The sequence below is a fragment of the Arachis hypogaea genome, chromosome 18, assembly GCF_003086295.3.
Source record: "Arachis hypogaea cultivar Tifrunner chromosome 18, arahy.Tifrunner.gnm2.J5K5, whole genome shotgun sequence".
Taxonomy (NCBI): Eukaryota; Viridiplantae; Streptophyta; class Magnoliopsida; order Fabales; family Fabaceae; genus Arachis; species Arachis hypogaea.
The window spans coordinates 133077774-133149862 of record NC_092053.1 but is presented as its reverse complement, the minus strand read 5'-3'; the positions used below and the strand labels follow the sequence as shown (position 1 = coordinate 133149862).

General features: G+C 28.7%; 6 protein-coding genes across 10 annotated transcripts; 1 reads left to right on the top strand and 5 right to left on the bottom strand.

The window, feature by feature from the left end:
- Positions 1 to 6543: 6543 nt before the first annotated feature.
- On the bottom strand, positions 6544 to 8374 carry LOC112772522 (transcription repressor MYB6). Its single transcript, XM_025817492.2, has 3 exons — positions 7898 to 8374; positions 7687 to 7816; positions 6544 to 7371 (listed from the first exon to the last, which is right to left on the bottom strand). Exons 1-3 carry the CDS (start codon positions 8028 to 8030, stop codon positions 6684 to 6686), a joined length of 951 nt encoding a protein of 316 aa, XP_025673277.1. The 5' UTR covers positions 8031 to 8374; the 3' UTR covers positions 6544 to 6683.
- An 11868-nt stretch (positions 8375 to 20242) lies between these two features.
- Positions 20243 to 20896, bottom strand: LOC112773208 (defensin Ec-AMP-D2). Its single transcript, XM_025818275.3, has 2 exons — positions 20760 to 20896; positions 20243 to 20646 (listed from the first exon to the last, which is right to left on the bottom strand). Exons 1-2 carry the CDS (start codon positions 20812 to 20814, stop codon positions 20480 to 20482), a joined length of 222 nt encoding a protein of 73 aa, XP_025674060.1. The 5' UTR covers positions 20815 to 20896; the 3' UTR covers positions 20243 to 20479.
- A 7539-nt stretch (positions 20897 to 28435) lies between these two features.
- Positions 28436 to 29851, bottom strand: LOC112772904 (defensin-like protein 1). Its single transcript, XM_025817917.3, has 2 exons — positions 29680 to 29851; positions 28436 to 28801 (listed from the first exon to the last, which is right to left on the bottom strand). The coding sequence occupies exons 1-2, from the start codon at positions 29741 to 29743 to the stop codon at positions 28635 to 28637; spliced, it is 231 nt and encodes a 76-aa protein (XP_025673702.1). The 5' UTR covers positions 29744 to 29851; the 3' UTR covers positions 28436 to 28634.
- Positions 29852 to 42277: 12426 nt separating this feature from the next.
- On the bottom strand, positions 42278 to 42949 carry LOC114925819 (uncharacterized). Its single transcript, XM_029294973.1, has one exon. It carries the CDS (start codon positions 42947 to 42949, stop codon positions 42278 to 42280), a length of 672 nt encoding a protein of 223 aa, XP_029150806.1.
- A 4554-nt stretch (positions 42950 to 47503) lies between these two features.
- On the top strand, positions 47504 to 56878 carry LOC114925739 (14-3-3-like protein B). Of its 5 annotated transcripts, XR_011876107.1 has the most exons (5): positions 47509 to 47635; positions 47944 to 48197; positions 48533 to 48620; positions 49685 to 49787; positions 56052 to 56878. XR_011876107.1 is itself a non-coding variant. In XM_029294771.2 (4 exons), the coding sequence occupies exons 1-4, from the start codon at positions 47585 to 47587 to the stop codon at positions 49721 to 49723; spliced, it is 432 nt and encodes a 143-aa protein (XP_029150604.1). In that variant the 5' UTR covers positions 47509 to 47584; the 3' UTR covers positions 49724 to 50094. The 5 variants fall into 5 exon arrangements, 2 of the variants coding, with proteins under 2 accessions (XP_029150604.1, XP_029150605.1); XR_011876108.1 differs by lacking the exon at positions 56052 to 56878 and having other exon boundaries at positions 47944 to 48054; positions 49685 to 50094; XM_029294771.2 differs by lacking the exon at positions 56052 to 56878 and having other exon boundaries at positions 49685 to 50094.
- A 5774-nt stretch (positions 56879 to 62652) lies between these two features.
- LOC112773056 (protein MEI2-like 1) lies at positions 62653 to 65866 on the bottom strand. The gene is made up of 4 exons (XM_025818095.3): positions 65252 to 65866; positions 64404 to 64534; positions 64179 to 64230; positions 62653 to 63318 (listed from the first exon to the last, which is right to left on the bottom strand). Exons 2-4 carry the CDS (start codon positions 64479 to 64481, stop codon positions 62936 to 62938), a joined length of 513 nt encoding a protein of 170 aa, XP_025673880.1. The 5' UTR covers positions 64482 to 64534; positions 65252 to 65866; the 3' UTR covers positions 62653 to 62935.
- Between the last annotated feature and the right edge of the window lie 6223 nt (positions 65867 to 72089).

Below are 72089 nucleotides of genomic sequence, written 5' to 3'. Positions count from 1 at the left end.
TTTCTATCCGCTCAAGGCGTATTTGGTAAACATGTTAGAAGCACAAAAAGGACGTTCAATCTTCTTGAACGCTGTAATTTTTGTTTGGCTGATTTTTTTCCCTCTAAACGCGAACATGAATCTGGGTTTGAGCTCCCATTCACCAGAAGCAACAAAATTATAACTTTTGCGTTTAGCTTTTACATTCAGTTGATAAATTAAAAAACTAATTAACATTCTACTAATTTTGTCATTCAATCTCATTTACAATAAAAGATACCAAAAATAATCATCAAAGTTCTTAAATTTTTTTTATGGCTGTACTTTACAAACAAATATTTTTTTAATATTATTATTAGTACTCGTTGTTAAGTTTTAATTTTTATCAATTATTTATTTATTTATTTTATTAATAGTATGAATAATTTTTTTAGAATTTTTTTATGTGCACTTATATATATTATTATATTTTTAATAGAATTTTCAGTATAATTGTTCATATAAAATTTTTTTAATCATTTTTACTAATAAGTATTTTTTTATGGAGCTTTATTTTTTATTTGATTTTATATTTTTTTTACTGTATGTTCTTAAATTAGTATATATTTTATTTATTATTGTTAATTTTTATAATATAAATTTCATTAGAAAGATATAATTAAATACAAAAAGAGTACTAAAAAAGAGTACTAAATTTTAACATATAAATTTAAATTCTTTTTAAAAGAAATTTTAAAATTATAGTCAAAGAGTGTTAAAATAATATAGTTTTAAATGATATAAATTTATGTCTTTTAATAATTTTTGTCTAAACATAATTTTGAATCATGTAATTTAAATAACATTCATTTTATTATAATCCATTTTGATATAAAATTACCAAACATAAATCACCTTAACACCAACTCACTTGTTATCAAAATCAAGTTTGTAAAATAAATTTTATACAAATTCTCATTTACAAACTCTAATCCAAACACACACTTAGTAGTCTTATTTTGTTAGTAGTTACTGTTTAGTGTGTATTTGAATTTGTAAACGAAAGTTTGTATTAAATTAATTGTATAAATTTGATTTTGATAAAAAAAATAAGTTGGTCTTAATTTGATTTATGTTTGTTAATTTTGTATCAAAGTAGATTATAATAAAATAAATATTATTTAAATTTTATTATTCAAACTTATGTTTAGATGAAAATTACTAGAAAAGACATAAAATTATATCATTTAAAATTATATTGTTTTAGAATAATGCTTCGCATCCATGTAATTTCTCTAACCAAGTCAACCAAGTTGTTTTACTTCACGCGCCCGCCACCTTTTAACGTAAAACTTCTTCCTCAATGTAAAGCTTCTCTTTTTCAATGTAAAGCTTCTCTTCGCTCAACGTAGAGCTTCTCTTCTTCAACGTAAAACTTTTCGTAGTTCTTCTCTGTTCTCATTTCTCTGATTTTTTTTCGTTTTCTTCTTTATTTTTAGATTTCGATCTGCATTGCATTTATATTTTTTGTTTTCTTCTTCGTTTTTAGTTTTCAAATTTTAGATTTCTTCTTCGTTTTCAGATTTCAATAGTGTATCAAAACAATGAATGATTCAAGTTTAAATAAGTTGAATAAGAGCGATTTAGATTTTTCTTCTAAATCGAATCAAGTGGATGAGGTTTGGATTATTCAATTTTGAATTGAATTGAATGGAATGCAATTGCTAAATCCAGTTGTTTATGAACACCGTTTTTGGTTCATTTGGTATTATACAACGATTTTGTTTTGATAATATTTTCTGTTTATTCGAGACGCATGTGTTTTTGAATTCGAATTTATATAATGGACAATTTTCGGTTCATTTGGTATTATACAATGATTTTTTTTATAATATTTTCAGTTCATTCGAGACACATGTGTTTCTGAATTCGAATTTATATAATGGATAATTTTCGGTTCATTTAATATTATACAATGGTTTCGTTTTGATAATATTTTGGGTTACGAAATTATTTAATGATGTCACCACAGAGAATCCGAATCAATAAAGATGTTTTGGTGCTGTTGGTGATGACCATAATAAAAAAGAAAGATAACCAAAAAGGAAAAGAAGAAGAAAAAGACACAGCATCGTCGGAGGAGGAGGAGTCAGAGGAGGAGGAGGAGGAGGAGGAGGAGGAGGAGGAGGAGGAAGAATTTGCGGTGCGCCAATCTAAAAGAAGAAGAAAAAGAAGAAGCGACAATAGGAGTGCGAAGAGTAACGTTTTGTTTGTTTGGCGGATTTTGAGCGCATGTACAATGAGAGTGGTTTTATTGGTGTTGAACCTGCTTTGTTGAATTTGAATGACAATAAAACTTAGATGTGTAATAGATTTGATTATTTTAATACTATTTAATTATATATATTTTTTTAAAACAACTTACATTTATATGTGTTGAAATTTAATATTCTCTTAGTCATAATTTTTTAATATTCTTCTTTAACACTCTTTTTGTATTTAATTAATTTTTCTACTGAAATCAATAATTTATATTATAAAAAATAAAAATAGTAAAAAAATATATAATAATTTAAGAATACATAGTAAAAATTATATAAAATTAAATAAAAAATAATAAAATTCTATAAAAAAACATATATCAATAAAAATAATTAAAAAAGTTATATAAACAATAAATACCAAAAATTCTATTAAAAAATACAATAATATATATCAAGAAATATAAAAAAAATCTAAACAAAAATATCTATATTATGAACAAAAAAATTAATAAAAAATCAAAACTTAACAAAAAAAATTAACAATGATATTAAAAAATTATTTATTTGTAAAGCATAATCATAAAAAAAATTTAAGAATTCTGATGATTGTTTATTAATATGTTTTATTACAAATGAGATTAAATGATAAAATTAGTAAAAAAGTAATTTTTTTAATTAATTTTTCAATCTAATAATTGAACGCAAAAGCTACGATTTATTATTTATGGTGAACGGGAGTTAAAACCCAAAATTTTTTTTTGCATTTAGAGAAAAAAAGTTTCCTGAACAAAAAATTCTTGCGTTCAAGAAGATTGAATATGCTTCTTGTGTTTTTAACGCTAAACCAAATACACCCTTATTCGTTACTGCTATCAATCTCTTAACTCAAACGGTTAATATCCTCCGAAATAAAAAAGTTGGCAAAATGATAAAATGAGAAGTTAATTACTCTTAAATTAAGATTGTGTGATATTTTTTTTTTTATCCAAAGATATGAGACTCGAACCCGCAACCTTTTAATTGAGTATGAAAAGACTATGTCATTTGAGCTATTACTCATTGGCAAGATTGTGTGATATATATTTCATAGAAGTTATAAAATTAATAATAATTAATCATTCATTTTACTATTTTATCAACTTTCTCATTTTAAAAAATCTAAATTCTAACCGAAACTGTTGTCTCTCACAAAAAATTAACAACAAATTTAATGAAAAATTTTCATCATCAATTGCATGAAATTTTTTAAAATAATTAACAATAAATCAACAATTAGCAATAATTAGAAAATAGAATCTCTTATTCAAAATCTTCAAATTTTTTATTATTTTTAAATAATCTAAATAAATTTAAAAATAGAATCCAGAGAGAGATAGAGAGAGGGAATGGACTTGATACCATATTACAAAAGTAATAGACCCAACATGAATACCACTCAAACAGAGAAAAAAAATTTAAATTCATTTTTTTTGTCAGAAGGATTGAACAATTTTTAATTTTAAGTACCACAATACACTTATCTACACAACATTAAAAGATTTATATTCAACACTTAGAATATTTGCTAAAGTTTAAACCTAAATACAGCATATTATATTAAGAGACATATAATTTTATAATATTTTATATATAGCTAAACCAAAAGGTATTTAGAACGAGGGAGATTGAGTGGGAAACCTCCAAGCCCAACACTCAATGCTATGCCTCAATACAGCCTTTCAAGCAAAGAGAAGAAATTATAGGATTACTAAATATGTGTTGTAATGTTATTTAATGTGTCATATTAATAAATTTTAATGTCGTTAGCAAATAGAAGTGATGGAATAATTAAAATGATTAACTTAAAATTTTTAAAGAACAAATTTAATTAAAAAAAAATTTAAAGACTAAAATAACAAATAAGATAAAATACAATTATGCCAAATAAGATAACATAACACCTTTTTTTTATTTCTACTAGTATATATCATCCTATTATATATTTGTTTTGATCAACAATATATATTTACACTAACATCAGTAATCAAATTAATTATTAATATAAAATACATATTAAAATATAAAATATACATTAAAAATATATAAAATAAGACATTTATATATTCACAAAAGATTATATATACACACTAAAAAACATGTGTATATTTATTTATATTAATTTACATATTTTTCTAATAATTAACCATTAAAATAAACTTGTCATAATGAAATAATCTAACCTACAATAAACAAATAATCAAATTATTTTATAGTAATAAAAAAATTATGAATCACCAAATATGAATTTCTATACGGTGGTTGATTGATTGCCGATTTTAATATATATGTATAATATATAATATATATAAATAAATATATGATGACTAATTTAGTTGTTAATTTTTGTATATATATATATATATATTCGGGAATGAGATAATAAATAATGATAAATGATGCCTTATATATATAACAATTAAATTATAAATGATATTGATATTATGATTAGTGTTTCATTAAGTTAGTAATCATGACTAATAATGTCGATGGTTACAAACTAAAAATAACAAATTATAACTCATCATATACAATAAATACCAATCGAGTTATAACTTATTATAAATAATAGATCAAGCCGAGTTTAACGGATAAATGATATATCTTTCTCCTAATGATATATATTATTGTACTTCTCTTTTTTTGTTTTAGATGTAGTTATTAATATAGTTATTTTTAAATTAAATTGTAAAAGAGTTTTAAATTATAAAATTAGCATATCGTATACATATCAATAATTAATAATAACTTTAAGGGTAAACCTAATTAAAAAAAGCTTTTAAATTATCAAATTTCTGATAAAAATACAAAAATTTTAAATATATATTATTATAACTGCCAAAAAATGCAGTTGAATTTAAGGTTGGCTAAATAGCGATAGTTCTAAACCGTCGCTAAATCAACCGACACTATTCAAAAGATTTCGATGCGATTTTGCCTGCGGTTCAGTAAAGCCGCCACAAAATCAAATCTTCACGCCCCATATTGCAACATTTCTCGAAGCGCTTGTAACTCATTTTGTGGCGGTTTAAAACCACTACTAATCCCTATAAAAACCGCCGCTAAATCACATTTCTCTTGTAGTGAAAAATTTATTTTGTATCCTTAAATTTGGTGTTATACCAAGTAAATTTTCTTTTTGTCAATGGCAAAAAATGTTTCTAAAAGATGAAGAAAACATAATAATTGGATTTTGATATAATTTTTACATGTACTTTAATTTAAATAATTATCTCAGTATTCTTACAAAAATTCAGATGAAATACACAAATAATTTGCTAAATAAAAAAGTCATTAGTCACTTACTAAAAAATGTGCATTTTTCTATCATGTTTTAAAATATTTTAAGAATATTTTTATTCTTATCAAATTTAAAAAACATTTTTATCAACAATTTTAATAATTCAAAAATATTTTGAATGATTTATTCTAACCTTATAAAGAAAGTTTATTTGTCATGTAGTCCAGTGTTCCCATATTGTCTTGTTCTTCTTGTGACACTGTAAGTGGTTGGTTTGTGCATTCAAAATCTGTATCTGTGTCTCCTACCTAAACTCTCTAACATCAATATATGTTAATATATATTAGATAATTTATTATATTATTTATTATCATAAGGGTTCGCTATATTCAGGACCAGTAACTGCTCTGTGTTAATAATTGAGCATATATATATACATATCTTCTTAAACTTACTGTAATTTACCAAACATAGTTAATGCCTAACAACTCACATTCCTACCCACTAAAGTTTAATTAGTGGGTTATTTTAGATATATAAATAATTAAGTAGTCTTAAGTATCACATAATTCAAATCAAATATATAATTCTAACTTAATTTAAAGATATATGGAAGCAAGAAGTTCAAAATATTCTACTCGAATTGTACACTCCATGTTTTTATTAATAAGAATTCAATTTTACTTTCTAAATAAGAAAGCTATATTTTATTTTAGTTAACAACAAATGATAAACAAAAAGCCTCCGATCAAGTAGTGATATTTGATGAAATGATAATATAAATATTTTCTCAATAAATTAATATCGTGATAAAAATAGATAAATCATAAATTAAAACAATAAAACAACATTAAAAATGATGAAAGATTTTAAACAAAATTAAGTTAAATTCATCAACTACGCTAGGTATATACTAAAATTAATTAATCACGAAAAATAATTATTAATATAAATAATATATTAAAAATAAATTAAATTTAGTGTAAAAAAATAACATTTAATACATTCATATATATAGAAATTAAATTATCAAAAGTTTGCCCATTTTCTTTCAACCACTATATTTCCATGTTGATCAACTAATTAAGAAGTTCAGAACAGTCACAAACATATTACACTTAAAAGTTAAAAGCTCCGAATCAAATAATATTAGCTCTAATAAATAAATAAATAAATAAATAAAACTATATATTCATAGGTCTGTAAAATCTATACAAGCTATTATCTGCGGCGGTTGTAGTAACCGCCGTACCACCAACAATGGCACCTTTGCAGCTACACACTTTGTTATTGTTACTTTGAAACCCTAGACCATAACACAAGCATACACTCTTACTATTATTATTATCACTATTGCCATACCATTGATGATGATAGAAAACACCATGTGCTTCTTCTTGTTCTTGCTTCAACTTCTTGTTGTTGTTGTTGTTTTCTTGGTTCATGGAATTTGAAGAAGCTTGGTTATTTTGTTGAGAGGGAAGACCAATGGAAAGATCCAAGTTGAGTTGGCAATGATGATGATGATTATGAAGAGGGTATGTTTGTTCTTCAATGGTAACACCACTGCTACTATTTGATGAATCTTCACAAACCAAGTCACTCACCAATTGAAACTTGTTATTATTGTTGTCATTAATAATGTTGGTGCTTAAAATAATGCTATTGTTTTTTTCCTTGCTTTTCTTATTGTTTTCGGTTGCGACTGCGACTGTGGCTGTGGCTGTGGCTGTGATTCCGGTCGCATTAACCGGCCGGTGAGTTTGAGGATCAATTCCCCGGCTGTAGAGTTTTCTTTTGATGTGAGTGTTCCAATAATTTTTTATTTCATTATCTGTTCTTCCGGGTAACCTTGCAGCTATTAAAGACCACCTGAATTTCACAAAAAAAAAATTTAATATAAAAAACAATTATATATATTATGAAAAAAATTTTAATATATTAAAAATACTGATATTTTAATAATTTTATCGATTAATTTTAATATTATCTAATTAAAATTATTGAAATTAACGACTAAAATTATTAGAATACTGATCGTGCTGATATACTTAAAACTCTTTCTATTTAATAAATGAATCAAATATTTTTTTGGCTCTATGATGTGACTCTTATATTGAAAATATTTGAGATTATTGTAAAGAAATGAAATGCAATGAAATAGTAGTAGTGTGTGTTTGTTCATACTTGTTTCCAAGTAAGCTATGAAGGTTGATGATGAGTTCATCTTCTTCTTCAGTGAAGTTTCCTCTCTTTAGATCAGGCCTCAGGTAATTTATCCATCTCAGTCTGCAACTCTTTCCACATCTCAATAAACCTGAATACCAATACGAAAGAACGTGTTAGAGATATAATTATTTATATTTAAATAAAAAAATTATGAATTATTAATAATTACCAGCAGCTTTGGGAAGAGATCTCCAACAACCTTCACCATGAATCTTGATGTAGTTGATGAGGCGTTGATCTTCCTCTTTGGTCCAAGCACCTTTGTTTGTGTGTTCTTTCTCACAACAAGGAGATCTACCCATGATGATTGAATGGAAAATGGAAGAAGGTTATGATGATTATAGCATGATGGAAAGTGAAAGAGAGAAATGAAGAAGGGTAATAGAGAGAAAGGGGAATGAATATATAAAATGATGGGAGGAAATTAAAGAAGAGTGTATTATTATTTGACCGAGTTGGTAGAGAAAGACGAGTGGTTACAATTTAAGTTAGTGCTGGATTTGGTAGGTAGCTCTACTTTTCATGTGCTTTCTTCCTTTTTGCATTTTCATCCTATATTCTTTTATTTATCAACTCTACCCCTGCCCCCCTTATTAATTCAGTAATTCTCCTATTCCTTATCTCTGTTAGAGAGCAGGGCGGGGATACCTTTTTTGCTCTCTGTTTCTGCCCTTAGATTTACTTTTCATTCTCATTCCAATTTTTATATAGTAGAATATAGTCTCCTATTTCTATTTTTTGTGGATTCTTTTTTTTTTTTGTGGCGTTTCATTTTGCATCTTCTTATATTAATTATTTATATAAAAATTCTAATAAAAAATTTAAAAAATTAAAAATAAATAAAAAATTATTATTACAACATATAAGAATATAATCACATAGGGGTGAAAAGATAAAAAAAATGCTATAATCAGAGACAATAAGACAATGATGGGTGACAACATGATAAATACTAAGCAGAAGTGATAAAAGATATGGTTGTGACTCTATAGGAGATTGAAATTTGTAAGTTTTAGCATTTTGAGATACAGTGCTAGTGTTATATAGAGAGAAAGAAAGACATTTTTAAAATTATGATTAAGGTTTTCAATATATATGTATAATATCTGAAATGATTAAAAAATTTATATTAAAAATAAATTATTAAATATATTTGCCATCCCTAATTTCTATTCATACCTCCTCCTTTCTAATAAGAGAAATGCTGCAAATAATATTATTTTTTGTTTGTACTTAATCAGTAATAATTTATATTCATATTTATAAAAATTTTGTATATACAAAATATATAATTTATACTTATATTTATTAAAATTTATATATAAATCAATATAATTTATATTAGTATTTTTTAAAATTTATACACATAAATTAATAAAATTTATTTGTTAAAATAATTTAATATTTATATATACTATTAAATAATAATAAAATATTAAACACTGTTGGTTCTGAAAATTTCTCTTCTAATAATTTAATCTATATGGGCTAATAATCAGATCTGGGAGCAGCGCGGAAGTCCGTTGCTGGTGACGAAGGTGATAATGTTCGTTGGCGTGGAGGGCAGGAAGGAGTGTGAAGCCCCTGATGTACCCGGCAAGCAGAATCAAGCTGGAAAGGAGATTGGCAGAGGTGCGGAGAATTCTTCGAACAGTACAACGAAGGAAAACATTCCACCAAGTGTAGTTAATGAGATCCATGCTAGTTTGGATGGGAGTGGTAAGCAGCATGTTGGCATATGTCTAATGAGGGGTGATGCAGTGCAGGATTCAAATTTAGAAGATGAGAATACAGTGGTGCAGAAAACTGGGTTGGATGATGAAGGGGCTGTAAGGAACTTGGAAGATTCGGGGGACTCAGAGCAGGATGCAGACGGTGAAACTAATCAAGATGAGCACGGAGGAAGTTGGGATAAAGATATGGCCGAAAATAGGGCTGCTTGGGATCTGGCTATTGAATAATGAGCTGTTTTATATGACGAGGATGAGGACATTATGGCTATTCTCCAAGCTCAAAATGAAGTATTGACACAAAAAAAAAAAGGCAAGCAAAACAAAAAGAGAAAGCAAGAAGGAGCCGCCCCAAAAATTGAAATAAGGTGTGTAATGAAATTTTTAAATGATTTTAGTTTGTGGAATATGAGGGGTTTAGGGAGTGTTGAAAGTGAAAAACGGTAAAAAAAATTTAAGCATAAAAATAATGTGAATATATTAGGATTGATAGAGACAAAAAAGGAGGTGATTACTAAGTTTGATGTAGTGCAATTTTGGGATAATGATGCGATGGTTTAGAATTTGTGGGATCGGAAGGTGTGCTTCTGGAGATTTATTAATAATGTGGGATGATAAGATGTTTAGGTTGAGTAATTGTTACAAATGAGAGAAATTATTGTGTATAGAAGGAAAATTGACAAACAATACTTTTTATTTATGCAGTTTGTTTGGTATATGGTATGCATACAAGGGAAGAGAAGCTTGTTGTGTGGGAATAGTTGAGTTTGCTATCGGGAATATGTCAAATTCCTCTTTGCTACATGGGTGTCTTCAATGAGATTGTGCAATTGGAAGAAAGGAAAGGCGCTAGTGTGTCAACATTATGAAACTGGTGGATATAGAAATGAATGACCATAAGTTTATGTGGTTCAGGGTCAATCGTATAGTCGAATTGATAGAATGTTGGTGAGTTTGATTTTATTGTTATCATTTGGAACACTTAGTTGAAAATGAATGGCAAAATCTTCAGGAATCAAGAATCAAGTATTGCAGGGGTAGTTAACAGGTCGATTAAGAGTTACAAAAAGTGAAGTGATATTTAATCTTTTGGGTGTTAATATCTTTTGTTGAAGATGATTAGAAATTAGTTTATTTTATCTGTTTAGTACTTTTTCGTTAATGCTCCACCTTGTTGTGTTGAGCTTTTTATTAAAAAAAAAAAAAAACTATATACTATTACTAGCTATACATGTTTAAAAGGGTTTTGGTATTGGAGGTATTCATTATTATAATAATTGTTGTTGAAACAAAAAGACCAGAGTATTAGCTTCCTTTTTTTTTATATATCAATTTTATACTTTTGGGTTTATAAATAATTATTTTTTTAATATTAATTAATTCTTGTACCGGTTTAGTAACTTCTTAATATGTGTATTTGCTAATAAAACTTCATTAAAAGGGAAGTTGTTTCATGAATGATGAATATAAAGAATAATTAATATCTTTTGAGGATTAAATAATGGTCCAAGTGTTGATCTTTTGAAAACTAACTAAATTAAATTAGTGATTATATCTTAAATATCGAATAATAATTATAAAATTTATTAATTGTATTTTCATATAAATAAAAACGATTAATTCATAGATTTATTATTTCAAAATTTAATTATGTTACTATGTGGTTGTATAAGATATAATGTTTGGGTAAATGCTTTTAATTATTAATAGCACAAAAAAACTTGAACTCTTAATAAATAAATACTTTTAATTTTAATTTATCTAAAATAGTATAGTAATTTTTTAATTATGAAACATTATTGTTCTTCATATTATATTATATGATATAATTTAATTTATTTTTACATGTGCGTCTGTCTTGCTCTACAGATATGATGGAATCAAAAGTGTGTGTCCCACTGACCCATATACAAATTTGTATTATATTGGGTGTTCTTCTCAGTTCTCACTGTAGAAAATGCAGATTTTGTTTTTGATATTGGAGTAGTAACGTGTTTTTTTAAAATGTGGGTTGATGTGGTGTTATTTTTAAATATGGAACCGTTTAATTAGATAAATAAAAATTGAACCGTTCAATTTGTGAAAAGTATAGAAATTGGACCATCCAATTTGTGAAGATACAGAAATCGGACGGAGGAATTTATGAAATCGGACCGAGGAATTTGTGAGAGAACAGAAATCGGACAGAGGGATTTCTGTTAAAAAAATTTTTAAAATTTGAAGTATAGAAATCGGACCCTCCAATTTGTGTATCTTCTACACTTTTGAAAAACATCAAAAATTACAATGTTAAGATATATCACCACTTTTACTTTCATATTAAAAAAAACCTAGAAAATGCTGCTTTTCAATAAATATAAACGTGCAATAATTAAATTGATTTAATTTTTTAAAACCAGTTGTTGTATTTTAAAATTAATTCAAATTTCCAAAAAAAATTAACAATTTTCCATCTGAACATGCTTGAAATATGTTGTATTATTTCTACTCATTAATTACTTGCATTTTATCTCCCTTTAGAAAATTTAAACTCTTCTATTTCCTTAAGATAAAACTGGTTCAAACTTTTAGCTAATTTGGTTTAATTTCCTTGCATTTAGTAAAAGGAAAGTCACACACAGCTGAAAGAAATCATTTTTTGAAACTTATTATGAAAAGCATAAAACAACTCACCAAGAAATAAATTGATTGTTGTAGGTTAAAGTAGATTGTGGCTGATATTTTTTGATAAAATAATTTTGAAAGAAATAAAGGAATGAGATTTTGACTTTTTAAAAATGATAAAATTGGCTTCCTAATTAATTTTTTATTTATTTTGGAAATGGGGTGTTATATAATTCTCCTGTTGAACAAAGTGTGTTATTCACGGTAGTTATTAAATGAAAAAAAAAAGTTAGAAACAATAATATGTAGAAAATCACTTAGATAAAGACGTTTTTTAATAATTAAATTTTAACATATATAATTGATTAAATTATGTTATTTTAATCAAAATTAGACCAGACAAATTGATTTGATCGAAAAATTGTTAAACCAAATTTTGAACTAATCTAAATTAATATTTTTTTTTATAAAAAATAACTTCAATACTCTTATTATAAAAAATAACTAAAATTTTTCTATTATATATATATATATATATAAGTATTTTATTTCTTTTCTAGAATAGGAATATTGTAATATTTTTTATAAAAAAATATTAATTTATATCGTTTAAAGTTTAGTTTATCAATTTTTTAATCAAACTAATTTATGCAGTCTAATTTTAATAAAATAATACAGTTTAATCAATTATATGTGATAAATTTTAATTATTAAAAAATAACTTAAAAAAATATTTTAAGTATTTTTAAGTGAGTAGCACCTTAATATGCATTGTGCTTGAATATTATTGTTAATTAATCCGTTAAAGCATCAATTATCACACAATTATAAGTCGAATATGACCTTAAGGCTTAAAGCCGCACGCAGCTTATTACTTTTGCATAAAAAACCATAGTGTAAGGACCAAATTGTAAATAATAAATTTTAAAAAAAATAAAGCCTGTCTAGACCTACCAGAGCAAAAAGCTTCTTATGCCCACATTCATATGATTCATTGATTAAGAAGTATTAATTAAAATTAGGCAATGCATACCAAACTACTTCACCACTTTCAAAAAAAAAAAAAAAAAACTCACCTTGGACTTTGCTGAATTTTTGTTGTATAGGTTTTAAATATTTATGGCGATTTGATTTGTATTTAATTTTCCTTTTACATTTTTGTTTTCTTTGTAGCAAAAATAAATTTAAAAATAAAAATAGAAACGGAAAATTGTTTCCAAAACAAAACATGTCTGTAACTTTGAAATCTTCTTCTACCTTTTGTGCTGTTCTTCAATTCTAAGTTCTAACTACCTGTTTTATTTATTATATTATATTATATGATACATAATTTTGGTCCCCAAATAAAGGATTCTAGAAGCATTCTCAACTCACTCCATCCACTTGCTCTTGTCAATTCAAGTTGGATATGAGTAACTAACTTCCCCAACCATCCATGGTTGGGATTATATTAGCACTAGTGCTCATAACCAATAGTAGTATCCTTTTCTTCTAATTTTCCCCCACCCACTAGCCAAATTATAAATAAATAAAAATATTACTTAAAGTTAAAAATTTGACTATTTAAGTGGATACCTCATAATATGGATTTTGTGAAAGTTAACTCTGATATAAGGTAGTGTTTGGTGGAGAGATAGAGACAGAGATTAAAAGACATAAATTGAAATAAATTTTAATATTCTGTTTGATGCAAAATGGGAGACATAAATTGAAACAAGAATGAAACTCTAATTTAATTTGCACAAAGAGTAAAATTGAAATTAATTAATTGAAATGAGGGTATTTTAGGTATAAAATGTTATTAAAGTTTCAGTCTCCATCTCTAAAAATTTTAGTCCCCCGTGTCTCTACTTTTTGGAAGTACTGAAATATTGAAATTTTGGAGACAGAAATAAAAATTTTAGTATCAATTTCTAAACCAATAAACATGATACTGAGTCTCAGTCTCTCAGTCTCTGTCTCAATACCTCAAAATAAACGCTACCTAAAGCGTTTTTCATGATTTAAGAAGGACGAGTTATGGTTGTGTTTTGTGTAATTGTGATAGTCATTGGTTGATTAGAAATGTCGAAAAAGTCTTTAATTTATGTATTTTTCGAGAAAAAATATAGGTAAATAATTTTAATCAATCAATTTCAAACAATTATAATTAATAATTATTAATTTTATATTTTTTAAAAAATATAATTTAAATAATTACTAATTAATAATAATTTAAAAAATTAGAATTACCAATTAATGACTAGTTGGCCAATAATTGGCGGTGAGGTGTTGGTTATCTAGTTCGTTTTTTGAATTGTACTCTCTAGTGCGAATCATAATAGTTAAAATCTCGATTTAACTCTTAAAATTTTTTGATATTACAATTTTAAATGAATCTATCAATTTTACAAAATCTGTACTAAGTCTGATGATTTTACGATTTAAATCTTGTTAAAATTTTACGTTTTATGTTTTTAATTTACTTTTTCGATTTTACATAAAATCTCAATTTCCTCTACCTTGGAGCAAATTGTTATTTTTTTCTTTTTCTTTTTTTATTACACCAAAAAAATTTACTATATATTTAATATTTATATATATTTATACATATTAACTTAACATACATAATTTTTTTAACTAAATAATTTATCACAAGAATAAACCAAAATTATTATAATAAAATAATAAAGTCTGCAATAAATGAATAATTAAATTTATTTATATGGGTATAATAAAAAATTAATTTTTTATAAAATATTAAATACATGATTGGTATTATTACTGCAAATAATGAGAAATGAATTTGGTTATTTTTCCTTTTGGAGTGGTCCCATTACCTTACCTTACCTTCCTTCATGGGTGGAGTATAATGTGAGATAATCTCTCATGAAAAACAAAAATCACCATTAGAATAAAATAGATAAGATATAAGATATGGTTATGGTGTAGTATGGTAGTATATGAGGTCACAACAATAATACATGATTCCTTTAAATTTTTAGAAATATTAAATAAAAAATTATATTATATAAAATTAAAAAAATAAATATATTTATATAGGTAATGATGATGGGTATCTTCACCTATATTTGTCATTTTCAGACTTCAACCAACCTCTCTATCTCATCCAACACAGTTATGTCATTTTAAGCTGAGCATGTCAATTTTTATGGACATGGTTGGTAAGCCTCACCTTCCTACCATAGTTTTTTTTTGGGCTTCTAGAAGCACTATATATACATATTAGATAAAAAATTAAAAAAAATAAATATAAAAAAGAAATTAATATAACTTAAAAATAACGTGAAGAATCTGTGAGGTTTGGTGACCCACCTCATTTTTCTCCCTCATCCATGGATATTTTTCCACCTCATGATCTATTTGGAATGAGCTGGTCCATTCGTTTTGTTTGCCCCACTCCACACTCTATAACATACTCTCATGCTTTTCATGTTCTCTACCTAGCTTCATTATTATTTCTATTTTTAAGAAGAAAAAAAAAATTAGGTATGTTGGTGGATATATGAGAATCACCCAATCAATTAGGTTTGGATAAAGTTTTTACACTTAAAATATTTCATGCAATTCACTTAGTATCATCTTTTTCCCTAAATTTGAAATTATGTTAAATAAACGTAATAGAATGGAAAATCGACTTGGATTGGTCAAATAATTAATCTACTTATTTATTGAAATAAATGTTTAAATTTAACTTTCATTTTATATATATATCAATTTATTAATCAGACTTGTAACAAATAAATTTTTGACCTAAAAAAATACGGTGAAAAATAAAAAAAATATAAATAAAATAAAATACTTAAATATAATATATTAATGCAAAGAAAAAGATTAGGAGAATTTTTTATAATATACTTAAACCTTAGAGGTAAAACCAATAATAATTTTTCCAAAATTTTTTGTATCAATTGCCAAAATTAAATCGTTATTCATTGATATATGGGTTTGGTAGTTACCAATTAAACCAACTTTGATAAGTAGTAAAATATATATATATATATATATATATATATATATATATATATATATATATATATATATATATATATATTTTAAATTTCTAATCAAATTGAGTTCATCGAGTGGTCAGCTCATCATTACTTATTTGTTTAAGTAAGTGTCGGATATTCAAATTTTATTTTGTGTATGTAGTAATTTATTAGTCAACAATAAATTTTTAAATAGACTTTTTAGATCCGCCACCGATTATAGAAATATCGTAGGCAATATATATATAAAAATTCTTTCAATTCATAAACAATTTATAAATATTCGTTGAGTAGTCTAATAACATATTGTAAATAAATAATTGATGTTGAATTCATTTCAACTATTTTAACCCTAAAAACCAACCCTTGTTATCCTAGCTTCACTTGTTATTAAAAATGTTATGGATTTATACCCAAAATTTAAAATAAAATAAAATAAAATGTGTTGTGCAATTGGAAATTTGGAATTATTCTTATCTTGTGCTCATTTTGACTGTAACCATGAGTCTATTAATTTGTCACCACTGAACCAGAGATTTTCTGATGTGGGTCCACGTGATGAAGATTAGATTAGGGAACACCGAAAATAATAAAAAAATAAATCATTATAAAGTGATGGTAGCAATATAAATTCTCAAACAGTTCAAAGGCATGTGGCATATATTCCATAATAATATTATTAATAATAATAATAATTCTAAAATGATTAAGAGGGCATCATAATTTCGTTGAAACTTTCTTCCACGTTGACAACCAATCCATGAATGTGTTGTGTGTTCATGTCTTTTAATTAAAGTGCCTAATTCGGACATGTCATATATATTCATTCTCGTTTCTTCAAAGAATGGATATGTTTTTATATAAATATATATCTTTTGTAAAATCTTTTTAACCACCGAAATAGATATGCAGAATCGGATTCCAACTTGTTAAAATCAGAGTGTTGAAAAATATATAATATACTTTTTGGTGTTCCTGACCTACTGGCCAAAAAAAAAAAAAAGGACAAACAAACAGAAAAAATAAAAATTCGATGGATAAAATTTATTATATTCCATAAATATTTTTTTTATAGTATTTTTTAATCCGATAAATTAAAGATTAATTAATCCATCACAAATTTAAATTTCATTTAACAATTAACAATTTATTGCTAGACAATAATGAATTATTACAAGGTGTGGGATTCGATATTTAAATTATGCGAATATTTGTGTTATATAAAGTCTAAAATTGAATTAATATTTTAGAAGTAGCTAGGTGTATATTATCAATTTATCATTCTCTATTTAATAATTTATTGATTATAGATGAGTTGTTCAATATATAACTATTCATATATTTTTATCTAACAAAATAAATTTTTAAAAAAATAGTTCTCAACATGATATCAAAATTTTCATTACCAAAAAATTTAGAATTTAATCATTATTATTACCATATTCTTTAACTAAAGATATAATATAATTTCAGTATATAAAAAACAAAAATGAATCCCCCCATATATATATGTTTTTATCTAACAATTTATGCTTTTAGTAGAGATAATTCTTGACAAATTATTTGTAAATTCTCCACCTAGTAACATGTAACATGACCTAAGAAATCCATTGCAAAATTCTTCTTACCTTCTCATTTTATATAAGGTTTACATTCACAGACAACATATGTTGTAAGGTAGCATATCCAGTACCATCTATTACATTCTTTGAGGATCAACACAAATTAAGTCACTTCCATCAATTGCCATAAATCATATCCTAAGGCAAGAATAAACTATTAATTAATTATCAATTTGAAAAAATTATTTTTTTTTAACGCTAACTATAAATTATAATCAGTCTCATATAGTTTATTGATTAACACATCTATTTACACAAAAACATACACATAAAAATAGTAAATTATTATATCATTTTCAGGCAATAACCAATTTACCTTTTTGTCTTTTTTCACACAAGTCAGCAAACAAAGCCTTATGTTGATAGAAGTTACACAAACAGTTTCCACTCACTTTTTTATTTTCACACACAGACACTTTTAGTATTTACTAATAATCTTGTATTAACAGAACATTGCTTGAATTGAAGTAGCATTACATCAGTCTTATATTTAAATTTATCAAAAAAATAACTTTGAAAGCTAATGATATTTTCACTTTTTCTTTTCTAATTTTGATCAGTTTTGAAGAAGATGAAGTATACAAATATGAGTTTAGCCAAGCACACCAAACAAAAAAGTGATTGAAACTCAATGCTCATAGTTAGCATTCTTGTTGAATTAGGGGAAATAGAGCCAAAGAAGTATATATTACCCGTTCCACATCACAAAATTCACATCACGTGCAGGAAGAGAATTAGGGTTTTGAAGCTGCCACACAACCAGCAAAGCAACAAAAACTTGTTAATGTTAGCAATTAGGGTTTCGTGCTGCCACACACAGAAAAAGAAGAGATCATAGCTAATAAGCAATGAAGGAGCAAGAATTGAATTAGCAGACAAACCGAAGAAGAAAGAAGGGAAACTGACTCTCGCTGGAGTTTTACTGAGTAAGGCGCCGAAGGCACTGGCCACTGGGTAGGGTTTATGGTTTGCTCGTTGGTGATGAAATGGGGAATTTGGAAAAAAAAAAGGAGGGAATCGTGTTTCTCAGCTTTGGACGCGGAAAGTGGATGCGAGCAAGTATTTTTAGTGATAAAAATTGACGGCATATTTGTCGATTTTAATTTAAAAAAAATCAACTCCCTAGCCGTCTATTTTATACATTAAATCTACACCGTTCATTTAATCTTAGAAAGCGATCTAAACCATTTAAATTTATCGATGGTAATTGTTGTCGATATTTTAACTAATAAAATAGACGCCGTTTTCGTTAATTTTAAAATAAAAGTATTTTAAACCCCAGATTCGTCGACAATATGACGGTAGGCTAATACATCATAAAATTATCGACGACCTTGCTGTCGATTTTAATATTTTATTTTTAATTATTTTTTTAGCAATATCGACAGCAAATCGTCAAAAAATATCGACGGCAGAAATAACCGTCGATATTTAGCATCGAAAAAAACGTTTTTTCTAGTAGTGCTCTAACATGATACAAAATTTTTAAAATAGTAATTCTGTTAAACACTAACGCAAAAAACATGCTTCACCCATCCCTGTTATAAGGTGATGAAGAAAAGAACTACTAAACATTCTTGTTGATTTAAGACATTTCTTTGATAAAGAGTAGAGATTGCAATTAAATTTTTTAAGAAAATATATGTTATATATGTCTTTAGTTTATTTATTTATTTTTCTACTATAAAAAGAACAACTTTAATCTTTTATTAAGAAAATACTCTTTGACATAGCATGGTCAATGTTTTTGGCAAGATTCGGGCTTTCAACATTTACTTAAGCAAATTAGTGAATTAACCACTAGACCAACTCAATTTTTTTATGAATAAGATTTTTTTTTTTTTTTTTTTTTGGTAAAGGATGAGTAAGATTTTTCTTTTTTTTTTTTGTTTCTCACGGTATCTCCCAACCCGACAGGCCAATGACTAATAAGATTTTCTTTAATACTATAGAAGTGTTCTTGTTTTTTTCTTTTTTTTTGGTCAGGAAGTGTTCTGTTTGGTCAATGGATCCTTTAAAAATAGAACAAAATACACAACAAGCCTTTTTTATGCTGGTAAAGAACAAGGTTAAATTTGGGCTTAAATTGGACTGAAAAGTTAAAGAAGCTCGGCCTATTACCGAAATGACGCATTCGTTAAGGCCCAAAATAATTTAAAGAGGAAGCCCGCAATGGAAGTCCAAATGAAGGATTTAACTTAATGATTTATAAATGATTTATTATAGTCTCAATGAAAAAAGGTTTATTGAATTTTTTCAAAATACGTCTAAGTACACCTAAATAGATTCACATGTAAATATATTTAATCATATATGGTTGGCATGAGCTGTTTATAAATTGTATGTATTGATGATTATTATACAAATAAAAAGAGCTTAAATAGTTCATACAATTACAAAAAAATAAAAACCATTAAACATTATCAATTTTACTTTTATACCAACAACAAAATATCTATATATTATTCTAGCTTGTTTAAAATAATTTTAATGGTTTAAATTTGTGTGACTCGTAAAATCAACCAACATATAACTAAACGAAATAGTGAAATACAGACACGACCACTGAAGAACAAGATTATTCGTTACAAATTAAATCCTAGCTAGAAATAGGGGAAATAAATATAATGAAACCACAGAAATAAAACATACATGGTTGGTACTTATAATTAATTAATTAATTAATTAGCACCATGCATGCATACATTGCATGTACCAATTAATTAATACATTCTTTATTATTTAACGTTACTACGAGCTGACTCAAATAACAAGAAACCTTAGATCTTAGGTTTAAACCGTGTTAGCAATGCCTGGTGCAGAAGCAGCGTCGACGGAAGCCGCGGCACTTTCCGCCGGAGAAACCTTCTAAGTTACAAACCGAAGCACAGTTGCGTTCGTGAACGCACATTCCTTTGAACCGGTGGCTCTTTGACTCGCAGTGTCTTCCCTCGCTTTGGACCACCATCTCTGTTCATGCCACATTAATTCATAATTATATTACATTACTAATAATTAATCAATTAATTAATTTACATATGTATACACAACTAATTAACATGAAAGTTATTAGAGAGGCTTACGAGAAGCAAGGAGAAAGAGAAGGAAGAAGAAAAGCCCAAATCGTGTCCTCTCCATGATTCTTTGGACCTAATTAAACACTGAAAATAAATTTGATAGAAGAGTGTGTATGTTAATCTGAAAAAAATGAACAGGTAGGTTGGGGGGGTCATGGATTCATATATTTATACAATTATATTAAGTAATATAAAATATATATTAAAATTAAATTAAATTAAATTAAATAGTGTATATGATATGGGAAAATTTTCAAATGTACTATTATATCGGTGTTTCAGTGATTTTTAACCGTTGATCTTAATTATAAAAAATATATATAATATATATAATTAAGATCAACAGTTAAAAATTACTGATATACTAGTATGACGGTACACTTGAAAATCTTCCTATGGTATGAGTTACATGTACTTTGATTTACTTGGGTAGAGTGACATATAGAGAATCTCTACTGCTCAGTGTTCACGTGAAGGGAGAGCGTCATTCTATGGGGTTTGGTTTAACTTTTTAGTTTTTATGATGACAATGATTTCTGTTTCAATACATACAAGACAAAGTAACAGGGCTTTTTTTTTGTCAGAAGATAATTAAAATTTATTCTTTTTGTCTATTAATTTTAATTATTAATCTAACAACATATTTTAATATATATTTTTAAATATTTATGATTATTTAATAATAAAAAATAATAAATTTTAATAATTTAAATAAAAAATTTTAGTTATTAATTTATGTAATAACAGAAGGGTTTATGTTTTTGTGTATTATATGGCAATTTTACATACAATTCAATTTTGCATAGTATTATATAATACTATTTTTTTAAAAAAATTAACCTAATGAGAGAAAATAATATAAAAAGTTATATCAATAATATATCTCGTTAAGTAAAAATCTCTTTTAGATTAGTTTGATTTTTTTTATATAAATTTTATTTTATTTTTTTATTTATTTTATGTTATTTATTTTTAATTTATCAAAAATTAAATTCTAAATTTTTTAAATATAAAATTCTGATACTATGTCCTAATAGTAGTCACTAGTCAGAATCTGCAAAATTAGATTGGTCGGCAAAATGCAATATAATATACAAGTAATTTTTTATTTAATAAATTTTATTTAAAAAGAAAAACAAAATAAAATTATTATTTAAGGTAATAATCAAAATTCCTTTTGTTTCGAGGTATCTCATCCTTGTATTTTATTGTTAAGTAACTTAATTATTTTAAACAAATTTAAAAAGATAACATATAAGTAAGGTGCAATATAACCTAATAAACACTTTTTTTTTACTCTGAGTAAGGTGCAATAAATAAAGTTTAAATTCAAATTATATATACACAGACTAAGTTAGTTGAGTGAGTTTAATGCAACAAGAACAACTTTATTAGAATAAAAAAAGAAAGAAGAAGAAAAAAGAGAAAAAAGAAAAAGAGAAAGACATATTTTTAATTATTTTGAAGGGGTTTATTAATTATATTTTTTAAATTCATTAAGAGTTAATAATTAGTCTTTATTTTCCAAAAATTATTTTTACGTAAGATTCGTACTTGACACATTAACTGGTTAAATATTATTATGCAAAATTGAAAACTAATACTAATTTTTCAAATTATTATTATTATTATTATTATTATTATTATTATTATTATTATTATTATTATCCTCTTGGGTGGTTGAATATTTGAAGTGTATCTTGGTAATTTATGTAAAAGGAAATAATACATCTCTCTACATTATTTAAATTGAAAATTTCATCGAATATAGAGCTTACATAGGGTGAAAAAAGAAAAAATATTTGTTTGGAATTCTCAAAGTAGGATTAGAATTCAGAACCCATCACAATGCAAGAGTGGGTAAAGCTAACGTGGGTCGGTGATGGTAACTTTATTCAATTCCTAACACAAATAATATATGAGTTAGATAGATTATATATATATAGAGAGTAATACACATATTAACATTATTTCCTCACCCACTTCAAAAAGTGTTTTTGGATGGTAGTGTAAGTAGTTTTAGAGTTAAATAAAAGGTGTAAAAAAAATTCAAATAGCAATTTAGTTAATTGGAGAGAAAAAGTAATTGAGAAGGAGCTGAATATTGGTAGTTTTTTTTTTTTTAAATTATGAATGAGATTCGAACTTATAATCTGTAAAGTGTTTTTGGATAGTAGTACAAGTAGTTTTAGAGTTAAATAAAAAGTGTAGAAAAAATTCAAATGGCAATTTGATTAATTAGAGGGAAAAAGTAATTGGGGAAGGGGCTAAATATTGATAGTTTTTTTTTTTTAATTATGAATGAGACTCGAACCTATAATCTGTAAAGTGTTTTTGGATGGTAGTTCAAGTAGTTTCAGAGTTAAATAAAAGGTGTGGAAAAAACTCAAATGGCAATTTGGTTAATTGGAGGAAAAAAGTAATTAGAGAAGGAGCTGAATATTGGTAGTTTTTTTTTTTAATTATGAATGAGACTCAAACCCATAATCTGTAAAGTATTTTTGGATGGTAGTCCAAGTAGTTTCAGAGTTAAATAAAAGGTGTGCAAAAAACTCAAATGGCAATTTGGTTAATTAGAGGGAAAAAGTAATTGGAGAAGGAGCTGAATATTGGTAGTTTTTTTTTTTAATTATGAATGAGACTCGAACCCACAATCTGTAAAGTGTTCTTGGATGGTAGTCCAAGTAGTTTCAGAGTTAAATAAAAGGTGTGGGAAAAACTCAAATGGCAATTTGGTTAATTGGAGGAAAAAAGTAATTGGGGAAGGGGCTAAATATTGGTAGTTTTTTTTTTAATTATGAATGAGACTCGAACCCACAATCTATAAAGTGTTCTTGGATGGTAGTCCAAGTAGTTTCAGAGTTAAATAAAAGGTGTGGAAAAAACTCAAATGACAATTTGGTTAATTGGAGGGAAAAAATAATTGGAAAATGGGCTGAATATTAGTAGTTTTTTTTTTTTAAATTATAAATGAAACTGGAACCCATAATTGTAAAGTATTCTTGGATGGTAGTCCAAATAGTTTCAGAGTTAAATAAAAGGTGTAGAAAAAACTCAAATGGCAATTTGGTTAATTAGAGGGAAAAAGTAATTGAAAAAATGGTTGAATATTGATAGTTTTTTTTGTTTTTTTAAATTATAAATGAGACTTGAACCCACAATTTATAAATGAGTATAAAAAAATTATATCAATATTAATAGATATTTTAAATAAATAAATTAGTTGAAAAATAATTGAAATTAAATTATAACAACATGAGACAATTTTTTTATTAGAGATATAATATTAGCTTTTTCTATCACTTTAAAATTTTTTAGGTAAACACTTTTATGACATGACATTCTATCACTAAATTGTTCTAAAATTTAATTATTATTATTATTATTATTATTATTATTATTATTATTATTATTATTATTATTATTATTATCTAAAACAAAATTTAAAATGAGACAAATAAAAAGAAAAAAACATATTTTTTATTTTTTATGTATCTCTCTAGTTTAAATATTTTAGATAGATAATTTTATAATGATTTTAATAAAAGATTTTAACATTATATAAATAGATTTATAAGTCCTTTACATTATATAAAATTTATTTAATATATTATTGTAAAATAATGTGAGATTTTTTAATCACAGATTATTAATTACTATCTTCTTATATATATATATATTGATTGAAAGTATGATTTTTGTTTCTATATTAATTTAGTGCATACACGTATTGGCATGTATCTAGGACAGGCAGCATTATATATCTGCACCACGAATATATATATTCATCAAGTTAGTAATTTAATTTATTTATAATACATAAATAATATTTAATATATATTATGAAATATGAAAAGACAAAATATTATATTTAAGTAAAAATATATATTTTTTAAATCGAGTTAGATAGGATCGAATTGAGAGACTTATAGTGTAAGGATTAATTTCTACGTACAAGTGATTTTGCTATACAAGTCTTACAAGTTCTCTAATTGATATTACGCTCAAACACATTTGTTGTCCACATATGTTTTACACGCCTTTAACAGATTTTTAATTTTTGAAAGGATTCCGTTTCCTTTTTCGAATTTCTTGCCTTCTCTTTCTCCTTCTTCATTTACGTGCTTTTCTCTCTCTGTTATCTTTCTTCATTATTCTCGATTTCCATTGTTTTTTGACATCAAGCTCTGAAATCATTTTTGAAGATAATGGATAATTCAACTTCAAATTGTCAGATGAACCAGTGCATAAACCTTGCCTGTGAAATTTGTTGTTAATTCTTCCTTGTTTGAATTGAATCTAATGTACTAGTTCTGATTAGAATTAATATAATATTGTCTATTTTATATCAGATGTTCGGGTGTAGATTAGGAATATTTGGGTGTATTTTTATAAAAGTTTGGGTGTATTTACAGTTTATGACTTTTCATCTGACGGAGGGTAAATTGTCTTATTCTTTTAGTTGAATTGTTTTAGTTTCTGTTTAGTTATGATTCATGAATCTGGTTTTTGTCATTTTTTATGATGGTTTTATAGTTGTATTTACATTCTATAGTTTATGCTTATTTTAATATGGTGTATTTTGGGTGTATTTTACAGCCATTCTGTGGTGTATTTTGGGTGTATTTTGCAGTCCTTGCTGACTTTGGTGGCTGATTTTAGTGTACACGTAACATAACTCATTTCTGTATCTGCAGCAAATTTGGGTGTAAAAACGAAGATATTTGGGTAAACGAAGATATTTGGGTGTAAAACGAAGATATTTGGATGTATTTTTATTCTGATGAGTTCTGCATAATTCAGAACTCTTCCTCTTCCTCTTCCTCTTCCTCATCTTCTGCTGCTTCTTCTTCTTCATCTTCTTATTTCATATTCTCATAATTCTTTTTGGGAGGAAAAAATCAAACAAAGAAAAAAAAATACATAATGTTGCAAAATCAAAAGAAGAATGAGGAGAAACACGACGATGAAGATGAAACACACGAAGAAAAAGGAGGAGAAATACAAAGAAGGAGGAGAAGAAGAAGGAAGAAGAGAAGGAGGAGGAGAAACGCGAAGAAAAATGACAGTTGTGATTTTCATCGAGGAAGAAAAAAAGAGTCGTTCATAATGGTGAGTAGCGCGCTTTGGAAACAGGAAGTGATTGAGTAACGTGCGTGTATTTACTCTTGAATGTGGGAGTGTAATATGCATGTGTTTTATTGGGCTTGTGCCAATTTATAAGACTTATAAACCAAAAAGACTTGTATATGTAACATACCTGATAATGTAAATAGAGCTTAAATCAAAATATTCAAATATACAAGTAAATATAATAAGTTAGGGTAAAATTTAAAATTCTACGATACTTTATTTATTGTCAATTCTATATGTATCTTGTATCAATTATTCTTTTAATCCATTGATTTACAGATTAAACAACTAAATAGAGTATTTTATAACTAAATATTATTTTGAGGGTAGACCTTAATAAATTGATTAAAAACTAAAATTATGCAGATATCTTAAATAGAGTTTGATTATTTGTTTGTAGTAAACAAATTTTGTTAGAATACCACCATCTTAATTGAGTGGATATTTTTAACCTTGTATTATATGCATGTATGTTTATGTGTTTTGATAAATGACAATATGTAATTTTAGTTAGTGAGATAATTATTGTTTTAAAAAGTAATAAATTTAATTTTTTTATTTAATTTTAATCTAATTTGTTGATTAACTATATAGTAAATGAAAATATCATTGCATGACATATGTTATATGATATAATATTAAATTTGATGAATGATTTTGAAAAAAAAAATTTGATAAAGATTCGATGTAACAAATTTTATTGTTTTATAATGGATAAAAATAGGTTTTTACCAAAAAATTCTTACATCAAACTCAAACACAAACTCGTTAAGGAATTAATGATGCATCCAATGAGAATCATATGATAAGGAGAAGTCCAACTAGTAAGATTTAATTGTAAGATTTTAGTTTTACTTGTCAAAGATAAATCAAGTTCATCTTTCAAGTTAAAATTATGTTTTAATTAAGACGTCATAATTTGAAATTCAAATTTGTTAAAATTTAAACCTGGAGGATGGATCCCTAGTTTTTATGGTAATCAAATTTAATAAATTTTCAAAGTGATTTTCATAAACATTTAACAGATAATTTGAGATTATTCATAATACTTCATTTATAATCATATACTTTTTGAGATAACTCATTATTTTTGAAGTTTATTATCACATATTGTAAAAGAAAATTTTATAACTCTTCTTATTATCATTATAATATATGCAATTTTTTGTACATTATATATTAAGGTTTGGTTTGGTAAAGTATTTTGGAGAAGAGCTTGTAATTTTTAAAAACACAAACACCTCGTTTTGTGTTTGATAAATTAAAAACTTATATATTTATACTTGCAGTTTTTAAAAACTAAAAGCACTTAAAGAAGAGCTTTTTAAAGTTAACTTAAACTTATTAAAATTTAAAAGTTTAATATAATTCTATATAATAATAAATATTTAAAATTATCTTTATTAATTATTAGTACTAAAAAAAGTAATTATTCTTTATTGTATATATATCTATTATGACCTCTTTTATTTTTAAGAACTAATTTACCAAACACAATTATGGTTGTGTTTAAAGTCATTTTTAGTTTGATTTTACCAAACGCAGGTATTGTAATTTTTTGGGATGACAAAACGGATCGAACTCGCTAAAAATGCGGGTCGAGTTAGTATTTGAAACCCGTAAAATTAAAAAAAAAAAATCCACTAAACCTACACTGCCAAATTTGCGGGTTTTGGCGGGGCGGGCAGGCCCACGAGGCCAAAAATTTTTATTTTTCTTTTTTTATTAAATAAAAGAGTGATTAATACGAAATTAATAATTATATAATTTTCAAATATCTTTTATTTTTATTCTTATTTTAGTTATTAACTTTATTTTTTTTTTACAATTTCGTATATATACTCAAATTATATAACTTATTTTTTAAAATAAAGATGGTTCTATTGAAAAATATTATTTTGAACAATTTTATTGAAGTTAAAAATTAAAAAAGATAATGAAAAAATTATTTTATAATTTGACTATTTTTTATTTTTATTTAATTTTTTAATTATTATTTTTTGGTTAATTTGAATAAATTTTATTTTAAAAAAAGAGTCAAGCGAGCTAGTCTGACGGCTCACCAATCCGCCATAAAGTAGAGCAGACTAGCATTTTGAACCCACTTTAATTGGCAGGATAGTCTGGCCCACCCCGTTTATGGTGCAGGCCTAGGTGGGGCGGGACGGATTGGGACGGACCGACCCGCTTTGCCACCCCTAATAATTTTTAAATAATTGTCTTTTAAAAGACAATTTTTATAAACTACTATTAAAAAGTAAAAGATTTACCAACTAAATCTTAATATATATATTTATATTTTATAATACAAAAGACAATTTTTGTTTAATTTTATTTTTTATTTTTTGTTAATCACTTCAATAATGTAAAAAATAGAAGGTACATACATAAGAATACACATATACTTAATAATATAATCCAAAAAAAGAAAATTTATTTTTAATTTTCGGAAAAAAAAATTAAAATTACCTCCAACTATGCAATAGTACCATTATATTTTAATATTCATAAAACAAAGGCGGTGAATATTAATTAAATTTGGAAGCCACTAACAAAATTAAAATCATATATAGCTGCCACTGATTAATTATTTGCTGCAATAATTAACTGAAAGACAAGCACATCATAAAGATCAAGCTAGGTAGCTACCCCTCCCTTCAAAAGGTTGAGTAGAATTACAACTAATTAACAAGTTTATTTGCATCCAAATGATTATATTATATTCCATAACCGGTTGAAAGTAATTAATTAACAAAGCTTAGTGCAAAAGCAGCGGCGGCGAAACCCGCGGCAGCGGCCACCGGAAAAGCCCTCGTTCCGGCAAACTAGAGCACAGTTGTGGTCACCCCAGCATCCACCCTTGAACATGTGGCTCTTTGACTGACACACTCTTCCCTCTGTATGCACCACCATTTCTACAACACAATAATTATTATATTTGAGTCACGAGCAATATTATATGACCATTAAATATTATCATTTTCAGTTAGTATTTAGTTAATAATAATTTATATTTATATTTACAAAAATTTTATATGCAAGAAGCATATAATTTACATATATATTTATCAGAATTTACACATATAAATTAATACAATTTGTGTCTATAATTTTTAAAATTTTATATACATAAATTAATAAAATTTATTTATTAAAGACTATTTAATATTTGTGTTAGTTAAATAATGATAAAAAATACTAAAACTTGCTTACTCCCAAAAATTTCTCTAAGACAATGGATTATTTGTACAATGTGTACAATGGTTATTGAGTTACAAAATGAACATCTCCCATACTATCTAGAATAACCATCCGAGTACTAACGATAATAAACATCTTCCCAAAAGTTTATTAAACTAATTTTTGGGTTCACTAAGGCTCGAACTCTTAACCTTTTGAATCTAGTGCTCTAATACCATGCATGATACCACTCATCCCAAAAGCTTCAACTGATGGGAAAAGGCAACACTAATAATTATATTTCTAATACTCTCTAAACTTCTATTGTGCACATTGTATAAATATTCCATTGGCTCCCCATACTTTCCCATTTTTTTCACATATATATAGATGTTGATGTGAAATTCTTTTTCAAGTATTAGCTCTACAAAACTTATTAGTGACTAAGTAATTTTGTGTATTATTTAAAAATATTATTTTAATTTTGAAAAGACTTTTTATCATAGTAAGTACCATAATAATAACAATAATAATGGTGGTAGACTCCATCATATACAAGATAATAATTAAGAACATATTAAATTGTTTGAAGAGAGAAAGTGATAGATCTTACGAGCAGCAAAGATAACAATGAGAAGGAAGAAGAAGAACCCAAGGGATGATGGTTTCCTCTCCATGGTTCTAATGCTAATCCAAATTAATTAAATTAATTAATTAACTTGTTCTCTGTTGTGTAATAATGTGTAATAATATATATGATTACTTGGAGTGAATGAAATGAGAGTGTTGGGTATATATAGTTGAATTGATCGATGCCTTTGTTGAGTGGGGTTGGGGACATGCATGAATGAACATATTTATTTAATATTTAATTGGTTCCGAGGCTTTATTTGAAATTTAAAATTTATTGTGTGGGGTGCCATATATGTTCACGTGAGATATCAATGTCTCTGGCTCTCTGCTGCATTCTATATATATATAGATTAAACTTTTCAAATTTCATTCTTGAATCTTCCATAATAAGGTAATGACATGTGATATAGTGGTATTTATTATCACACATGGACAATTAGGTAAATAGTAATGTTATTTATGTTTTTTAGATTAACTTTTAATATATATATTTTATAAATTGTTAAAAATTTAAGAAAAAAAATATTTTTTAAAAAAATATCCATTAACAAAAATTTTATTTTTTATTATTAAATTTTTTTTACCAAAATATTCTTTAATAAATTATTTTTTTATTGATTAAAATTTGCTTATCACGTTGCAGCTGACGTGTCATATCTCATTTATACTGTAAATAAGATACATGTAATGTCATCTCGTTTACAGTATAAACGAGATATGACTGAAAACGTAAATTGATAAATATTTTTAAAAATATTTATTTCGGTAATTATTATTTTTATTTTATTTATTTAAATAAAAAATCCAATATAAAATGATAATATTTACGAACTCGAATAATATAAAATTAAAGTATGTGAAGTGAAGCTTTTGCATGATCACGTGAATCCTAAAGGATAAAGACACAACTTATGAGTACTTGCACTACTGGTGTCAGCTATATTGTTCTTAAAGGCTCGGAATATTGTTGTAAGTACATTCACGTGTAAGTGTGCCAATTCAATCTGAAGAATAATCCTTAAAAGAATTATAAAAAAAAGAAGGAAAAAAGAAAAACCCTTAAGAGGGTTCTATAGATCTAAGTGCGAAGCAAAATCTCTTTCAGACTGGGATCATAAGATGAAATGATATAGATATCAATTTAAGTGAGGTGATGATTTATGATGCTTATAACTTTTTTTTTATATGATATATATTTTATCGATTTAACCATTAAATTACCATGAGATTATACCGAAATTAAATATCAATAAGTACAATGGCGAATCTTGAAACAAAATTTTGGGGGTTAAATAGAAGATAATTGTCAAGATGTTTTTGATATGAACCCATTGAAGATAAGTTTGTCTAACCTCATTTCTCTGATTTGGGTGATATTGCCAAATTTAAAGCCGTTTTTCAAGGTCTCGTTCTAAAGAATTAAGGTCAAATTCATATGCAACTCTTTAAACTTTTGAAGGTTGTATACTTGTATCTCACTTTCTTCATAATTTATTAAAGTAGAAGAACTATCTACAAGTGTTGATATTGTAAAAGTTATATGTTCTCCTTCTTGATATTAGCCTTCCTCTTAAAAAATTGCATCAATTCTTTAGTTTTTCACGATTATTTTATATAAAAATTTGAATATATATCCTGTAAAATATGTCAAAAAGAAGTTAGAAGAACAAATATTAAAATTTATAATATTTATTGAATTTTTTTATCAATTTATACAAATACAATAATATCAATACTTATTGAATATTCTAATATTTTTTATCATATAAAAAATTAAATTAAATAAACAGTAAAATATAAAATAATATCAAATTACATAAATAAAAATACCTAATTTTTTATATTTGAACTCAAAGGTAGAGAGAGTATTACTTATTGAATAGAGATCAAGATTGAACTTTGGTATTTTAAGTCATAATAAAGTATTTGAGCCAACTAAACTATTTTTTATTTTTTGAAAAAGTACTACTAATTTTTTTAACAAAAGTTTGGGGGGTCATGGCCCCTCCTTGTCTCAACTAAGCTCCGCCACTGAATAAGTATATAATTGACGAAGAACTCTTTGTTTGGATATAAAATAAGTATAAAAAACTAATTTTTAATCGGTTAATATTAAAAATATGTTGTTGGCTAATGAATTGCTGTATTTATAAAGCGAGATTCGAATATTCAACACTTACTTAAGTGAACTAGTAAGATATTCACTGAATTAACTTAAGTTGGTTGGAAGGTAGAAGATATATAATTTGCATATATGCAAGCATAAGTTGCAATTTTTTTTGTGTTTTTTACAGTAATCTCCAACTCAACAAATCAAAAATTAATTAACGGAAGATCTAAATTTTATTTAAAAATTTATTATTGGCTAATAAATTGTTGCATCGCAACAAAAGGAGTTACAACTTTTTTTTGTCAAGGTACATTTCATCATACAGGTTTTTTTACAAACATCTTTTTTTTGGTATTTTGTAATTTAAAATGGTACCAATTTACAACCAACTTTGATAGTACTTCGGGCTTTTATTCATTTCAGTTTGGGCTTTTTGCATTCCGAGCCCAAAACGATGACAACACCCCTCCCACCAAAAGAGAAATATGTAGGAGTTTTGACCCGCTTGTAATTTTGAATTATTGACCAAATAATTAGTGTTTTCATCGGGAGATGTGAGAAAAATTGATTCATATTCCATATTTTCCAAGTTAGAAATAATAGCCTAATTCATTTTAAAGTTTAAAGTATAAAGAGATAAGCTACATTAATAAAAACTCAGAAGAAGAATAAATTGTTTTTTATATTTATTATTATTATTATTATTTTGGATCAAAGAAAGAAAAGCTACATCAATACCAATTTATATTGTTAGCTATGCGTGAGAACTATTTTTTTTATCCATTTGTTTGCATTATTATTCCTATTCATTTTTTTATTCTAATAAAATTATCAATATTCAAATTTTATTACCAAAATTTTAATTAGTCTAGTAAAATTTTGTAAAAAAGATAATAGTATACATCTTGTTCGAAAACATACTTAAAACGAATGATAAAAAATTAGATTTTGTAAAAGAGATCGAAGATGATAGTGAAAATATTTTGTGTGTTTTTATGTCAATTTCAAAATAATAATTAAGAATATTTGTAAATATTATGTTATTTAGATTAATAAGAATTTAAGTAGATTTATAAAAAATTAAAATAAAAAATACCTAAATTTAATAAAATATTTATAAAAATAAGTGATGATTTGGTGGTTATTACTCATGAATCCTTCGTTTCTAAGTAGGAGGCCACTCAGATAAACACGCCTAAAACGTCTTTTTTTAAAGATGTCTTTATGTTGTGTTTTAATTGGTTTTAGTATAATTTATTCGGTGTTCCTCATCACATATTATTAAATTCCTCAAAAGATTTTCTTTCCAAAAACAATAAAAAATATTTAATTTGGACTAAAACAAAAAAGGTAATAGATTAACTATTAGATTTTTTTTAAAAGATTATTTACATAAAAAAATATATCACATTCATCAATATATATATATATATATATATATATATATATATAGTTCTTAAAAAATTTTATAAATAAAAAAATAATTAATTTTTATTCGTATAATATATAAAATAATTACTATATTATTATTATATTATAGATTAAAATTTACTAATTTAAAATTTGTTTTTATTTTTAATATAAGCATTAAAAATAAATAATTTTTTTATAACAAGATATATTGTAATAAAATATATATAATATTAATTAGTTTTTAAAAAATTCTGAAAAGATGGTTTTTTCTAATAAAGTGTTATTAAAAAATTAACATTATAAAAACTAATTTTAACCAATATGATATAATATGATATAATAGGTTATTAAATATATTTAATACAAAATACATTGAATATAAATTTTTATTGAGTTTAAATTTTAAATAATTTTTAATTAAATTTCGAATATTTTTATTTTAAAGAGTTAGAATATTTTAACATCATTTTTTTCATATCTTTTTAATTGAGTCTTTGATTTTTTAAATTATAAACCTTATTTATAATTAAGAGTAATATTTTAACACCACCAATTAGTCACACATATAAAAATACAAGAACAATTCTATTGTCATAATTATAATCTAACTTTATAAGCAATACAATACAATGAAACTATATATAAGTAATATAATTAAATTTTATCTACATCTATAGTCACATTTCATAAATAATATAATTAAATTATATTTATGTTTATAATTAAAATATGAATAAAAATACAAAAAATATCAGGATGGTTAATTTTTTTCATTCATAATTTTTTATTATTTTTGTTGTGAAAAATTTAATTATTTTAATAATTAATTATTTTTTAAAAAAAGATAATTGAATAACACAAAAAAGTCTTATTAAGAGTAATTTATTTATATATGATTAAAAAATAATTGAATAATTATATACGGTAAAAAATTAATATTATTAAAAAATAAAAATAAAAATTATTTTAAAATTAAAAATAAAGTTTATTTAAAAATAAAATTAAAAATCATGGTTTTTTTTCTTTTTTCCAAAATTTATCTACGAGTAATTCTGTAAATATTTTATGATGAATAAAAATATTAAACTCATACTAAAATTTATTCTAATAAATTTTATTTTTATTCTACTAAACGTTAAATAAATTATTGAAAAGAATTTTGTTTCCTCTATTAGAGAAGAATGATAAACTTCCATACTTCTATTATGTTATGGCAATAATTTGGCCTGTTATTTTTTAATGTAGATAATAATAATAATAATAATAATAATAATAATAATAATAATAATAATAATAATAATAATAATAATAATAAAACAAGTATATCACAGTAAAAAAGAAAGCACGTCACCAAATAATTTATCATCCGAATTATATATGAATCAAATTGATAATATGAGAGCTAACACTACAAAAATCGACAACAAAGTTAGAGACTTACAAAACCTTTCTTAAGATCATAGAAAAAAAACGTTTATATTTGTGTGATATACAAAGCAATTATCATATTATTATTATTATTATTATTATTATTATTATTATTATTATTATTATTATTATTATCATATATATATATATATATATATATAAGCAAAAAAAGTCCAACTGTATGTTTTAAAGTAAAATTTTTTTTAATATTTGATTAAATGTTCTTGTATTTAGTACTTTTTTTTGCACTTCCTCTTAGTTAAAAATATAATCATTATAATTTTTTAGTTATTATTGCTAGGGGTGTTTACAGATGGGATATGGCTGAAATTTTGATCCAATCCGCACTAAACTCATTAGATCAAATTCGATATTCGCACTTTTTATGTTTGGATCAGATATCAAATATATCCATAAAATAAAAAATATAAAAAAATTTTATTTTTATAAAAAAAAGTCAATAATTTTTTTGTTTACTTTTTTAAACATATTTACTTCTATCTGATTAGAGTGTGGATCCGATTCGATCCAATCCGATAATCTTACAGATCAGATCATATTCTCAAATTACAGATCAGATACGGATAAATACTGTGGATTTATATGGATATGATCTAATCTATGAACACCCCTAACTATTACTATAGGTTCATTGTTGCAAAAGAATGTTTCTTTTATTATAAACTATTATTAGATTTTAATTACCATTAAAACAACTGAATGGTCAACTTAATTACCATTATTATATCCATAGTTGTAAAAACCGAACTGGATCGGTTGGTTCGACCAAAAAACTAGTGAACCGGACTAGAACTGGTAAGAACCGATGCAAACTGGTCTAACCAAACTGGTCTGCTTGAAAAAAATTTTAAAATGTCTCCACAAGGTCTCGAACCAAGAACCTTGGAGCAAAAGTAACCTCTACTTGCCACTTAGTCATTGCACTTCTAAGTACTATATTTGACAAATACTAATTATATAGTATACATAAATATCTAATTTAATTTAATTTTTGTTTTTTCTATTTTTAAAATTAATTATATTTTAATTATATACCATTATTAATATAAATATAAATTTCACTAAAAATTTATTAATTTACTTGATCTATTTTATTGCTAGTATTGTGATTAAGGTTATTTGTTTTGATGTTAATGTTAAAATCTACTGATATTATAGTTAGATGATAGGCTTTGTGAATTAATTATTTTTTTATTGTGTCAAAATAAGATACTATTGTAGTATTAAAATTTTATGGTTTTTTTTATATTAGTTATTTTTAGAAGTTGAGACTTGATTCTTCATAAAATGTTAGTGAAGATATGCATTTCAAATTTTAATTTTAAGTTTTTAACTATTTTATATTTTATATTTACGTGAGACCAGTTTTATCGGTGCAACCAGTGATTTATCAGTTGAACCAATAAACCAGTAAACCAGTAGCTTGATCGGTTCGATCACTGGTTCAGTTCTAACAATGATATTTCAATCTAATTTCAAAAATTTCGATTTACTCAATTTAATAGTTATGACTCACAATTGATTCCTAATCAAGCAACAACAAATTATGTCTCCCAATTGGTTCCTAATCAGTTCTAACAATTATGTCTCCCAACTTAATAGTTATGACTCACATTGGTTCCTAATCTTATTTTTGTCACTGTCTCACAAAATCGTTAACGACATGTTGAAATGGACTAACGACTGCTACATTATACATTCTAGCAACTATTTGATGTGACAATTGAAATTTTTTTACCTTATTTTTTATTTTCAACTAAACACTTAAAACCCTAATATGAGTCACGGATACCTAAGTTAAAAAATCAAACTAAGTAAATTGAAACTTTAAAAATCAGATTAAAGCTCGAATATAACTTCAAAACAGAACTTTAACTTATGTAGTGATTAATTTAAATGAAAATCAAATAAATCAAAATTCAACATAATTTTTATCAATGTTTTTAAATTCGAAATTTCTATACCAAAATTAACTAGAATTTTTCTTTAAATTAAAAATTTAATGAAATAGTGACTTTAATTATCTTAACCAATGTCCTAATTAATTGCTTTTATGTCTTAAAAAAACCGTATATGAGAAAAAAATAATTAATTTGTCTACTTTAATAAATAGTTATTTTACTAAAATGAGAAACTATTTTTTTAAAATTTTTAAGAACTAATTAATATTATATATATTTTGTTACACTACATTTAATTATAAAAATTTTATTTATTTCTAATACTTATATTAAAAATAAAAAAAAATTAAATTAGTGAATCTTAATCTATAATATAATAATAATATAGTAATTATTTTATATATTGTACGAATATAAATTAATTATTTTTTTATTTATAAAAATTTTTAAACGTTTGAGCTTGTTTTATATATATATATATATTTATGAATGTGATATATTTTTTATGTAAATAATCTTTTAAAAAAATCTAATAGTTAATTTATTACTTTTTTTGTTTTAGTCCAAATTAAATATTTTTTAGTGTTTTTGGAAAGAAAATCTTTTGAGGAATTTAATAATATGTGATGAGGAACACCGAATAAATTATACAGAAACCAATTAAAACACAATATGAAAACATCTTAAAAAAAAAGACATTTTAGGCGTGTTTATCTGAGTGGCCTCCTTCTAAGTAATGAGTGATTTTTTCTTTAGTATATGAAAAATTAGTAAAGTTATGGTAGCTACCCCTTATAAGGATAATATCATAAATAATGGAGGGGATAGCTTTGAAAAGTTAGTGATGATTTTTTCTTTATTGATCATATCTTTTTTTTTTTGGTGAGTGGATTGGACAATTTCCAATTTTAGGTACTCTAATGGATTGAACAACCTCTAATTCTAACTATCCTAATTGGACAACTTTTAATTTTAAGTACACAACACATCTAAACATTTCTCACATATTTATCACATTTTTTTTTTTCTCAAATACATCCTCTAGAGTTTAAATTTTAGATCTTAGTAGTGGAGAGGGAGTGAAACGCCACCTGAACTAAAGCTCTTCGACCTGACCATATCTCCTTAAATGCTTCTTATTCAGTTTTGGGCGGGAGAGTCATATTTATATGTATTTATTATTACAATCAAACATGATTGATGCAAACTCTTTTACTGCCGCAACAACCACCGTTAACCACCGTCAAAATGACTCACTCTAAGACGACTACGGCCGCCCAAAACAAACGGGCAATAATAATACAAATTAAATTAAACCAATCCATGCATATTATTATGTACTAGGCTAATAATAATTGAAGTTGCCATTGATTATGATAGTGTGGGTGGCAGAGTAAGGGTTGAAGAAGTATGTGAGAAGAGTCCAAAAGATCATTAAATTCTAGAAGAGCTGAGCTGAGTCAGCAAGAGTTAGTTGCAAGTAGTGGGTTAGCATACTTTTGTTAGTGATTCTATTAGAGTTAGTTAGAGAGTGTGATACGGCATGTTAACATAAAGGGAAGTTCATGTAAATATGTAATGCATGATTCTATGTGGAGTTAGGTAGAGAACATGAAAAGCATGAGAGTATGCTATGTGGAGTGGGTAGATGTGGGAAAATATCCATGGATGAGGGAGAAAAATGAGATGGGTCACCAAACCTCACAGATTCTTCACGTTATTTTTAAGTTATATTAATTTCTTTTTTATATTTATTTTTTTAATTTTTTCTCTAGTAGGAAGGTGAGGCTTACCAACCATGTCCATAAAAATTGACATGCTCAGCTTAAAATGACATAGCTGTGTTGGATGAGACAGAGAGGTTGGTTGAAATTTGAAAATGACAAATATAGGTGAAGATACGCATCATTATTACCTATATAAATATTTTTTTTTTAATTTTATATAATATAATTTTTTATTTAATATTGCTAAAAATTTAAAGGAATCATGTATTATTGGGCTCTTTTTTTTTTGATATGGCAGGAGTGTGAGTTGTGTTTGGTTATGGTGTATATAAGTGTTAGACACAGGTGTGAGACAGACTTTTCTAAACAATGGCAGAAAGAAATCGGACCGTCCGAATTCTTTATTAAAAAATTCATTGACCACAAATCGGACCGTCTGATTAGTTTTATTTGTTTATTTTTTTTTTCTTAAAATCAAAACGACCCTCCGTTTACACTTTTGTTTTTTTTTTTAAATCTTAAAATGAAAACAGACCCTCCATTTAAACTTTTTGTTTTTTTAATTTTTTCTTAAAATGAAAACGGATCCTCTATTTTTAGAATTTTTTTTAAATCAAAACGGACCCTTCGAGTTTTATTAAAAAGTGTTTTTTTTTTGTAGATACCCTCTAATTGGACCGTTCGAGTTTCTTATTCTAAATTTTTCGGTCTAATTTCAGCCCCCTGACACCACATACAGGAAAAGCACCCCTATTCTTAAAAATAAAAAGCAGTATTATTGTTGTGACCTCATATACGACTTTTTTATATAATTAAACATTAGAAAAGCTTTTATTCCCATAATACGCACGCCCAATTCGTGCATAGCGGTCGCGAAATGGAGTTTGCCTTAAATTCACGTGTGACCCCCACGAAATGGCGCAATCGCAACAGCTTTTTCCATGTCCTTTCTGCCATCAACGAAATGGAGCCAAGTCAATGACGGCGCACACAAGGTGGTGCACCTCAGGGGCAGTGAATGCGAATTGGCCAACCTGCTAGCGGCGCCAACGAAATGGAGAATCTCGTGCGTGGCGCCCACGAAAAAGTGGTCAAAGTACATGTTGCAGAAACCGTACCTCACGTGCATTGGCTATGTTGGGAGGCATGAAACACTTGGGAAGGGAACCAAGACCATTATAAAAGAGTTGTGGGGAGGGGACCTCATGCACGGTTGAATTGAAGGGAACATATGGTTAAAAAAAAATTGTATAAGTGGTAAAAGGAAGGTAGGAGAAGTTGGTAGTGCTGAAAAAAATTTTTTAATATGAGTGGGGGAGGGGTTAACGCAGAGGAGAACTTGAACCGGTTGGACGAACATCATATAGCGGCACATTTATTCCATAAGGTTAGTTTACGTCATTAAGTTGATAATTGTCGTTAACGATTATTAGACATAATTTTTTCCACGTTTAAAATTTTTTTTAGAGTATTTTGATTTATTGTATTTCTTTCTACCTTCTGTTGCAGCCGACACGTGTCCTTACTCCTCATGGCACGCTCGTCGATGTTTTCATGATGGATCCTACGGATCCAAGCATGGAAATTAGGCGGCAGAGGCTTGAGCCTTATCTGAGACGTACGGGATTTTACCACGCCTCTTTGATCAAGCGCTTCGAGTACGACAATCCACTTATTAGTGCCTTCGTTGAACGATGGCGACCGGAGACACACACCTTCCACCTCCCTTGGGGCGAGTGTACGATAACCCTAGAGAATGTAGCAATGCAGTTAGGGTTACCTGTTGATGGTCATCCCGTTAGTGGTACTTTGAGGTCATGGAGCAAGTTTCACCAAAGAGATATTTGGGAATGGTGTCATGAACTTCTAGGTGAGGTTCCTGCCGGCCACGTAGGGACAACAAAGTTCAACATAAAGCTGAAGTGGCTCAGAACTCGTCTTCAGCAGATGCCGCTTGACTTAGAAGATAATGGCCTCATGCAGTACGCACGGTGTTACATACTTTACTTGTTGGGAGGAGTGCTTCTTCCAGACAAGGCGAACAACACGGTGCATGTTCGATATCTGCCGTTATTGGCTGACTATGATGCCATTTGCACCTACAGTTGGGGGAGCACCATCCTCTGTTGGTTATATCGTGCTATGTGCTTAGCAACAGATCCAGTGTTGAGGGTATGGCCAGTTGTCATACGTTGCTCATGCCGTGGATATACTACATATTACCTTTTTTGGCACCGAATGTCACAACAGCGTATAGTTTTCCTTTAGCCACGAGGTATGGTATATGTCTTCCCACTTTGTGACTTTTATCAGATATCCTTTGCTGTTGGAATTTATTTTTTTTTTATTTTTTTCCTTGTCGAATAGGTGGGCAGGCAAAAAAGGACAAAATGACTATGCTGAGCAGCGCTAATTGAGGCACCGTCTAAGGTTGGACAATCTGCAGGTGGATGAGGTTGGTGCTGGTTGTTATTAATGTGTTACCAACAACTGTGTATATGCCTTTAGTGACCCGGTTTCTTTTATGTGTAGTTTGTTTGGCAGCCGTACATGGACCCCCGGATTCTCTCTAGAGTTCCGGCTAAATTCCTCGGCCACCCACATGGAGACTTTTATATGGCCGTTGTGCCTCTCATATTTTTCAGGTGGATTGAGATCCTAAATGTTGACCGAGTGTTGCGTCAATTTGGGGGAAAGCAAGGACCTCCAAACCCTCTGCTTAATATTGATACCTTCCATTGACAGTTGGCCCGCAATGATGACGGATGGTGGCCGATTAGACTATCCGAGTGGTTTGAGGTATGGGCGAACCAGCGAAGTGATGCATATAGGCTGCGTATTGATCGTGCAGATACATCGCGTCCCAGTCAAGATTACTATAGGTGGTACTGTGACAGAACAAGGAGGTTTTTGTCTGCCCCTGATGCATTCCATGATCCGAGGCAGGAAGTTGTCCCCGCAGGCGCACCGGAAGAGTATGGAAGAGGCCCCGTGGTTAATTTGCCGCCGGTTCCACGAGACCATCGTCGTCGCCGTCCTCGCAGATGTAGAGTTGAAGAAGATGCTGACCCTGGGGAGGATAGGCCGGATGTACCGGTGGAAGACCGCCCCGAATTTGAGCCAGACATGGGTTACCCACCACAGCCTCCTCCAGTTCCAGGGGACTACTACCACCCGCAGCCTTTTGTTCAACCGGAGCTAACCCAGCCATCTTCGATTCAGCATTTTATGCCATATCATAGTAGCTACGAGGTTGGTGGTTCATCACAGGGAGGTACACAGGACTTAATTGATTCTATTGACAGAGTTGGGTGGACAAATTTCTCTTCTTTTTTCGACGGTTTGGACCATTTCATTCCTTAGCAAGCATCCCCGCATACACCAACAGATCTTGCACTCGCCTTGCCCCGATCCGACACTGAGACTCAGCCTACGCCTGCGGGGAGGAGAGCTACCTCCATCTGTGACACAGCTGGCTCTGCACTCCGTCCCTACGACGCTATGCAGATGCAGGGCCGACGGCTTTCTTACACTGGGGCTGATGTTAGCGTGGACGAGGACGAGGGACATGATGGTCGTCCCGGCCGGGTCACTTGAGCTCCTCCGTGTGGCACAGGCGGCAGACTGGGGCACGAGCACCATTAGCCTTCTTTCAGATGTTATCTGTTATATGTTTCATCGTTTAGTTATCTTGTTTCCGATCAATGTTATATGTTTTACCGTTTAGTTATCTTGATGTACTCGTACCATTATGTATGGCTCTATTTGTTTGTGTTATGTATTGGTTTGTTTTCTTCAATCATGTATTTTTTTAACGATCGTACCGGATTTTATAATGATATTAGTTTGTTTACATAAACAACACACGCGAACCGAACTTAACATAACAAGAAGAAACAACATAAATTCCTTAATACAATAAAACTCAAATAACTGCAAAAAAAAAAAAAAAATACAATAAACCAAGCTGGTGGCATTCTAGGTTACAGTAGCGTTGGGACAATGTCGCCTTGTATGTCCTGGTTGCCTGCAAAGGCCACACCGCTTACCGAGTCCCAGCTCAACCTCGTCCATTTCATTCCGAAACCTCGTAGACACCGGACATCCTTCAAGTGTGCGTCGTAGGAGGGGGTTGGGACGGACACGTGGGCCTTCATAAGGGGGCCACATCTCCTCATCCGGCATTGGCTGGAATTCCATTTTATAGACCAAAAACACGCTCTCGACGCGATAAACCAAGTCTACATACTGTTGCCACTCTAGTCTCGCGTAGGCGCAAGCGGCTAGAGCATGAGCACATGGGTAGTGTAACGCCTGGAAATAACCACAGTCACATCTACGAAACTGAAGGTTAACCCTAAACCGAGACTGCACCCCTGCAGCAGCTATCTCGTCGATCATGAATACGATTGTGGCTCTATCGTACGACGTCACTAACATCTGAGAAATTCCCTCACGGTTTGCTAAAATGGATTTCTGCAGGAATTGTGAGAACACCTGACCGCTTGCAATCTGCGCTTGTGCTTGCCGACCCTTGACGATGAATAACTCATTTAGGCGATTGTAGGTAGACTTGACAATTGCATAGACGGGTAAATTTCTAGTGCCCTTCAGGACGGAGTTGATACACTCAGAAAGATTGGTCGTCATGTGACCATATCGTCGGCCCTCATCAAGGTGCTGCAGCCATTTAGGTGGCTCTAACCCTCGTATCTAACCCATCATCTGCGGTGATGCTACGAGATCCTCGCTGCTAATTAACTCAAGATAGTACTGCGCCTGCTCTTGCGTCTTCGAATAAGCGGCATTAACCAGGTGTCTTTTGGCTTCCTTACTCTTGAAACTTGTTGCGAAGTTGGAGGCAATATGTCGTACACAGTAAGCATTGTGATCCCAACCACATCCTTCACGCTCCAATGCGGCCTTTATTGCAGCATGCTTGTCGGAGATAAGAAGAACTCCTGGCCTAGTCGCTACATGTCTCCTCAAATTAGTCAGGAAAAAGTACCATGAATCTGTGTTCTCTCTTTCTACGAGGGCGAAAGCGACGGGCAGAATGTTGTTATTTCCATCCTGTGTTATGCCCATGAGAAGGGTGCCAGCGTACTTACCGTACAGGTGTGTTCCGTCTACTGACACCAACGGCTTGCAATGCCTAAACGCTTGAACACACGAAGGGAACGACCAGAAGACCCGGTGAAACATGACACTATCACGGTCAAGCATGTTTCCAACATAGTACGGAACCGTTTGGAGGTCAACAATTGTCCCTGTTGCGAAATTTGTTTACTTGGTCAAAGTTGTTAGGGGGTAAATGGACAACAAAGAGCAAAGACCATACAAAAGTAAAATGCAAGGAATACCTGGGACGAAAGCTTGCAGCGCATTGAAGTATCTGCGCTGCTGGTCATACGACTCGTCCCAATCACCATAGATCCTTGTGATTGCCTTCTGCTTCGCGTGCCAAACCTTCTTGTAAGACACCATGTACCCGTACGCTGACTCTACCGATCCTTGCAACACCTTTACACAAATAGTCGCATCAGCATGCACCATAGGGAATATGTGCTGGCAGATCACATTGCTATCTAGTTGAGCGTGGTCTTGAGACATCGAACTTGCCAAGCAACTATGAGGCCCTTCATATTTTCGAACTTCCCAAAATCTGGAAGTCCTTGTCTTTGCAACCCGTACCATCCAACGACATTGATCACCGAACTGCTTGCATCGACATACATACCTCCTTTGGTCTGACTCTACGACCTTATACTCTGCACTCCTATGGATGTTGTAGTTTTTTACTGCCAGCATCGCTATTTCCCGGTTCAGAAACTTTAACCCAATCTCGAGCTCCATCTCGCCTGAGAGAGGATAGCTACTAGGTCTGTCCTCTGCGTTACTCGAATGCATTGCTCCAAGATTTAGGGATGGGTAGTGTGCAGGTGTGCTGGAGGATACACCTCCACCTACCGGTTCGACAGGTGTTGGAGGAACAGAGTCGCCATGCGGAGGTTTCGTTTCCGGAACGGCTTCTGCCTCATCACCACTGAATTCTTCAATGTCATCCTCGTCAGAACTTTCAGGGATGCCAACATCGGGATGCCTATCGAACCCAAGTAAGGTTGAAGTGGAGGGGCGCGCTTCACGAAGATTTGCATTCTGTTCCCGCACAACAAACGCATTGAAGCTTGGACTACGGGCCCTACTTGTATCCGGACCCTGTACAAAATCAGCCACTCCCAGATTTCTCACACCATCCACATTATTGGAACTGGACGAGCTTCCGCCAATATCCTGAATATTCAGACAAAGCTCCAACGAATATATGGTACCTATGCTGCGATGATAAGAGAATATCATCAACACCTGCTGATTAGATTTTATCTGCATTTTTTGATACGCAAACGAGTTGGCCACTGCAATCGGCATCCTGTAAGTCAACTTCGTGATTTCTTTTTTTCCAACCATTCCGGTATGAACCAGAATTAGATTCTTCAGATCTTGTAACGATGTCTGTGGTGGAATCATTATCATAATGGATCGTCGCAAACGAATGTAATACCTTCTGCTGTATGAGAAATTTCTCCATTGAGATATATAATTAAATACACGATCTCCGAAGCCATACACAAAACAACCCAATCTGAATACCCAAAAAAATTTTTAAGAGAGAAAGAAGCTTGTGAACTTGAGAGAGAATGTTGGAGAGTTGCAAGAGAATGGATACAGAATGGCTTCTTCTGTGGTTGATCCAGCAGCGTTTATATAGGCAAACCACGATCGCATTTCGTGGCCCGTGCACCAGAGTGGCCAAACTCGCGTCCGTTGCAGTTGAGTTGGGGCCAACTCGTGGCCGCCGACCCAAATGTGCCCCATTTCGCAGGTGACAGGCACTAAATGGGACCTGCACCATTTAGTGACCGCCGCTATTGAGTTGGAACCTGCTGCTGTTTTTTCCATTTCACGGGCGCTCCACCAGAAATGAAGAGAAAACCCATTTCGTGAGCGGTGGCCAAGACATGGGCATGCGTATTTCCGTAACGTTTTCCTGCCATGCGTATTTTGGGAATTAAAATTTTTACCATGCTTAATTATATAAAAAAGCCCCTCATATACTACCATACGGCTTTTTTACGTATATGCGCAGGAAAAAAACATTAATTCCCAAAATGCGCATGGCTGAAAATGGTTCTGAAAATGCGCATTGCCATTTTGTGGTCGCTGCCCGTGAAATGGATTTGAATTCCATTTCAATTGAGGTGCCCACGAAATGGGCAATTCATGTCATGGCAAGCACACACGAAATGGGTATCCCATTTCCATGAGTGCAGCAGCGAAATGGAAGGGAGAACTCTGGGCAGACAGCCGCGAATTGGGTAAACGGCTGAGTTCAGAATCCATGTCTCCTGTACCGCACACGAAATTTGTGTGTACTGCAAAGGTTGCAACATTTATTTTGTTTTACTTCTTTGTTTAGAGATGGATGGGTATGCAATTAAAAATGTAGATATATAGTAACTATATATAAATTTGTCATTATTTGATGAGAATTGAGACTGATTCACATGTATAAAGGAAAAAAAAACTGATTACAAGAAATAAAAAATTTTAAAAAATATTATAAGAATGTGATATTTGAAAAATGTGTTGAGATGAGATATAAATAATGTAAAATATTATATGTAGCGTTCTAATTCTTTAAATTTCACAAAAAAAAACCTTAGAAATTAAATTAAAGAACACTACACTTTAGATGCAGTGTTTCATTTATAAGAAAAATATGCCAATTAAATACTAGGCAGGTGTGTGTTAACAAAACTAGTTGTAATTAATTTTTTTTCCATTGTGTTGTTTGTTAATAATAAACAAAAAATATTATATCAAATTTTTATAGTTTTAATTTTAATTAATGTAATAATAAAAAAAATAACAACAGTTGATGTAACAACGATAACAAATACAATAATAACAATAATAATTATATCTACTTCTAAGTTCTAATAATTATTTAATTATTATTTTCTTATAAATGAAACGCTACTTGCATTTTTGACATATGAAAACTGCAGAAGGTGACATTTCTGTTGTTTAGTAAGGCACCCAAAATAATGTCGTGTTTTGTTTAACACAAATTTCAAAATATCACATTTTTAAAATCTATTTTAAAATATCACATTATTAAAACATATGCTTATTTTTACCCAATTTGCGGTACAGGAGACATGGATTCTGAACTCAGCCGTTCACCCAATTTGCGGTTGTCTGCCCAGAATTCTTTCTTCTATTTCGCTGCTGCACTCATGGAAATAGAATACCCATTTCGTGTGTGCTTGCCATGACATAGATTGTCCATTTCATGGGCACCTCAATTGAAATGGAGTTCAAATCCATTTCACGGGCAGCAGCCATAAAATGATAATGCACATTTTCAGAACTATTTTCAGCCATGCGCATTTTAGAAATTAATGTTTTTTTCCTGCGCATATACTTTAAAAAGCGCTACCATACTGCACCATGACCATATCTTATATCTTATATATTTTATTCTAATGGTGATTTTTGTTTTCACGAGAGATTATCTCACATTATACGCCACCCATGAAGGAAGGTAAGGTAAGGTAATGGGACCACTCAAAAAGGAAAAATAACCAAGTTCATTTCTGATCAGTAATAATGCCAATCATCTTATGTGTATTGTACTGTACGGATCCTGCTAGAGAGACAATGGACTATTTGTATAATGTGTACAATGGGCTATTGATCCTGCTAGGGAGACAATGGACTATTTGTACAATGTGTACAATGGGCTATTGACTTATAAAATGAACATCCTCCATACTATCTAGAATAACCATCCAAATACTAGGGATAATAAACATCTTCCCGAAAAATTACTTGACCTTTTAGATCTAGCGCTCTAATACCATATCATGATACCGGTCATCCCAAAAGCTTCAGCTGATGGGAAAAGGTAACACTAATGATTATATCTCTAATACTTTATAAACTTTCATTGTACACATTGTATAAATATTCCATTGGCTCCTGACTTTCCTGTACTGAATTACTGTTGTACGCAAAAATGTATCTATTTAATATTTTATAAAAATTTAATTTTTTATTAAAAAAAAAAAAGAAAAAAAACGAAATCACGGTTTCGCTGTGAAACACCTGTCCTTATATACTCCCCCCTTCTCTCTCTCTCTCTCAAGTCTAACTACACTGTGAGCAGAGTGAGATAGTGGAACCAGCGAGAACAACAGGTTCAAGCTCAGATCAGCAACAATGATGGCTTCCTCTTCCAAGGACCGTGAGAACTTCGTCTATTTAACTAAGGTAGTTGAGCAAGCTGAACGCTATGATGGTTCTCTACTTCTCTCTCTTTCTCTCTCTCTCTGTGGACACTGTTTCAGATTCTTCCATTTGATGCTTCATTGCACTTTCATTCATTTCTTCAGCACTTTCCAAAACTCCCCACTTTCTCTTTTTTAAATTTTCTTCCCACCCATATGCATTAATTACACTCATACTTCACTTTTTACATGCCCACATAGTCATTTATGCAAAAGCCACAAAAAAGAACAAAAATTTGGAATCTTTTTTAAAGTTTGTCTAATGTGTGCAACATGGGGTTGGTGATGCAGAAATGGTGGATCCTGTTCTCTGTTGGGTACAAGAACGTGGTGGGTTCAAGGAGGGCTTCATGGAGGATCCTGTCAAAGATAGAGCAGAAGGAAGAGTCAAGGGGCAATGAGGTAAATGCAAAGCTCATAAGGGAATACATGCACAAGGTGGAGTTTGAGCTCTCCAAAATTTGCAGTGACATTATGATTGTCTTAGATGAGCATCTTATCCCATCCACTAATGTTGCTGAGTCCACTGTTTTTTACTATAAAATGTAATGTAATGCCTTCTTTTTTGTGTGTGTGTAAAATTTTTTTGGCTAGTTTTCGTGTATGTTTGCTTTATTAGTTTGTGATATCAATCCATGCCTCTAGAATTGATTCTGTCAGAAGTGAAAATATTTTATTTTATGTGGGAACCACTTTTTAGAGGAGCTAACAAAGTAAATCACTTTACATCAAAATTGAAATTTGAACTAAATTGGTTCTGCCAAAACTTCTACTTAAGCAGAATTGTTTGTGGTGGAGTGGTTTCTTAAGTTGTTATGTTTCGTTATGTGTTAGATTATGGCAATTTATGTACTGTTTTTGAGTTTTGGATTTGATGCAGGAAAGGATACTACTATCGGTATTTAGCGGAATTTAAAGATGGTGATGAGAAAAAAGAGGTGGCAGATCAGTCACTTAAAGCATATGAGGTATTCTATTCACTTAATTAGGTTTTCGAATTTCCTTTTTTTTAGCACAAGATGTAAAATTGTACATGATGTTTATTAGTTGAAGGCAAAGCTTCATAGTCCTGAATTTATCAGAAAAATTGTGATGTTCTTCATTTTCCTTCTGCTTAAGTTTGATCTGCTTAATTGAGTGCACTGAGCCACCATAGGATTTGCAGTTAACAGTTATAAGTTAATTTAGTATTTGGGTATATTTCTTAAATCTGTATTGGTTGGAAATATTTGCAAGTCCATTCATCAGGCTTACTTCTTGTCATAATTAGTTATAAGTTCATTCTTTAATTTACTTCATGAAGTTGCTAATTGAATCTGTCCATCTTTTTCTACTTCCAAACTACAGAGTAATAAAGAAGGCCACTTGTTCTGTTCTAACACTCATCTATCTATTTAACTATTTTTCTTTTGGGCACAAAAGAAATTAAATTGAAGAAAATCATCTCCTTTTAAGAAAGAAAAGTAAAAATGGCAGGTCCAGAGGTTGATGCAAATGGGAATGGCTCATTGAAGTTGAAGCCAAGTGAGACCAGAGGAAAGAACATCCAATGAAATAATAAAATTAAAACAATATTTACTTGAATGAAACCGAATATCTTTTATTAAAAAAAAAATATTATACACATTCATATAGCTCAATAAATGTACATTGAAAATAATGAAATATAATTGTGTTAGATACATGATATGATGATATACTAGGCTAAGAATAAATGAAACTGTCATTGATTATAATTTATATATGAAGAGATTTAATTTTAATGATGGAGTTTTATCATAAAAACCTCCAAATAACTTCTTAACTTGCAGATTAATTATTCAAATGGATATAATTTTTTAGGAAGAGTTTAAGTGTATCGAGAACACCGGTGTTCCAGTTGTTTTAACCGTTAATCTGAATTATAAAAAATATATATAATATATATTAATTGAAATCAACGGTTAAAATAACTGGAACACCAGTGTTTTTTGATATACTTGAAATTTTTTCAATTCTTTATGATATTTGATATATATTATATTTGGTGCAGGACAAGCTCTTATATAATATCAGTAGTGATGGGTTCTAGAACTTTATCATTAGCATGGTGATAGCATGGTGCTGGGTCCGGGGACCCATTAACAACATTCTAGGTAAGTACAAACAAAACTGTTATATATGGTAGCTAAAATATGGTTTTACATTTACAAGTAGATCTTTTTCAATTTGAAGTTGCATTTTGAGGAAATATAGACGATCTTATGTGTTTTTTTTTTTTTTTTTTGTTATTTTTGTTAATTACAATCACATATTCACAACATAATATTAAAAATGACACATGCAACTTAAAAATGTATATTTAATTCAGTATTTTCTTATGATAGATTTAATTATGTTGTACATGAATTAAAACAATGTCTATCTTGAAGACAATTACAAAGAGATATCAGGTGTTCTAAATTTGATGTTAGTATAAATTTTGCTGTGATTAGATAGTTTATTGGGAGCTACTTAGATAGAAATGTCAAAAATATTTTTTTTAAAGATATTTTTTAAAAATTAAAATTTAACACATATTATCAATTAAATTGTGTTATTTTTATTAAAATTAGACTAGACAAATCAGTTTAGCCAAAAAATTAATAAATTAATATTTTTTTTATAAAAAATAACTACAATATTCCTATTATAAAGACTAATTAAAATATCCCTATATATATATATATAAACTCTAAATTTTAACCCTATGACGACAGAGAAGAAAATGGCTATAATTTAGGATTCTCAAAATTAATATATATAAAAGAGTATTTTAGTCATTTTTTATAATAGGGGTATTGTAATCATTTTTTATAAAAAATAATATTAATTTAGACCGATTCAAAATTTGATTTACTATTTTTCGGTTAAGTTAATTTATTTAGCCTAATTTTAACAAAAAATAATACGATTTAATTGATTATATATGTTAAATTTTAATTATTAAAAAATATCTTAAAAAAAAGACGTGTTAGACGTCTTTATTGGAGTGGCTCCCTAGTTTATTTAATAATTAACAAGTCTAGTAATGTTTTGTTGTTGTAGGTGTATTTAACAAACTTCTATTTCCTTTAAAGAGATTGTTATAAAATTATTGGAAAAAATTGATAGATTCTTACGTAAAATAGAGTAATATTATTTACATATATAAAGTAAGTATTATGATTTCATATTTCATTATAAAATATTTAAAAAATAGAAAACTATAAATTTTTTTAAAAAATAAAAAACTTACTTATGATAGTAAGTATAATATATTGAAAATTAAATATTTCGATATGCTATATTTATTTTGAAGGAAAAAAAATTTTTATTTTTTCAGAATAATACAATATACAATTTTTTATGAATCTGCAATAGGATATACAATTGTGGCCGCCATTAGTACGATGTGAGTTCAGTTAACCCTTACATTTATATTTGAAATTGATTTCATTTGATCAATGTATATGTGTATGTATATATACATATATACAGTAATAGATTTTGAATGATAATTATATAAAAAAAAAAGTTCATTTTAATGACTTAATGTTGATATACTATAGTAATGAGTGTAAGGTATGAGTGGTAAGTTGAAGTAATTTGATTTTTTTTTTCTTAATAGATTTTTAATTTTTTATGGATAAAAATGGAAAAGTTGATGAGTTAAAAAAAAACTAATTTCTTATAATAGACTAATTCGCTAAACTAAAATCAATTAGGGATGGCAATACCAAATACCACCTGAACCCGTGGGTATCCATCCTGCTCTTATCTGTTCGGGGCGGGTAATTATTCGTCCCGCACTAGAGCGGGTTTAGGTAATACCCGCCCCGCTATATATATAATATATATAATTTTAATATATAATATATATAAAATAATTAGTAAATGATTAATAATATTGTATAAGAGTAAAGTATTATTTTTGTCCCCAACATTTGGAATAAATCCTATTTGTGTCCCTAACGTTTAAATCGTCCTATTTGTATCCCTGACGTTTGTAAAAGTGATTCAATGTTATCCTGCCGTCAATTACACATAATGAACGCTTTAGTTTGAGTTTTAAAAATCTCTTCTTAAAGTTAGAATACAAATGTCTGAGATAGAATCGATGATCCACTCCGAAAAATAACTCATCAAAAGTTGAAACTAATTCCTACAACATTTACATAATTCACTTTTCTAGAGACATAATTGAATCTAAACACAAATAGTAGGTATAATATTAAAATCGAACACATCCAAGTGAGACCTAATTGAGAATGAATGCATCCAAGTGAGAATAATCGAAAAATATAATCTGATTTGTTAGTATAATTGATAGTAGAATAACATTGAATCACTTTTATAAACGTTAGGGATACAAATAGGACAATTTAAACGTTAGTGACACAAATAGGACTTATCGCAAACGTTGGGGACAAAAACAATACTTTACTCTATTGTATAATATTTAAATTTTTTATTTTAATTTATGTTATGTATGTGATGATAATTATATAAATTTTGAAATTTAATTTTATTTATTGGATTTTAATAATTATAGGGGCGGGTAGGGGCGGGTTAGGGTTCAACGTTTTACTACCCACAGGTGGAAGCGGGACGGGTTCTATGCGGGTTGTTGTACGGCAGGACGGGTCGGGCAGAGCAAAAACCCGCCCCTACCCGCCTCGTTGCCACCCCTAAAATCAACTCTTCATATTTCATTAGATTTTAGACAATTAATTTACCAATTTTAGTAACTAACAAAAATTTAGCCAACAACAAATTAACAAGAATTTTTAAACTACACTCCATACTAATTAATTGTCATTAATGAGTGATTATTTAAATTTTATTTTTTTAAAAATATAAAATTAATGATTATTAATTATAATGATTTAAGTTGGCTAATTAGAAATTGTCTACATATATATTTTTTAACTTAATTTGTATTTGTTGTTAGTAAATAATGTAGTATTTTTATTTATACTAATAATACGTAAAAATTAAATTCTTAAATAGTACTAGTGAAATAAATAAATATAATCTATAATCTAATTAAAAAAAATTCATGTATTGTTTTTTTATTAAAATTGTTTGAATCTTAACATAATTTTTCAAAAATTATAAAAAAGATAATTATATTTAAGATTGATTAAAATTTATTAACTTTAGTTAGCAGGTCAATCACAAAAATAAATTGTATACATTTCTCTCATGAAAAAAAAATCCATGTCATATTTCTTCTGGCAACAGTTGCATAAAATATGGTTTGGAACAATTTAATTTGTATTTTCTCAAATTTCTAATTTTTATAAAATGGGATGGCTCTCAATACTTATTTTTAGTCATGTCTTTAACCTATTCCTTAATTGATCTAACTCTTGAAATTACTCAAATTTCAGTTATGTTTAATTTGTTTTCCTATTTGAATTTGCTTTATATAACTAACACACTCTCTATGCATATAATGATTTATGTGTTCAATAGAAAGTATCAGGTGTATCAAACAAATTTAAGTAGAAAAATAAATTAAACATAATCTAAAATTTGAGCAATTCCAAGAGCTAGACCAATTAAGAAATAAGTGAAAGACATGACTGAAGCAAGTATTGAGAGTCATTATATTTTATGAAAATTATAAATTTAAAAAAAATATAAGTTGGATTGTCCGAAATCATATTATGTAACGGTTGCCAAAATATGGTATAGATTTTTCCATGAGAGGAGTGTATACAATTTGTTTTTGTGATTGCCCTGCCAATTAAAATCCATAAATTTTAATCAATTTCAAATATAATTGTGTTTTTTTATAATTTCTAAAAAGTTATACTAAGATTCAATCAATTTTAATAACAAGACAATACATTAATTTTCTTTTAACTATATTATATTTATTTATTTCACTAATATTATCTAAGAGTTTAATTTTTATTTACATTAGTATAAATGAGAATACTGCATTAGATATAATGACTAATTAATGACAATTAAAAAAAGTATACGTAAACAATTTGTGATTAGCCATCTTTAAATAATTGTAATTAATAATCATTAATTTTGTATTTTTTTAAAAAATGAAATTAAAATAATCACTAATTAATGACAATTAACTAGTATGAAATACAATTTAAAAATTTTTATTAGCTTGTTGTTGGCTAAATCTTTGTTAATTACTAGGATTGTTAAGTTAATTATCTAAAATCTAATAAAACAAGATTAGTTGACTTCAGCTTAACAGAGTTGATCTATTATAAGAAATTAGTTTTTCTTTTTATGAAAAAAAAAAAAACTCAACCTTCCAACTTTTATTCATAAAAATTTAAAATCCATTAAGAGAAAGAAGTGTTAAGTTATTTCAACTTACCACTCATTGCTCTAGGTATTAATATTAAATCATTGAAATGGATTTTTTTTTTATAATTATCATTCAAAGTCTATTACTATCTATATACATACACATATACACACCTAAGGGTTAACTGAACTCACATGATGTTAGCTGCAGTTGTATACCCTATTGCAGATCCATAAAAATTTGTATACTGTATTATCCCACAGAAAATGAAATTTTTTCTTCTTTCAAAATAATTATAACATATCGAAATATTTAATTTTTAATATATTATACTTGCTATCGTAAGTTAATTTTCTATTTTTCAAAACATTTTATAATAAAATATGACCACTTGAATCATTTACTTTATAAGGAAGTAATATTACTCTATTTTACGTGAGAATCTATCATTTTTTTCAATAATTTTGTAATAATATCGAGTTCTCAACTTTAAAGGAGAGAAAAGTTTGATAAATACAACTACAATAACAAAATATCATTGTATTTATTAATCATTAAATAAACTATCTAGTCACATCAAATTTAAAATACCCGTTATTTGTTTGTAATTGTTCTCAAAATAATTATTGTTTCAATTAATGTACAATCAAAATAAATACTTTAAATTACGCATATACAATTAAATCTATCGTAAAAAAATATCGAATTAAATATATATTTTTAAATTACATGTGTTATTTTTAATATTATGTGAACAAAATGAATACAAAACACATAAGATCATCTACATCTCTTCAAAATGTATCGTTAAAATGTATCATTAGATTGAAAAAGATCTGATTGTAAATGTGAAAAATTATATTTTAGCTACCATATATAACTTAAGTTTATTTGTACTTATCTAAAATGTTGTTAATAGAGTTCCATCACAATAATAATTAACAAGAAAATGTAAAGTATATAAAGTGAAGAGACCGAAAATATAACAATAGGGCCACCAATCCAACTTATTTGTACTATTGAGCATGCTAATTATAAAGTTTCAGATCCAATTACTGCTCTTATTATATAAGAGCTTGTCCTGCACCAAATATAATATATCATAAAATATTATATTTATTTAAATAATTAATCTGCAAATTAAGAACATTATTTACAGTTTCTTATGATAAAACTCTATTAAAATTAAAATTAAATCTCTTCATATATAATCAATGACAGCTTCAATTAATTTTAGCCTAGTATATCTATATCATATATCTATCTAACACAATTGTATTTCCTTATTTTCAATGTATATTTATTGAGCTATATCAAATGTTGTGTATAATATTGATTATTTTAATTTTAATAAAAGATATTCGGTTTCATTTAAGTAAATATTGTTTTAATTTTGTTATTTCTATAAAAATCTGGAAAATTTGAGATACTAGCAAAGAGATAGACGCTCCGGTGTCTCTTCTAAGCTCAAATTCATTTTTTGTTTAACAAAAGTTCTATTGCACAAATAAAAACCGTTATTTGTCAATTAATTCAATTATAAGAATAATATCTAAAAAAAATTTTGTAAATAGGATAAAATCATTTGTTTAAAATATGTATCAAGAATTAACTAAGATAGTGGATAACGATTATAGAAAATTAAATATCTTATTATTTTTAAATTACATTTGAAGAATCTAATTACATCACCTTATTAGTATTTATTTTAGAACTTATTTTATATTTATTTTGTTTTATTTTATTTTTATTGTTTTAGGCCTAATTATGATTTGACTATTTTATTTTGGTAAACTTACAAGTTAGAGTTTTAAAACTAAGAGGTATAAAAACCTCTAAACTTGATAACTTTTTTTTTTTTTTAATTTTGATGAATGAAATTTTTTTAAATTTTTTGATAAACTTAGATATAAATAGGATAATTAGAATAATTCTTTTAACTGTTGTATTAAAAAATTAAATTGAGATAGATGAATCATTTTTTTATTTTCTTTTTATTTTAATTTCTGTTTGGTATTAAAAACTCAACACAATAAAATAGAACTTATTTTATAAGAAAATCATAAAAAAACTCAAATTCATTTTTTTCACCTTCGTTTATAAAACTAAAAAGAGAAAGAAGAAAATGAAGAGATTGTAACAATAACACTGCCAAGACGTACTGGTAGAGGAATGATGATTCAAGAACATAGTACAATAGGTCAAGTGCACAGCCACTGCAAGAAGTTCAAGCCAACTTAAGCAACGTTTTGGCTACACCAGCAACCATACAAGACCAAAACTGGTATCCTGATTCGGGTGCTACACATCATATGACATCAGACCAGCAAAACCTGAGCGAGAAAAGCAACTATGAAGGCACAGATCAAGTCATAGTTGGGAATGGATCAGGTTTGCACATTAACCTTGTTGGAAACTCTTATTTCAAAACTGATTTAAGTAACAAAAACTTTCTGCTGCACAAACTACTTCATGTCCCTGATATTACCAAGAATTTAGTAAGTGTATACAAATTCTGCTGTGACAATGGTGTTTATTTTGAATTTTACTCTAATGGATGCTGTGTAAAATCTCAGGCAACTAAACAGGTTGTTATACATGGGGAGGTTGAACAGGGAATGTACAAGTTTCTCAACTTCACTCCATCAAGAAATTCAACTGCGTTTATCTCAACTGTCTCCACATCTAATAACCAATTTCTGCTTTGGCATAATAGACTAGGTCACCCTTCCAATAATGTTGTTACTGCTGTCTTAAAGTCTTGTAACTTTGTTGCCTCTTCTAATAAAAGTCCTTGTGAGTCATGTTGTATTGGGAAGTCTCACTGCCTCCCTTATCCTTTTTCTAATACTGTCTATACTGCTCCTTTACAGTTAGTTTACACAGATGTCTGGGGCCTGTTCCTATTTCTGATTTGAATGGCAACTACTATTTTGTGAATTTCATTGATGTCTATAGTAAATATACCTGGCTCTATCTCATTAAAACTCGGTCTCAAGTTAAATCAGTTTTTAAATGTTTCCAACAAATGGTTGAATTGCAATTGAACACTAAGATTAAGATGCTTCAGTCTGACAATGCTGCTGAATATGCAAGCTTAGCTAAAGATTTGTAGGCATAAGGAGTAATTCACAGGTTCTCTTGCCCCCATGAACACCAACAGAACGGCAGCACTGAAAGGAAGCACCGACACGTGGTGGAGAAGGGCCTTGCAATGCTTGCAGGTGCTGGGATGCCAACAAAATACTGGGGAGAAGCCTTTTCAGCTGCAGTGTACTTGATAAACAGGCTGTCAAGTCAAGTGCTGCAAGGTCAATCACCCTCTAACAAGTTGTTTGCAAAACAGTTTGACTACACAAGCCTCAAAGTATTCGGCTGTCTGTGTTTTCCTCATTTGAGACCTTACAATAGGCACAAATTAGATTTCAGATCAGCACCCTGTATATTCCTGAGCTATAGCACACTTCATAAAGGATTCAAATGCCTTACTAAACAAGGAAAAGTAGTGATCACAAGCAATGTGGTGTTTGATGAACACCAGTTTCCCTTAAAAAATGGACAGTTCAAACCCTCTCTGCCACAAGAAGAAGGCTCTATACCCCAAACTCAATCAGCTCCAATCATTCCTCTTCTAAGAACACTTGCAGCCCCAACATTAGCTCCAACAGATAACCTACAAGAAAACCCCAATGATACCTCACATACACCAACTCCTATTCAGCCCAACCTCACCAACTCTCCTTCTCCACAACGACCAACCTCAACTCACCACATTCAAAACTCTAATCCTAACCCATCATTCACAACAAACACCCAATCTCACCTCTTTCCCTATACCATCAGCACCATCAGCCACACCAATCCCAATCCCTATCTCAGACCTTGAAATTGTTCTCCCTCTAGCAGAGGAACCCCTGCCTGCACCACAAAATATTCATCCCATGGTCACAAGAAGTAAGAATGGAGTGTTTAAGCCTAGGGTCTTCAGTGCTCAACTTGAACCGAGATCAGTAAGAGATGCCTTAATAAATCCAGCCTGGAAGGCTGCCATGGATGCAGAATACAATGCTCTACTCCAAAACCATACTTGGAAGCTAGTTCCCTTACCAAAAGGAAGAGAAGCAGTAGGCAGCAGGTGGGTATTTCGTGTTAAGTATAACTCCGATTGCAGCCTCCAAAAATACAAAGCCAAGTTGGTGGCACAGGACTTTTCACAAAGGCCAGGCTTCGATTTCACTGAGACATACAGCCCTGTTGTCAAACCCACCTCGATTCGAATTGTGCTTACCTTGGCCTTAAGTAGAAGTTGGACAATCATACAGCTGGACTTGAACAATGCATTCCTCCATGGTGATTTAACTGAAGATGTATACATGAGGCAACCAAGAGGCTATGAACAAGGAGATGGTCAGTTAGTATGCAAACTCATGAAGGCACTCTATGGCCTGAAGCAGGCACCAAGGGCCTGGTACCACAAGTTCTCTACTACCCTGCAACACCTTGGATTTAGAGCTATAAAATTTGATGTATCTGTTTTTGTCAGTTTCAAACAAAACTCTATAATGTTTGTGCTTGTATATGTGGACGACATAATAATTACAGGGGATTCAAAAGAGGCAATTGACCAAGTGATTCAGCAACTAAATCACAAATTTGCTCTCAAATATTTGGGAGATTTACACTACTTCCTTGGAATTTAAGTAACTAAGACCAATGTTGGTGGTCTAATCCTGTCTCAAGAAAAGTATGTTAAAGACTTACTCAAAAAAGCAGATATGGAAAACTGCAAACCCTGCCACACACCTCTTCCATCCTCAGTCAAATTCTCTGCCTTTGGTGGTTCAGTCTTTCACAATCCAAAGCTTTACAGGTCAGTTGTAGGGAGCCTACAGTACCTCACAGTCACTCGGCCAGAGCTATCTTACTGTGTTGGGAGACTTTCACAATTTATGCACACACCTCTGGATGAGCATTGGAAGTTGGTAAGGAGGGTGCTAAGATACATCAGTGACACAGCAAGCTTCGGGTTACATTTACACAGAACAAGCACTCACAACATTGCAGCATACAGTGACTCGGACTGGGGAGGTGATCCAGATGATAGAAAATCAACCGGAGGGTTTTGTGTCTTTCTTGGAAAAAATTTGGTGTCGTGGAGCTCAAAGAAACAAGGAGCTGTTGCAAGGTCCAGCACTGAAGCAGAATATAGAGCTATGGCTGATTTAGTTGCTGAGTTGATCTGGATAAAAAATCTCATGATTGAACTAAGAAATCCACTTCAAGCATCTCCCTCAATATACTGTGACAACCTTAGTGCAGTATTGCTAGCGGCAAACCCAATTTTACACTCAAAGTCAAAGCATTTCGAGACTGATTTACACTTTGTTAGGGACTATGTTACCAAACAAGCTGTTCAAGTCACTCATGTGCCTGGAACTGTGCAATTGGCTGATGTGCTAACAAAATCACTGCCAAGTGCTGCTTTTCTGGAGTCAAGAACAAAGCCAATGGTAGAAGACCTAGAACAATACAAATCCAAATCCCCCTCTATTAGATTCAAAGAAGAATATTCGAGACAAGTGAACTCAGAACAGTATGAGAAAGTAGAAACCAAAAACAGCAGCAGTAACAGCAGGAGTCATAACAGCAAGATAACTAATGAGTCAAATGAATCTGTGAGCACCAGAAAGGAGGTTGAACAGCAAGGGTCATGATAGAGTAAGCCAAGAGAAAGGTAGTTAGCTAGCCTTAGCCTTCAGTAAAGCTCAGCTCACACATACATACACAGTTAGTTGTTAGCTTAGTTAGTTGGTTAGCTTAGCAAGTTGATTCTGTTAGCTCAGTTTGTTAAGTTTGTTAAACACGTGTGGTTTACAATAATGGGTAACAGCTATGTGCTATAAGTTACACTACTGAACCCATGTGATTTCACTTTTTCACTTTACTCTTTCAATCTTCAAAACTGAAAGTGCAGACTTCATTCTTCTTTCACTCTGCAACTCCTTCTTCCCTAATCTTCTTTGAATCTGATACCATTTCAAAGAGAAAAAAAAACAACCAATAAAAACTATCAATCTCTTTCAATATTGCCATCAAGAATTGGCAGCCCAAGGTTGTTTTGTTAAAAACAATAAAGTATGAAAGTAAAACATACAACCATATCATGAAACATCAAATTAACAAAAGATCAGATTCTTAATCAAGACCTCCATACCTTCCTAATATATCATTTTTTTTACCAATTCTCACGCTATTAGAATCGTTGCTGTCAATAATAAACAACATGTCGTAGACAAATCAGAGTAAATAATAAGTGATTTATGTGATGTTAACGTAGCTGGTGCATGCAGAATCTTGATTAAAAATCTTTTGCTAATTAGATATTTCATGATATAGTTGTATGTTTTGTTTTTATAAAACTAACCTTGGAGTTGCCAATTCTTAATGGCAACGCTGAAAGAGATTGGTAGCATTCATTGGTTGTTTCTTTTCCTCTCTTTTGGATTGAATTGTATTTAATCACAAAAAAAAATAATTGTTATCAATTGTGAAATTATCTTTATCTTTTTCATTATAAAAATTTCTATGTCATCTCATAAAACTGCGTGTTCCAAAGAGCTAATAAACCGATACGTAGAAGATTATATTTGTAACAGAATGATTTGGTTACCCCAAGTGGTAGATTTGGAATTAAGGGACTTCTATCATTTTCATATGGCTCTATCTTTGGTCTAAATTTATTATAACAATGCTAGAGAACCAAGAGGGTACCAACAAAAAATTAGCCAAATGTTTTTTGGTGAATTCAAAACTTTTATATAGATGGTGCTTATGCTAGATATTAGGATGTTCTTTTATATATTTTATAAAATTTTTTATATATTTTATAAATTTTTTTATATATTAAGAATCGGGATTGTTGGAAGTTCCGTGATTCCCGCCTCTATTTCTCCAACATATCATTCAGAATTTTAATTTGTAGTGAAAAGTAATTAATATCAAATATTATAAATTAAAAACAAATAAAATTAATTAAATATAATTATAAATTAGTTAAATTGTTTACTTTTTGACTGATTACCTCTTAGTTCCATATACTTTTCCAATTTATTATGAAAGCAAAAAGCAGCCAGTAAGATTGTAGATTCTCCAAGTGATTGATCTCAAAATAAACTCTTTTTCACTTTCCGTATTTTCAAACAACATACTTTAATTTCTAGCCTCTACATATATTTGTGTTATTTGTGGGCAGCATTATTGATCCTACTCATCAACACATGATAAGTTTGAGCCAAATTTCTAATATAGAGTAATGGTGTTACGAAATTATTATTTAATCACTTTCTAAAATCTTAAATATTGAATAAAATAGGTTTGCAATAAAAATATATGAAGTTTAATTAATTATATCTCGGTGCTTGCCATCTCTCACTAATTAATTTGGTTGCATTATTGATTAGATTAATCAGATTAATTTTATTCTTTTTATTTTTATTTATAAAGATTTTTAAGTGAGTTGAAAAGAAAAGATTGAATTAAAGAACCGTTTTTAAATTTGAATAAATAAATTATACAAAAATCTGGTTTAGGAAATAATTTCTGATTTTATCTCGTAAATGCATAACAAAATTGAAACAGTAAAAGAAGAGAGTAGAAGAATAGTAACGTTTCGACATATTTTAGTTCGGCCATGATGATCTACTTCTAATTTTCATCATAACAAATTAACGATAAAATTTTTACTATAATCAAATTGAATTACAACCACTAATACTAAGAGTCTCACACTCTTGCAAATCACTTAAACTATTTCAAGTTTAGTAAATCCTCTAGGTATTAACTCAATCTAGTTAACGGTAACTAAGTATATTCTAACCGGCACACTTTCGAATACAAACACTCAAATGATTGAATTTTGGTTTTTGAATGAACTCCTTTTTTTGTCTTTTTTTTTATCTTTTAAATTGATCTTAATTCTAGACACAAGAGAATAAGAACACATTCAATATGATAACGGAATAGGCTTGTATATCAAATCAGATTTTACTTCAATTGTTGCCTTCTTTCTTGTCTTTGTTCTTCTTATATAGAGATTAATATACTCTTCTTTAAGGTTGATATAATTTCTTTTTTCACAAAACTAGTCGTAGCACCAATTATGCTTATGGCTATTGGCATTAAGGAGAAAATCTTTCCATCTTTATTCCTCAAGTTCGAATACAGTAGTTCCTTATGAATATGATCTAATTTTAGAGTGTATTATTTATTGTCTTGATTGTGCATATTTTTTTTAACTTGACTTAGATATCATCTTTGATTAATTCTTATAATACTCATCATAATAATTAGTTATAATAGGAAATAATTAATTATGTTTATCATCATAAAATACAAAATTAATTATTAACTCAACAATTTAAAAGATATTAAAATTTAGGTAAATTCAACGCCAATTATTTTAGTTGAATTAAATCGTTACTTTTAGATTCTTTGAACGTTTATACAAAAAATACTTAAATATCTTTCACTAAAATTGTTTATATAGACAATCAATCTAAAATTAACTGTATCAATTATTTAAAATAAGCAGTATTTATTGTTAAAAAAATTATAAAATTTTATCTCAGTTAATTTAGATATGTGAACTAAAAATTAGTAGAACATCTAATTAAGACCATAAATCAGATAAAAAGTAAATATGTGGTGAAAAATAAAAAAATCCAAAAATATTATATATAAAATAATAAAAAAAAATCTGTCTTTAACAATATTATATATTGCATGTGACACTATTTCAATGCCCATATAAACAATTTCGATCATCACTTTGCATTACATTTAATTTCCCCTCTTCAATTCCTTCCTTCTCTCCCTTCATCTCACACTCTTTTCAATTCGTACTTTCTCTCTTTCTTTAATAGTTTAGCTACCACCACTACTTTCTAGTAAGATAAAAGGGCATCAGTACTAATTCAGTAATTCCTTTACCATGCTGCATTAACCATTATACAAGCATGCAAATATCTTAGCATGGATAAAAAGATTCTTACACTTTTGAGTAAACATATCAGACAATGAACTTGAGAATAGACTGCTTTCACGAGAGGCAGCATTGGCAACAATCTTGTTCCCAATGAAACCATACGAGCTAGATGTCGGCTGCATACGCACATCAGTCCATGATCTTGGATGATAGTTAAGTAACTCCTTGGAATCCTTCAGCACATCTGCAATGCCTTCTTTACCACCGAAACGTGTGCTTCCTGTGCCTTCGGAAGATAACCCAGTCTGCGACATCGGCAAGCCTGTTTTTGCATTCATTCCACGGGGTGATGAAGCATTCAAAATGCTGCCAGGTGATGCTGTGATCTCACTCTTTCCTGAAAATTTCATCAACTTTAGTTTATATTGAAACAACCTATATTTATTTGTTTGGAAGATGAGCTGGTTGTTTACACAACACATAAATCAACACTCAACAAACAAATGCATGTAGAGATGGATATTACATTATTTACCTTAAAAATTAGCATAAAAAATAACAGTGAAATCTTAAGAGTAAACATACCAAAAACGCATACATGAGCTTCAATATAACAAATTGAAACATATATATAAAGATATCATAATTAATAATCATAGTTTTGCAACAATTAAAGCGTTTAAAGGATGGCATCATAAATTATACATGCATTACGAAGCATTAATAAAGGTTGCAGCAATTAGGTTTTCGGAACAAACTGAAACAATAGTATCAATTGTAAGCTAGAGTCAAATACTCAATAAACATACTTGCAACATTGGAAAGTTATCATTGTCTTATCCAGTAATTCATAGCAAACGAAAGACAGATATAGGTTAGACAAGCATACTAGCATTCAACAACAAGTGAAAGATATACTAGTTTTAGAGTATAGAGCAATTACTTGTGTTAAGGATATTTCACAACTACATTTATAATCATGCATTCCAAATGCAACAAAACAATTATAAGAATTTGAAACAGAAAGTGAGAGAAATGTTACTTTTTAAGTCCCAAAAGGGAGTTTCAATCAAAACCCCAATGGCATCATCTAAAGCATAAGATTCTAAACCCAAATACAAAACTGTTCATGCAACCTCTACGTACAAAAAATTAGTTAGTAGATACTCAGGGCAACAACGATAGAATTTAACTACACGAAACAGAACAATAACTTGTGTAGGACTATTAACAAATGATGAGTTGATAGGACCTAACCTTGCGGGTATCGCTCGTGAATAGATTTTTGCTTCCGTAATCCAGGATTCTTCTGCTCATACAAAATTCCACACACTTTTAGAAAAACCAACAATAGTTCAAAAGGGCAATATCATCAAGATCAGACATAATTTTATCAACCTTTTGGAAACTAGTGCCAAAGTTCTTAAATTTATATGATAAAATTTAAGAACACCAAAGTGAGAGAGTGAGGATAATCCTCACCTCTGGAGGAAAGGAGATGTCGTCGTAAAAGTGAGACAAGGTCGAAACGCCCCTCTGGTTCATTACTTCAAAAGGCATCCTTCAGCTGAGAATCCAGAAAATCCACAATCTCACTTACTAGCCCCTATCATCTGCTAGAAAATTTAAGGTCATTTGCTATACACAAAGGAAATGACATATAACAATGAATATACAAAACCAATCCACATAGAAAAATCTAACCCCATTTCAAACCCACTAAAAAAATACCAGCCATCATAACTCTAAGAACAAAACCAACCCCAAAACTGAAGAATCAAAGAAAGGTAACAAAAAGGGGACTACTTTAAACTCTTAGAGGTGCTACATGAATTACAGCTTAAAAAGGGAAAATCAAAGATATCAAACCAGAAACAGTAGCATCTACCACTGAACAGTACCAGATGGAACAACAGCAAAGGATGAATAATATATTAGAAGAAAAAAACTATCAGAAACATCGTTGCTCACCTACCAACAACCTAACACAGCCTAGAAATTCGGCTGCAAAAAAGATAAAATTTATGAAAAATGGACAAAATCATCCACCAGAATTGAAAAAAAAAAAGCGCTAGAAGGAGTGAAAAGAATTTACATGAAAAATAAAATAAAAAAGACCCGAAACAAACGCAGATCAAGACCGAAGGGTAAGAAATTCAATTTTTTTCAACAACAGTCTAATCTAACAGATCAAAAAGAAGAACACAAAGGAGGTTCTAATCTGAGCAAGAAATCATATCCACTGGCACCAAAGACAAAGATAATTCAAAAAAATTCAAAATCTATTCGGACTTAAACAAACAGATACCAGTTTCAACGAAAATTCTCACCTTTGATAAAAAAAAATTTCAACACAAAAACCAAACCCCAAGAAAACAACTTTTTTTTTATCTCTTCCTTCAAGCTCAGGAAAATGGAATTGAATCTTTGGAGAGGGTCCTAGAAGCTTATATAGAGCAAGAGATCTCTGTAGAAACCCTCTTCGCTTTTGTTGTTTACTGCATTGCCTCGGTGTACACCCCTTCACCGCCCGAAAAAGCGGGGTCAAGATGAAGGAAGTAACGTAAACATTAACACCAAAAATTGTTGGTTTCTGCCGAACGAATTCTGAAATATTTTCTTTCCTATGTAATAATAACAACACCAAGCGAAAACAAGGAAAATGGAAAAAAGTGATGTAATCCAAAATTCGAAGCTCGAATCGGAAAAAATGGAGATTCCGGCAACCGCGGAGCGGAATTCCGGCGAGATTTTGCACTCGCCGGTTGCCCTCTCTGGTTTTTTGGGGAAAAAATAATAAAAATTTGTTCTCAAACAACGCAACAATACAGAGTTTGAGTCTTTCTGACAGAGAAAGAGAGAGAAGAAAAGGGTGTTAGTTGGCTTTAAAAATATTGAATTAAAATTAAATTAAACAAAGACAAAAATCTTTGAAACTATATATTAGGAAGAGAAAAACTAGCAACAGGATATATAGGATGGTGTTTTAGATTTTCTGTAATAGTAATTATAATTATCGTTATTTTAATTTTATTGAATTGATGTTATAAAAAACTTATCTTGCAGAAATAATTATGTAAAAGAAAGAATAAGTATAATTAGATTATTATATAAAAGAATTTATATATTAATGTATTAAAATTAATTTTTTAATTATTAGTCAATTATTATAATTGTTAAGAATTTAATATGATTTATGATGCTATAAAAAATTTATATAAACAAACAATCAACTTTATCTAGATATTTTTTGGTCTATGATTAAATTATTTGTGTAGAATATAATAACTAATTTTGTATCAGTTTGTAAGCACTTTTTTTTTTACTAAATATAGAATTAAGACTCGAATTTACGACTTTTAAATAAATATAAAAAGACTATATTATTTGAGTTGTAATTCGTTAGCAATTTGTAAATACTTTAACCAACAGGTCATTATATTTTTTGATATACATTTAAATTATTTATGTTAGAATACAATAATTAATTTTGTATATAACAAGATGAGAATCAATCTTATATTTTATCAATTTTACTAGGTAATTTAGAAGGATTCTGCTAACTCCTACTATTTTTTATTGAATGGGATTTCAGAGCTTATTTAATAAAAAATATGTTCAATTATTTATGGTAAATCTAATTTATCTTCAATTACCATTAGTAAACATAATTAATCCCCAATCTCATCCTCTAACTCCGATGACTACCCTTTTTCAACCACCATCCTCCATCTTTGGACGTGTTTCCATCGCCGGCGTCAACAATGGTCAATGACGCCCGTGATTTCATCGGCGAGCAACCACTGATCTTCAGAAATGTATCTAAGTGTCGCCATTGCTGTACAAGACACCTCCTGTACAAGACACATGTATAAGAAGTAGGGGTGCACAGACCCGGCCCGGCCCGGTCCCGAACATTTTAGGGGCTAATTTGGTGTGATTTCATCGGGTTTAGGGCCGGGTAAGGGTCTCAAAAATAGACCCGGTCATTATTTCGGGTCGGGTCCGGGCCATAGCTCGGGTCACCCGAAGTCGGTCCGGTGGCCCGGTCATCATACACAATTAATATTTTGTGTTATTAGTGATGGATCATGACTATTCTTATGTGGAATTTAAGTATTGTAAACCTTAATATTTTGTGTTATTAGTCATTATAAGACTATAAGTTAATGTTTTATGTTTAGAATGCATAAGACTTTAGACTAATGCATAATATTGTGTTATTTGTATTGATTTAAATATTTGGTATTATTAGACAATATTAGTATTGATTGTGGTTTTGCTTTAATATTGATTGTGGTTATGCTTTAATTTTAAAGAAGGGTTGGTTCTTATTATATTTTTCTAAGTGAATTTTACCATGTTAAATAATGGTTGGAGTCTTGAAAATTTGGATATTTTTACATGTTAGCTTACAAGAAGGTATTAACGTAATGTAATATTAACGGCCCGGTTTCACCCGGTTTTTACCCGGTATAATTGTGACCCGAAAGTGTATTGGTTTCATCGGGTCTAGGGTCGGGTTCGGGTCTAATAAATAGACCCGGTATATATTTCGGGTCGGGTCTGGGTCCTATCAAACCCGGCTTCACCCGGCCTATGTGCACCCCTAATAAGAAGACACATTTGCAAAAGACACCTTTGTTTAAAAGACACATTCACAAAAGATACCTCCATTAGAAGACACATGTATAAAAAGACACTTCCTAAAATCATATGCATAAAATGACACATCCATTAGAAGAACATTCATAACCCACATCAATGGATGATGCATTAGTTCCTTCTTCTCCAAACTTACGTTCCATCAACGAAGTCGTCTGAAAATGCGGGATTTTTGTTCGCGACTTCGGGACGACGTTGAGAGATACACGTTCGATGGCAATCAGGTAATGGAACACACGAGTTTTTGCGATAACAAGTTTCACCGTCACGAAACGGCGACGCAGCAGTTATTGCGGCTGTAACGGCAGTGCACCGCAGCGGCCCCAAATCGGCACCTAGTGAGGAAGATGATCGCAACCCACACAATAAAAGCTTCTGTCGGAGCAAAACAGCCGCGCACCAAAGAGCCGATGACATGGTGGTTGTGCAGCTGTGACGGAAGCACGCTGCAGCGGCAGCGAAGCGGTGCTGTTGGTGAGAAAGGAGATGTTGCGATGATAAGAGGAAAACAGACGCTGATCACAGTGACATTGTGGGCGGTTACTCAACACAATCCTTATTATTCAAATTTCTCATTAATGTCATTATTTGAAATTTAAATTTATTAAAATAATTTAAAAGTATTAATTATTAATTTAGTTGTCAAAAATTGACAGATTAACTCTTGATACCCAATACTGTTTCATATTTTATTAGCAGTTTTGTTATATATTTAAGTATTTTTATAATCAATTCTAATTAAGTTAGTTCAAAGTTAGCAAAAATCGTTTCATTAATGAGAATGTGTCGACATACTCTAATTTCCAGGAATGATATCGCGCATTTTTTCTTTCGCGTTCTTTCTTTTTCTTTGTGTTCCTCCTCCTTTTTGTTATTTGCATATTTTTTGCTCTACACGTAGTTGATGTATTTTTTCTCTTTCTCTTTTTAGTAATTTTGCAATATCATGTATTTATTCCTTTTCTTTATTTGATTTTTTTTCTTCTTATGATGATGATGAGAGGAAAGAGGGAGAGAAGGATAATGATACTACATAGAGACACCAAACTCAAGTCTACGACAAGAATCACACTGAAACTAAATTAAAATAACACTGAAATTTTAAAATAGTGACATCAGAAAAAATTGAACTCAAAACAAGCACAAAAACATAAATCACACTGAATCTAACTCATGATAACTCCGAAATTTAAAAATGATGACACTAGAAAACTCATCAACATGGTTTAAATTTCATAAGAAATCCTACAACTAAATAGAGACTCTAAATCCAAGCCTATGATAAGAATCACACTAAATTTAAATCAAAATAACATCAAAATTTTAAAATGGTGACACCAGAAAAAACTAAACTCAAACCAAGCATAGAAACATGAATTACAATGAATTTAACTCATAATAACACAGAGACCTAAAAACGATGACACCAAAAAACTCATCAACATAACTTAAATTATATAAAAAATACTACAATTATATAGAGATTTCAAATCCAAATTTATGACAAGAATTTACAATAACGATGATGATGATGATGATGATGATGGGGAGAAAGAAAAAAAAAGAGAAAAAAATTAAATGAAAAGAAAGAAATAAGAAGAGGAGAAGATGACCATGGTGGTAGTGGTGATGGTAATAACAACAACGACAATAATAATAACGAATAAAAAATATGAATAAAAAAATAGAAGAAGGAGAAGAAGAAAAAACAGCATTGACGACAGTGTAAAAAAAAAAAGAAAAAATAATGCGCATAAATATAAAAAACGGTTATATAATTTAATTGAAGTTAATTGAATAAATTACTTAATTATAAAACTTTCTTCTCTTGTTAGAATGATACTAAGATCTAAGTAAACATATTTGATAAAACAAGTCTCTAACCAAACAAAGTAAAATAAAAAGTAAAGTGGGAAGTATTAGGTAAATAATAATTATCTTGAATAACATGAATAACTATCAATTAAATAAAAATAAATTACACTATAATTTAATGTTACTAATTAAATTTAAAATTAATTTACTTTTTTAACTTTATTTATTCACATTATTCACATATTATTCAAAAATATTGTTAGTTACCCATACTTTTCCAAAATAAAAATACTCCAACACACATTTCCCTTTTTTTTCTCTCTTTTTCTTCTAGTCTTCGTGTTGCTATTTATAAGAATTTATGTGCTTTGTTTTATAATTTTGTTGCTTTCTAAAAAAAATGCGCATCCCTTATAAAAAAAAAAATTTCCAAAAGAAAATTCTACTACTTAAAAACAAAAAGATCATTTTTGAAAACTTGATTCCAACTTGGTTATAAAAATACTGATTCACCCGATTACTATTTTTTAACATATTTTTCAAATTTAATATTTTTTTACTACTTTTTAACATATTCCTCGAATTTAATATGACCAATATAATTAAATATTTGTATTATAAATTTAGATAAAAGTATCCTAAACACATTCCTCTTTCTCTTTCTCTTTTCTTTTCTTTTCTTTTTTCTTCATGTTATGTGCTACTTATAAAAAAATACATTTTGTTTTAAAAATTTTGGAATTTTTCAAAAGAATTATGTTTTTTCATAAAAAAACTTTTATGATTTTTTAAAGAAATTCGTTTGTTATTTAAAAAAAAAAAAACTTTTTTAAAAACACTGTTTCACCCAGTCTCTTGTTTTTTAAAATATTTGTATAATTTTTTAAAAAAAAGAATAAAAATTATATTCAATTTTTTAAGTTATATTTTTGAAAACTGTAATTATAAATATTTTTAATTTATATTTATACACTGATAATAAGTCATTAAATTAACTCTTATTTATTAGTGTATGTTATATATATATATATATATATATATATATATATATTAATTCACATAATTTTTTAACTAAATAATCAACTACTAAGATAATTAAATATAATTAAATTTATCATATATAATAGAATAACAAAATTTGTTTACAGTACTACAATAATTTAAAAAAACATAACGAATGGGTAACTAATGCTTATGTAGATGTACCATAATATCCATATTTTGCCTAGTATTGATTTTAAGATAATAACAAACAAATTTTGTTCGATTCCTTTATTATGGAAATAAAATTAAGTCCATTTAATTTCATTGACTATATTGAATATTTATTTGGCGAAATTGTAATTTTTGTTAGATTTTCTCTTAAATATCTAAAACTAATTATATACTCAAAAGAAATTTGTCTAAAAAAATTTTCAACACGAACATTAAATGCTCTCTTGTTCTCATTTTTGTTTCAAGCAAAAAAAATATTGCTGAATCTTGGAGAAAATCCTAAAAGGGATATATAAAACAATAGATCTCCTCAAATATCATCTTCCTTCACAAATATTATTATTTATTCACAAATTTATTAATTATTATTTATTTACAAATCTTAATAGGATAAATCTTGCCCAAAGACTATATACCAATGAAACAAGTATTAAAAAGTGATTCATTTATAAAACTTTAACACATTACACATTCATTATGTTCTATAGATTGCTTCTAACCAATAGATAAACAGGGTTTAATCATGACAAATTAAAATTTAGTTGGTAAAAGATTGGATAAGATTTTTTTTTACCAAAATATAATGATATATAATACTTCAATTACAAAGAGAAGATAAATATTAAAAAAAATCTCTCGTAAGTGCATATAATGTATTCTTTAAAAATTTTATTAATGACAATATTAAAAATAATTTTAGAGAATCTTGTGTTATTCTATTACATCTTGTGATTTTTCATTAAAATTTAAAGATGAATATTCTTATTTTTATCAATTATTTAGACCGGTTATTTAGGCGATCTTTTATAAAAAAATGTAGAATTATTTTTTTGTGCTTTGTAAATTTTACAAAAATTGTGGGTAAAATCTTATGTATGATTGAAATGGTTATATATTTTAGTCCTATTTGTATGATCTTGGTATTATGTTGGTTTTGTTATGCACTATAAAATTTATTATTCTAGTGATTGAATTTTAGAATTTTATTGTATAGAATAATGTAATAATATTATCCAAAAATATATACTAAATTTCATAATTTGGTAATGAATTATATCATTGTAAATTGTAAATACAACTACAAGAGATGATGGGACTTGTTATTTATGCAGTTGAAAGAAATATTTCTTCAGATGCAAAAATAGTAGAAAAAAATTGTATTTGGATAAAAAGATGAAAACTTTATTTTTATATAAAATTAATAATTGAAAATTATTAAATAATTTTATATATTTAAATAAATTATTATTTAACGATTATCAATTATTAACTCTTATCTATATTTATATAAATACTTTTTATTTGAATATATGAAGTGAAAAAAATTTAGATAAAAAATAAAATAAAAAAGACTGAAAATATACGCAGATCAAAAGAAGGATAACAAATACAATTTTTTTTTTCTCAAGAAGAGTCTAATCTAACATATACAAAAGAAAAACACAAAGGAATTTTTACTCTGAGTAACAAATT

What these genes read in the sequence shown, in the direction of transcription:
- LOC112772522 (XM_025817492.2), bottom strand. Translation starts at nt 8,030, where the DNA reads ATGGGTAGATCTCCTTGTTGTGAGAAAGAACACACAAACAAAGGTGCT. An exon ending in ATCTCTTCCCAAAGCTGCTG is followed by an intron (nt 7,817 to 7,897) that starts GTAATTATTAAT and finishes ATTGGTATTCAG; the next exon opens with GTTTATTGAGATGTGGAAAG. An exon ending in CATAGCTTACTTGGAAACAA is followed by an intron (nt 7,372 to 7,686) that starts GTATGAACAAAC and finishes TGTGAAATTCAG; the next exon opens with GTGGTCTTTAATAGCTGCAA.
- LOC112773208 (XM_025818275.3), bottom strand. Translation starts at nt 20,814, where the DNA reads ATGGAGAGGACACGATTTGGGCTTTTCTTCTTCCTTCTCTTTCTCCTT. An exon ending in TCTCTTTCTCCTTGCTTCTC is followed by an intron (nt 20,647 to 20,759) that starts GTAAGCCTCTCT and finishes TGGCATGAACAG; the next exon opens with AGATGGTGGTCCAAAGCGAG.
- LOC112772904 (XM_025817917.3), bottom strand. Translation starts at nt 29,743, where the DNA reads ATGGAGAGGAAACCATCATCCCTTGGGTTCTTCTTCTTCCTTCTCATT. An exon ending in CATTGTTATCTTTGCTGCTC is followed by an intron (nt 28,802 to 29,679) that starts GTAAGATCTATC and finishes ATTGTGTTGTAG; the next exon opens with AAATGGTGGTGCATACAGAG.
- LOC114925819 (XM_029294973.1), bottom strand. Translation starts at nt 42,949, where the DNA reads ATGACGACCAATCTTTCTGAGTGTATCAACTCCGTCCTGAAGGGCACT.
- LOC114925739 (XM_029294771.2), top strand. Translation starts at nt 47,585, where the DNA reads ATGATGGCTTCCTCTTCCAAGGACCGTGAGAACTTCGTCTATTTAACT. An exon ending in ACTTCGTCTATTTAACTAAG is followed by an intron (nt 47,636 to 47,943) that starts GTAGTTGAGCAA and finishes TTGGTGATGCAG; the next exon opens with AAATGGTGGATCCTGTTCTC. An exon ending in ACTGTTTTTTACTATAAAAT is followed by an intron (nt 48,198 to 48,532) that starts GTAATGTAATGC and finishes GATTTGATGCAG; the next exon opens with GAAAGGATACTACTATCGGT.
- LOC112773056 (XM_025818095.3), bottom strand. Translation starts at nt 64,481, where the DNA reads ATGCCTTTTGAAGTAATGAACCAGAGGGGCGTTTCGACCTTGTCTCAC. An exon ending in ACATCTCCTTTCCTCCAGAG is followed by an intron (nt 64,231 to 64,403) that starts GTGAGGATTATC and finishes TTGTATGAGCAG; the next exon opens with AAGAATCCTGGATTACGGAA. An exon ending in TCACGAGCGATACCCGCAAG is followed by an intron (nt 63,319 to 64,178) that starts GTTAGGTCCTAT and finishes TGAAATTTTCAG; the next exon opens with GAAAGAGTGAGATCACAGCA.